The sequence below is a fragment of the Chenopodium quinoa genome, unplaced genomic scaffold (genome assembly GCF_001683475.1).
Source record: "Chenopodium quinoa cultivar QQ74 unplaced genomic scaffold, ASM168347v1, whole genome shotgun sequence".
Taxonomy (NCBI): Eukaryota; Viridiplantae; Streptophyta; class Magnoliopsida; order Caryophyllales; family Amaranthaceae; genus Chenopodium; species Chenopodium quinoa.
The window spans coordinates 2321992-2394080 of NW_018743987.1; the positions used below are offsets into that span (position 1 = coordinate 2321992).

Here is a 72089-nt window from a genome sequence, read left to right on the forward strand (position 1 = left end):
TTTCTTCAGGCTTAGAAAGCTACCAAACTCATCTCTCGGCTTTCCTCAAGCATGGAAAGCATTTTAACAAACGTCATCCGGTGGATTCCTTCAAGCATAGGAAGCTACCAAACTCATTTGTCACCGATACACTGGTGTCAGACACGCATTCTATCCCTGTACTCTTTTATCTGTAGAACTAACATTTTTCAGCAGGTATCGGCGTATACAGAATGATTTAGGATCGCAGAGCGTCTTAAATCATTCTCCGTCCCTATCGACTACTTTGATTATCGTTTTCGAAACTGACGTTTCTAGAAACTCAGTCAAAGTGGGCGCTTCTGTAGACACCTAAAAATGTCTCCCCAAAACCAAACCCGATGATGAACTATCCAACGATATATTATAAGCCCAAATCCGAGTTATAACGAATAAGTTATGGACAAAATATTAAACTGAGCCCAAACCGAACCTAAGCCCACCTTACCTACGACCCAATGATCATGTGGAGGGTCCAAATTATTTAATCTCATTCCTAAAATAATTAGGATTAATTGGAAGCTTCTACAAGTTTCTAAAATATCTTAATTATCCGTTTTGAAAAGATAAGATTAAAGAGTTTGAAATTGAATAAAAATTTTCTTTTTGAAAATCCTATTTGAAAGATGTTCAAAGATAGACGGATATGAATTTCGTGCCTCATATTTTTTATCCAAATTTTATATGGTTGGATATCCTTGAAATTATATTTCCAATGATATATTATAATATCAATTCCGAGCTATCATGGAAAAGATATGAATAAAATGTCAAACTCTATCCAAAACTGACACCGTCTCACTATTTCAGCTATATCTTTTATTCGATAAAATATTTAAATCTGATTTCAATTGGGTTAGATAGTAGACTTCAATATATTTCCAACTATATCTTATTCATCTTATTCAAATTTCTGGATCAAAAGATATGATAAAAACAAAAAACCGCAAAAACTGCTGTCTATCGAGTTTTATTCCGATTTAATTCGGATCTTATCTTGTTTTTTCGACCCTTCTTTTTTTTCTCTATAAATAGAGGATATCACCCCTTTTCCAATCATCAACAAGATTGATCATCAAATAATTCTCTTCTCTCTCTTTAGCCTAAACACTAGCCACCCTATTCTCTCACCATTCTTCCCTTAAGCACTCTAAGGAGTCCATACAATACCCGAAGTTCTTTACTTTAACCAAGGCGTGAGAGTTATAATTAACTGAGGGTTTGGACCAAATCAAATCTAAATTTATTTAATTTAATTTTCATTTGTTTTATATGTTTTATTGAAGTTACTAACAATTTATTCATGATGTAGCAATTTAAAGGAACGCGCGGAATGTGAGTAATTAATTAATTTAATTACTCTTATTTTATTTTCTTATTGCTAGTATCATGATTAGGTTATTTTATATTTAATTTGACTAACGCTATTATTGTTAAATTGCTTCCAATATTAATGTTTGTTCTATTATTTTTATTGATCACCATATTGCATGTTTAAAGGGAATATGTAATTGAAAATCACGCCTAATAAGATAATTTGGACGACCGGTTTAGGTTCCTTTTTAATCTTGTTATTAATTCAAGTGATCACGATATTATAGAATTATATGTTGCATTAATATTCAACCAATTTAGCATAATAATAGTTTGGAGCAAATTGAATCTTTGTTTGCATGCCTTTGAGATCGTAGGAATCACTTTTCACTATAAGAATCGAGTAGAGGCCAATACGGGCGAATGTGACTCCATGACTCACTTCGTACCATCATCCCCGATCTCCTTTCGTGGTTCCGAACAATATGGAGTTAGTAATCTCATGGATTATGAATGGGGTGTAACCTTCACGGGTCAATCGTTGTTGCCTTCGTTGTCCCTTAATCGTGGTTGCCTTTTATGATCCGTGAACGGTTTACAAGTTCCTTAAAAACTTGTTGGCGGCTCCCTACTTTCCTTGTCCCTAATCGTATAGTTCAATTCCCACTTCCTATGAGTGCCAAGCATATTCACAACATGCTCTAACGTAGGCGCACTTCGAACGACGTTTACAATACACAAATTTTTTTTAAAAAAAAACAATCAATTAACAATTACATGACTTCATAACACTACAAGAAAACAGGTCATTTCCGACGGACACGAAAATCCATCTAAAAGTACGAAATTTCCGATGAAAATAAAATTTGTCGTATATTTATGACGGATTTTTAATCCGTCAGAACATGTAACTTTTCCGAAGGAAAATCCGTCAGAAATGGTATATTTTTCAACGGATTAAAAATCCGTCGTAAATTTACGACGGATTTTAATTCCGTCGGTGGTTTGTGACAGATTTTAACCCGTTTCCAACAGAATTTAATTTTAAAAAAAAAAAAACCCAAAACCCTAATAAAACGGCGCCCCCTACCCCTCCCCTTTCATTCACATTCCGCCTCTCTCCTCTTCTCTCTTCTTCTTCTGATCTTCTCCTCTCTTTCTCTCTCATCCTCCTCCTTCTCTTCTCACGCTTTCTCTCTCCTTTCCTCCTCCTCCTTCTCTTTTCATGCTTTCTCTCTCCTCTCGCAAGCTCTCCTTTCCTACTCTTCTCTTCTACTTGTGTATGTCGTTTACGGTGATGCTTCAAGGTCAAATTAATGGTTTTTAAGGTCAAATTCGACCATGAAAATCCTAAATCTAGGGTTTTTGTGGTCGAATTTTTCCTTGTTAAACCAATTCGAGGTGAATTTTGAAGTGTTTTATCTAAAGGTACGTTTTAATTTTTATTTTTGATTTCTTTATTTAATTTTTGGGTGATTTTCTGTGGTGGTGGTGGTATGGGTTGTGGTTGGTCTGGGTCATTTTTGGGTGGGTCATGGTGGTGGTCTTTTTTTTTATGTTTTGTTGGTGGCGGTGGTCTTGGGTTCCGCCACGGCTAAGGTGGGTGGTGTGGTTAGGGTTCGATCAGGGGTGGGTGGTGTGGGTTTGGTGGGTTTTGGTTAGGAGTAGGTGGTGTGGGTTTGGTTAGTGTATTTGGTCAGGGGTGGGTGGTGTGGGTTTTGGTGGGGTTCGGTTAGGGGTGGGTAGTGTGGGTTTGGTTAGTGTATACGATCAGGGGTGGGTGGTATGGGTTTTGGTGGGGTTTGGTTAGGGGTGGGTGGTGTGGGTTTGGTTAGTGTATTCGGTCAGGGGTGGCTGGGTTTTGGTGTGTTGTTTCGGTTAAGGTGGGTAGTGTGTGGTGTAGTGTGGTTGAGAGGGGCGTTTTGGGTGGGTTGAGGTAGTGATACGCTGTGCCGGTAGTGGCACGACGTATTTTTTTAAATTTCCTGAAATTAATTTTCGATGAAATTCTGGTCAAAAATTTCCGACGAATTTAATTTCCGACGGATTATGCCGGTGCCTAAAAACCTCTGACGACGGAAAATTCCGTTGGAAATTCTGTCGAAAAAGTGTTTCCGACGGAATTTCTGTCGGAAAAGGTCTTTAACCTACAAACACTTTTCCAACGCGACTTCCGACGAAACAAGTTTTCCAACGGAATTAAGGGTGTTTCCGACAGATTTTTTTTTCTGTCAAAATGGATGATTTTCTAGTAGTCTAATGTAAATGAAAAATCAAATAAACACTTTCGAATCAAGTAAACAACACTTACATGTCTCCAAAATCATCATTTTCTTCATTTCATTCTTGTTTTGTAGATACTAGCGCAATTTCTTCTCTTATATCAAAATTCAAGTTCGATCGTAAAAAAAATAAGAAAATAGACTTACGATTTTGATTTTGTTGGAGATTTTTCTTTCTCTGGTGCAATTTCATCTTATATATCACTCATTGTTGTTGATATTGTATCAAATTTACAGATTTTTCTGCATGATTGAGCAATTTCAAAGCAAAAATGGAGAGAGAAAATGGCAGATGAAGAAAGAGAAAATGATGAATTTTTTTTTGTTTTATATTTTTGTACTGGGGTAGGCAGTGGCAAACCGGCAATTACTCTTTACTATGAAGCATGTGGTTAATGGGTTTATCTATAAGGGTTTTGAACTGCTGGGCATTTGAGGGATGCCAATACTCCCTTCAAAAGCCACCGCTTCAAAACTGGTGGGAATACTTGTTAACCGGTGCCAAAAAAACCCAAAAAAATATAAGTCACACCATACGGAATAATACGAGCCAAATGGTGAGCAACAAAATTCCCGTCTGGCTTTACATGAGACCAAGCAATATCATTAAAAAAAGGTACAAGTATCTAAGAAATCATCTAATAGAAAATCCAAGTCAAAGACATAATTTGAAGCTTTCGAAAGCCTGGAGATAATGGTGCTGCTGTCCGACTCTAGAATAATGTGTTTAAGCCCATGTTGCCTTGCCAAACGCACATAATAAATAGCAACTTTGCCTTCTGCTAACATAGGGGACCAGAATGCCTTGTATCTTCGTACAGTAGCAAAGACAACTTCTCCCAGATGATTGCGAGAAACCACACCCAATCCTACCCAACCATCAACATTCAAAACAGCATCACAGTTAACTTTGATGCGGCCTTACGAAGGGAGTTTCCAAATCTTCAAGCTCTTGGTTGGCTTTGGGCTCTTGCAGCCATAAATCTTTAAGGCATACCTGTTATAATCCTCCACAGGTTAGTCATGTGCATGAGGACAGTATTGTGGGAAGTCTCCTTGTTATTAAAGACTTTGTTATTGCGCCTTTCTCAGATTAACCATAGAAGAGCTGCTCTTCATTGCTGAGTCTTCTGATTCTCGATCACTACCACATGCCTCTAATAGATCTTTAAAATTAGGAAATTCTTCCAATTTGACAAGCTTGTCGCAATTGGCTGCAGTCCATAGATCACGTACAACAATACAAGTAAAGAATGCATGGTGCATGGTTTCGGGTTCAGCCAAGCACCAGGGGCAGTGGTCTTCATCTGACATATGTCAGAATTTCAAGAGAGCACGAACAGGTAAAGAGCTGGTGGAAACTCGCCACTAAAGGTGTCTTACCTTGGGAGTAGTTTCAAGCTTACACAAATTGACCCAAGCATGATGAAAAAGATCAAGGTTACAAGATTTTCCCAACATATAGGCGATTTTAACAAAGTAAAAACCATTGTTGGAAAAGGCCCAAGTGAGTCTATCTTCCGGATTTCTCAAGCTTAGAGGTATCGATAAAATACATATGATGTCCTACTCATTAAAAATAGTAGCGTAGCTCATGGTTCTAGTCCATGACATCAAAGTCTATAAGGTCAATGACATAAGTAACCAAATCAAAGTGTGGAGATAGAATATGTTAGCCGTTCTCGTAAGCAACCCATGAATCATCCCAGATATTAATCTGGCTGCCATTTCCAACCTTCAAGATGAGACCTTCCTTAACTAAGGCCTTAACTCCCCAAATACTTCTCCATCGAATAGCTACTGTAGGGAATATTTGAAGAATTACCCCAAACTTGAACCCCACTGTGATCATACACTAAAGCATGGTGGCGTCCAAAGGGAAGGAAGCTAGAGAAAAAGAGCCGCCAATAAGTTTTAGGAGCTTGTAAACAGTTCATAGGGTGAAGGTTACACCCCTTAGCGATCTAGGAGATCGTTAACTCCAATAGGTCTGGAACCATGACTGGAAGTTCGGGGATGAAGGTACAAGTCCAATCTAAAAGAGAAATAACCTGCCCTAATAATAGGCCTCTACTTTATTCTTCTCGTATTCATGTGCGCTTTCTGACTAACATGCAATCATTAGGTTCACCCTAAACCTGTTTATCTATGTTGATTGAATATTAATGCACAAATAAATCTATTTTGGTGATCACTTGAATTATAATCATATTAACCCTAAACAAGATTATTAATTATCTTATTAAGCGTGATTACAAGTACAAATTCCCTTAAACATGCATAAAAGGAGTGGTCAAGCAATAAAAATATAAATCAAGCAACATAATAATCATAATAATAATCATAATTAAAATAACCATGTTCATGTTAAAAATAAAGCATAATAATAGCAAGATCCTATGCATGATACTAACAAGATTAATAACAAACCCTAGCATGTCACTAAACATCAAAAATCAAAGCTTTAACCCTAACATGATACTAAAATGACATTAGGAAAGAAAATATGAAGCATTCTTTTAATCATACTTGATATTAGGAATTTTTAGTTGTTACCCTATACATGATACTAAGAAGCAATAAAACATCCTAACATTATACTAGGAATCAAAATAACAATCTAAGCATGATTTCAATAAAGCAATTAAAGCACTTACTTGGATGCCTCGTACCTCTTTCTAATAACAAAATACACATGTTAGTAACTTCAAGGAAAATAATAAATCAAAGAACTAAATTAAATAGTTGAAATAGAGATTCGGGACAAAACCCTCAGAAATATCAAACCTTTCACGTCTAGGGCGAAGGCAACTTCGAACTTAGCTAGGTGTGTGTAGCGCTAATGTATGAGGAATTGTGTTTGTAAAATGGTTGGTTTAGAAAGAGAGAGAAAGAATCAAGAAATTCTTGATGAGAATTGATTAGAGTTGATGATTAAAAACGGAGGTGTAAGGATGCTATTTATAATAAAAACAGTCCGGATTAGATAAAAAAAAATTAGAGTTTGAAGAGGAATAAAACACGACGTTGTCGCCGCAACTGCCCTTGTCGCCGCGCGAGAAGCCTGTCGTCCGACGCTGCGGGACAGTTTTTGCGGATTTTGTTTTTATCATATCTTTTGATCCAGAAGTTAAAATATGGCATATAATATGTCATTGGAAATCCCTTGAAGTATAATTTCCAACCCAATTGGAATTAGATTAAAATCGTTTGTAGATAAAAAGATATGGCCGAAATAGTGGAAGGGTGTCGGTTTTGGATAGAGTTTCATATTCCATTCATATCTTTATTGTTATAGCTCGGATTTAATATTATAATATATCATTGGAAAGATAATTTCAAGATCTATCCAACCATATAAGATTTGGATAAATATTATGAGGCACGAAAATAATATCTGAATATATTCGATTTCATACAAAATAAGGATTCTCAAAAGGAGTAGTATTATTCAATTTCAAACTCTTTGAAACATAATTATCAATCCTAACTCCATTAGGATTTAAAAGAACCTTCTAGAGTATTCTAGAAGATTATAATCAATCCTAATAGCTTTAGGAATGATAATTAATAATAGGCCCTCCTCTAGAACATTGGGCCGTATGTAAGAATCAAACCGGGCCCTGTTTAGTATTTTGGCCATAACTTCCTCATTATTCATCGGAATTGGGCTTATAATATATCGTTGGAAATGTCTTTTTGAGCCCTATCCAACTACACTATTATTTGACCCTTGTAATGGACCAAACTAAATTGGAATGCAAATTTTTTCATGAATAGGGTAAGAAAAGAAATGTTTTCAAAAATAGAAAGAAGAGATATTTTAATAAAAACATCTTCATCACTAGACTTTTCACACTTTCACCTCGTTCGATAATCAAATGACATGAAAGGTATTCATCACTGGGTTTGGTTTTGGGGAGACACATTTGGGTGTCTACAGCTACACAAAAGTCCAAGGGAAGAACTTAAAAAATCACTGTGAGGAAAATATTTTTTTCCCCAACACTCTGCTCAACAGTGAGTCCGGATTGGAAATAAGCCTCCAAGCTTGCTTCCCGAGCATCGCTTCATTGAACACCGCCATGTCATGGAATTTAAGGCCACCAAGCATCTTCTGATTGCATAGGGAATTCCAGTTTATCCACTGAACTTTCCGGCGATTATTAGAGTGACCCCACCAAAATTTCGCCATCAAGGATCTAATATCATCAATGATAGTAGGTTAAAATCTATAAACCCCCATAATGTAAGTCGGAATCGCTTGGATAACGGATTTTATGAGGGTCTCCTTTCTGGCTCTAGACAAAAGTTTCTCTTTCCACCCTTGGAGTTTCTTCCATATTCATTACTTAAGGGGATTAAACACCGCTTTCTTAGATCTCCCAATGATTGTCGGAATTCCAAGATACTTCCTGTGTTCATCAACAAGTCTCATCCCAAAAAAAATCTACAAGATCTTTTTTCACTAACTCACACACACCTTTGCTAAAAGAGACCTGCGGTATTTCATAATTATTTTTTTGTACGGAAGCTGCTTCATATTTGTTGAGTATATCAACTATCTTGGAGCATTCTCTTCGGTTGGCTCTAGAAAAAAGAAAACTATCGTCAGCAAAGAAAAGATGAGAAATTTCAGGACCATTTCGGCTGGCCCGAGCACCATGAATATCGCCTTGCGATACAGCCTTGGAAATGAGAAGAGATAAATCATCTGCGATCATAATAAATAAATACGAAGAGAGTGGATCGCCTTGCCTTAAACCCCTTGACGGTTTAACTTCCCCACAAATAGTACCATTTATAATAAAAGCATAGGAAACCGTCGAAACACAACTCATAACCGTCTTCACCCAGAACTCTGCAAACCCTATTCTAATCACCAGCTTCTCCAAAAAGGTCCGTTTAACCCCGTCATAAGTCTTACTCATATCTAGCTTCAAAGCTATCGTTCCCTTCTTACTTTTGCTCTATTTTTTTCATGGTGTGAAATAATTCCAGAGCAATGAGGGCATTGTCAGTAATAAATCTCCCCGGAACAAAGGCACTTTGATTTTTAGAAATGATATTAGGAAGAATTGACTTCAAACGTATCACAATAGCCTTAGAGGCTATTTTATACAGAACATTGTAAAGAGCAATCGGCCTAAATTTAGTCATATTTTAGGGATCATTTACCTTAGGAATCAAAACAATATTGGTGCCATTGAAGTCTGTCGAAGAGATATGACCATGAAGAATATTGCACACAATTGTAGTAATGTCGTCCCCAATAATATGCCAGAATTTTGGGTAGAAAATTGCATGAAGTCCGTCAGGTCCCGGAGCTTTGCAAGGATGCATCTCAAAAATTGCAGAGTAAATGTCTTTCTTTGTGAAAGGCTGGAGAAGTAGAGCATTGACATCATCAGTATTGGAAGGAGTAATAGCTTCAAGCACTTCATTACAGGAGTTTTCAGAATACGGCCTCGAGGTAAAAATTTTAGAGTAATAGCCTTGAACTATACCCTCGATTTCCTCGTCTTCTCTGCGCCACTCCCCTTTCTCATTATGCAGCCCCACAATTTTATTTTTCTTTTTCTGTTAGGAGGCCTTGTGATAAAAATACTTTGTTTTTTTGTCTCCGTCTTTTATCTCAGTCAATCTCGATCTCAAATACCACTAAGCTTCTTACTGTTCATGCACGACATCAGGCTTTTTTTCAATTTCTGCCCCTAGCCCGATAATAGACTTAGACATTGCTCCCTCTTATACGGCTTTAAGCTTTAGCTCCAAGTCATTGAATTGTTTATTAAAATTAGGTTAATTTTTAAATTACCACCCAAAAATGTAACAATTTTCTAACTATCAGTTTAATTACCACCCTTTAAATTAGATAAATGCTCAGATTACAACCCATTTAAAAAATTGTTTCCCACTCCAGCATCGCAAGGAACCAAGTTACCTCCTCAACCGATCTAGCATAAGGCACCCCTTAGTGTCTTTCCACGTCTGTCGAACTACCTTCTCGCACTCAGTGTCAAGAAGCCAAGCCGTCTTGAATTTGAAGGATTTCTTCCCTCTCTTGCGCTTTCTCTTAGGCCGCTTCTGTCTAACCATAATTGGAGTGTGGTTAGACTTGAACCTAACTAGGTGCTCCACATAAGAATCAGGGAACAAAGAAAACCATTCATCATTTCCACAAAATTCACTAGTAGAAAAAGTGCTATTTGTAACTGGCGAAATTGACTTTTTGTAACTGGCATTGTTGGTTGCGAATGCCACCGTTACAACTAGTGAAAATTATTCGTAACCGGCTCATGATAGTTACAAATAACGTATTATTCGTAACTGGCATAACCCAACGCTAGTTACAAAAAGTCTATTTTCCAAGTAAAACAGTACACTATTTGTAACTGGCATTAAGTTACGTCGGTTACAATAAGGGTATTATTAATAACTGGCAAATCATAACGCTGGTTATGAATATATTTTTTTTATTTTTAAAAAAAAAAATACTATTAGTAACTAGCATTAGATTACGCCAGTTACTAATAAATATATATTTTTTTTAAATATTTGATTCGAATACAAAAATGATAGTATATCCTACCAAATGATCCATCGTCAAATGGGTTATAACCTGTTACAATTCAACCAAAAAAACACGTACTGCGAATACTTCCATACTTCCATACAATACAAACACTCTAAATAGTTCCGCACAACTCGAATTATTCATCCATAACCATACAATACAAAAAAATTAATTATACTTTAATTTCCAAAAAACAATTAAACTTGAATTAAAAAAGCATTGATTTATAATTTAGAAATGTAATAACAATAACCAATAGGCTAAATAAAATTAAAGTAGATATATAAAAATGTGTTATATCATTTTATTAAGCTAAATGCGATAAATCATAACATCGATTAATAAGATAACTAGTGTTTCAACAAAAAATTAAGCCTAAAAAACTTAGCCCATTGTTCTCGAATCTCATCCAATTCTACATCGTTGTAGGCTGCAAGTCTTGCCAAATACTCCTGAAAAAAAAAACGTGTATATATATTATACTTTATAAAAATAAAACATCAACCAAAACTCGTAATACATCTCATCACTAACCTCTTTCAAATTACCCTTGCAATCGCTATGGAAAGATACTATCTCATACATATATCTCATCACATAATAAGCACATTCGGTACCACCACATTGTTGAGCACACTAATTCAAATGAACATAGTACAATTATTTAATATATTAAATAATACTTTCATTACCAATAGAACGAAAAAGCAAAAATTATACGCTTACCTCCATTCTTATGTATAGTAATTGTGGCTTACTCGTTTTGAAAGCATTTCCTTTAAGGTGTGACCTGTATACATTGTAAGGTCTAAAAAAAAATCATAAAAATCATTAGATTAAACGAAAGAAAAATAAATTTTAATCACATGCATATGAATACGTAGTACTAGGAATGTTGTGTACTAACATCTTCATTACTTTGGACAACTCTGAGTTTCGAGCGTTCGGAGGTGATTGAATAACAGAATCAAACTCATACACAAGACTCATATGCAAATCAATCACATAGAGTACCCAATGATTCCTACATTTTAATAAACTTGTTTGTATTATTCACATAATTAAAATAATAAAATTATGAAAAAGTAAAGATTTCAAGGATCAGTAGTACATACGCTTCCATATATGGAGCCAAAATGAATTTGCATTGTGCATCATTTTTCCTTAATTCAGTAAGAAAAGCATTTTTCAAATACATTTGGACTTCAAGGAAATCTTTCTTGATTTCAACTGCAGAAATTTTTTGGGGGCACAAGAACTTGATTTTAGTCTTCTGAAATAATGAGATATGCTTTTCAATTAAGTACCTGCATTTTACAGAAAAAATAAATAATTAGTATAATAAATGGATCTAATAAAATATATTTCATAGTAAAACAAATTCAAATAACTTAAATGAATGTTAGTATTTACAATATGTAGACATGGATTAATGAAATATTAGCCCATGCTCCTCGTAGTAATTCAAGAGACATCATCACTAGTAACATAAATTTGTGTGTCTTCCTTTTGATAAAACAATGGAGCCTTCAATGGAATTGTCGTAGTATCATAATCTCCACTTCCTGAAGTCATGTGTGTTCAACATAGAACACTGTTCACCAAGACTCTCAACAATATTTTCCGGAATAGTTATGCCTTTGCCTTTAATAGTTGAATGCTCTGAGTTGATAGGTCCGCAACTATCAACTTTCTCTTTGGTTTGCACCAATTCATTATCCGTCTTTTTTGCCAAAGTCATAACCTTCAAGAAAAGATAAATATTAATATAATTTAGTTACAAATGTCTTAGATCATTACATAGCATATCAATGAATTACCTCATCAGTAAAGAAGACTAAATCTGCCGGCCACCCCAAAAAATTACCTTTCGCCTCACCCAACTTGGTGATACCGACATCAGTCTCTTCTGGGAGATTTAGGTGAGAATAATCACTATAAACATGGTCAACACTAACTCTATAGATGTCACGGTTCATTTTCTTGTTATGAATCACTCCACTAGGACAAGGTTCTATCGTTCCATCGGCCACAATCACTGAGTTCCCACTGAACTCATCAACTAAAGCAAGAAGACATTTAGTTGGGATCTACATAAGTGATCATGTCGTAAGAAACATGAAAGCATAATCTACAGTTAACAACTAATATTCAAGTGCTGAATACAGTGTTTATATTTTAAAGCACTGATGTCAAAAAATAAGATTAATAAAATTTATGAATGATATTTTCCTTTTCATAAATTAGAAGCATTTTATATAAGCAATAAGACCGATTAGTACTATATGTCTACATGTTTAATAAAAATGTGTGTCAAGGGACATAATAAGGCTTCCAGATTATAATTATGTCAATAGACTAAATGTCACGTACACTATAACTATCTAAGACCCTGAGATTCCAAGGAATATAAGAACCAGAACTAATGAATACATGAAAGTAAAGACACATCCCATTAGCATCAAGCCTCAATGAATCCTAATCTTCCATTCTATTGTCCATTGCTTGAGATTTTTCACTTTGAAACATTGATTCAGCCTTCTCCCTATCATATTTTCCTAATATGTCAAAATCCCAAAAAGCGGGCAAATAATTTTATGACTAAATTAGTACGTGAAGGCTGAGCATTTTTGCTATTACAGACATGGAGAAATACTAATTTTTTTTATGTTGAAGCAACCATTCTTTGGCTCTTTTAGTTTTCTTATTTTTAACTCCAAGATAGTTTTAAAAAAAAAAAGCCATCAGGAATCCTGTTCCAAATTATTTGAATTACATACTGTTGTCAAAAAAACTCGAGATCTAACAACTAAGAACCAGCTAAATTATAATGATTCAGCCATTAATTGTACAAAATACAGATTATAACATCAGAAGCAATGAATATGGAACCTCTATGAAAAAGAATGTTCACTGTTCATGGTATATTTTGAAGTAGCTTATCACAGTTATTCTGGCTCAAGTACTCTTGTTTGATAAAGGTACAAGTCCAAGTGTCAAACACTAAAACTAATATTTTATTTAAACATCTATGTGTCAAGTCCAAATGAAGTATAGTAAGGATGTCAAACATCAAGCACCCAGCACCAATATTTGATTAAAATGAGGAAATATGCTCCAAACAATATGAGAACTACAATCTATCTTTCTTAATAATTTTGGAGACAAAAATTGACTGTTTGAGGATAGAATGAGCAATGCAATATTTTTGTTTCCAGGAAAAAAGGGATGATAGGTTTGGGTGATATACATATAAATATATAATGAGAATCAAAAGTAATGCAGTGCCTCAATTGAAGCGTTTTGCATAAGGGCCAGTGGGCATGTGGGATTATGGTACATACATTTCCCTTGGAAGATAGCAATACCATCATTAGGTTAGACCCTTGATTTAAAGTGCATTGACTAAGAACAACTTCACAGAACTTCATGGAGCATATGATCATGATAAATATCAAAGGAAGTCTATACACTCATATCAGAAACAGTAATTGATAAATATCATGGCCTTCTAAAGGGGCTGCACCTGAGCCCCTTTCATAAACCCTAGATAAAAACACCATGTTTTTAAAACGCGAAGGCACAAATCAGCACACAAATCAGCGATACAGGACAGAGCAGCTATATGACAGCAACAACAAGACAAAAATGAGTGTTACTGTTTCATTGCTTGAGTTGAGGGGTGAGTCTATACCAGGATTCACAGCATATAACTCCACATACCTAAAATTAAGAAGACTAAACAATACCACTCCAACATCAAATTCTACAAGCAATACCAACCAACTCCACAAACCTAAAATTAAGAAGACTAAACAACGCTAAACAGACTATCCATCCTAACTCAGTTCTGAATTCTGTTCTGATTTTCAGTTCCGAATTTGGTTCTGAAAGTCAGCTCTTAATTACGTTCTGATTTTCAGTTTTGAATTCAAATCTGATTTTCAGTGCTGAATTCAATTCTAAATTCAGGTCTGATTTTCAGCTCTGAATTCAGGTCTGATTTTCAGTTCTGAATTCAGTTCTGATTTTCAGTTCTAAATTCAGGTCTGATTTTCAGCTCTGAATTCAGGTCTGATTTTCAGCTCTGAATTCAGGTCTGATTTTCAGTTCTGAAAGTTGGCTCTGAATTCAATTCTGATATTTAGTTCTGAATTCAGTTCTGAAATTCGGCTTTGAATTCCGTTCTGATTATCAATTCTGCATTCAGTTATGAATTTAGACTTTGAATTCATTCTGATTATCAATTCTGCATTCATCTCATGTGATAATAATTAAGAGTTCAATCTCAGTCAAATGAAGGTTTACCTCTAACAAGCGAGGACTTAGCTCCGTTGGATTGGTTGAGTAAGATGGGGAAGGTTGAGCATCATTTACTTGCAAATCATTAACAGTCATGTGTCGTATGAAAGCAGAAAGATAAGAATTTACAGCTGCTGCAATGTCTTCCTTTAATTTTTCTTCAAATTCCCGAGTTAAGTTCTCTTTAAATTCATCTAGTTCTTGTAATGAGCAACCACTTTTAGACATGTTTTTACCTTTTACAGGGCCAAATGCTTTTCTATAGCCGACACCAATCCCACATCCACCAAGTCCTTTCACAAATCCACGATGGTCCTTTTTCCCAAATGCCAAAGTAAGGGCATCAACGCCTCGCTCTGATTGTTTACACTCTCCTTCCTCAGATTCCTTTGCTTGTTTTTGCAAGTTCTCTTCCTGTTTGACAAAACATAGAAAAAGTTAATTAGTTGAACAAAAATCTGTAATGTCAGTAGATTTCTTTGTTTTGATAAACTATGACATACAACTATATTGGCAATTCGAATAGTCTCCGTATCTTTTGGGTCGATGCCCCATGTTCCATCTGGCAACCGCTTTTCATGAGCTAAAACCCACTCAAGAGCTCGACGATCAAAAATAGAACCAGTTGATGTACTGCTCTGGGAAGTGTGGCCAGTAGTTGAAGATTCTGCCAGAGCAGGAAATCTATTTTCAAGTCTCTTTTGCTTATTCCAAATTATCCAAGCTCTTTGAAAACTGTTTCGACCCAAGTGATGGCGACATTTTTTTAGCTTTGCATTTTCCTTCCCCTTTTCACTCTTTTCCTGTTTTTTTTTAAAAAAAAAAAAGAAAAGAAAAGAGAGTTAAACATTATCATATTCTTCACAATCAGTTTTTGTTTGATTAATTAACAGTGCATGTGAATATGTAGTTACCTTGAATTCTGCTGATTTACTATATATTTCGAATCTCTTCCATTTCTCCTCTGTAAAGTAACCTTCATACACTTCCCATGGCTTCATATTTGCTTTAGGAAAAGTGGCCGGGTATATGGGTTTTTAAAAGTGATGAATCGTGCCCTTAAATTCGACTTGTGACAGCTGAATCGCGAAGCCACAGCACTATGAAATCTTTTTTGCCTTTCTCCACTTGGATCCTCAATGTGGAACATTCGCTGTGGATTAAAAAAAAGTTAACTAATATTTTGAATAGCAACATGACTAACTAGTAAGTGAATAGTTTATACCTTTGTCTCTTCCCATATATTTTCCCGGTCCACTTTATCTATTTTTGCATACTCATTCACAGTGATGTCTAATCTCTTAGCACATGCACCAATTTGTTTTCCATAAGCGGGTTCCCATTCACCAGTAGGCAAGTCAAAATCATTAAATTCAAGCACCATAGGCTTACTTGATTGTATTGCCTTTGATGGCCCCCTACTCCTCTTCTTAGATGATGTGGCTTGCAAAGCAACATCTTGGCTTGAGGAAGTTTGCTCTTGACTTTGTTGAATGGCCATATATGCTCCTTGATCTAGAAGTGCCCGCATAAAACAAAAGACAGAAACTGATATAATTAAATATCACATGAACAGAGCTATATTTTTACAGATTATAAAAGGTTTCTATCTACAAGTAAGTAACAAAGCAAGCAAATATAAATAATAAAAGCAACCTGCAGAGACATTATTTTTCAATTCCTGAAGTTATAATACCAATAAAAACAGTCAAGCTTGTGCCGCATATATAAGAACTATGTAAAATTCCATTAAATCTGTCAAAGCTCAAAAGACTAAAATCCAAGTGAAACTGGAGGTTTTATAGTCATCTAACATTATTGTCTAGCATTATAGTTACAAATTAATCGAAGAATTAAAAAGAACTACAGATTGATAAAAAATGAAGCCTAGGTATCAACATATTCTCCCTCCTCATGGGCATACTCTTCATCAGCGACAATGTCTTCCCCCTCTCTTAGGGGTTGAACCCCAATAGATAGAGGCGGTGTATCATCAAATAGGTCATACTCTTCCTCATCGACAACATTTTTGACACCAACAATTCTTCTCTTGCCTTGAACAACAACCTGCCAGTTATGATCAATGTTATCCCTTATATAGAAAATTTGTTTTGCTTGTGAAGCTAAAACAAAGGGCTCCTCCCCATCAACAAATCGACTTGAATCCACTAAAGTAAAACCAAATGAGCAGCCTAATTCTTCAATTAGGTCAAAATAATCTTAAAACATATCAAAAATTGAGAATTCACACTATTTTCTTACATAATGAAAGCGCTGAATTCTTCCTAGGTCTATAGGGCTGTAGGATTTTATAGTCAAGCATAACAAATTACACCAAAATCAGCATATACTAGCAGTCTTAACATCACATGGTCATGAACAATTTCTGGAACAATCAGTAGCACAGGGCACAAACAGAGCACAAGCAGAACAGCCACATGACAGCAGCAACTAAACGAAGCATAATGCATAATTTTCATGGAATCAAACAAACCAAACAAAAAGGCCTGACATACTCGGCTAGTGTACCCCAATTAGACATGCATGTACCCCAATTACACAAAGCAGTTCACAAACAATAATCATTTCTATTAAACCTTTATCTATTAAACAGCAGCCTGACATACTCAACTAGTGTACCCCAATTAGACATGCATGTACCCAAATTACACAAAGCAGTTCACAAACAATAATCGTTTCTTAATTTTTTTTTGTTCAAAATTATTCATCAAAACCTAATTTCCTTGGTTTTTTAATAATCTAATTTCATTAAAAATTAATCAAGTAATTGAAAACAACAACAATCAATTCGAATTTACATGTAAAAACACTAATTCGAAAGTAAAATAACCCTAATTTAAAAGGAACACATACCTCAAACTTTGATAAAAGTCCCCTATAGCTGATCCCAAATTCGAACAAGCCAAAACAACAATTAATGGAGTGAGATGCAGCGACAGAGAAGGAAGAGAGGTGAAGGAGAAGGAGGAGCAGTGAAGAGGTGAAGGAGGAGCAGTACGTGAAGGGGGAGCGAAACTACAGTAGTGTTAGTTTTTTTTTATTTTTGCGAATTCTGAGTATGTAATAGCTACCTTAATTTTTTTTTCTTTTGTTTTTTTTTACCTTTAATCAAAATTTAAATGAAAATTACTTTTCAAAAAAAAATTTTAATGAAAAATAAATAAAATTAAGAGAAAGTATAAAACTAGAAACTTTCCTTCAAAAAAAAAAAAAAGAGTAAACTAGAAACTTAGTATTTGTTGGTTTAAAAAAAACAAAAATTATTGTTAGACTTATTATTTATAACCAGCATTTGTAAGCTAGTTACAAAATTTTTACTTTGACTTATTATTTGTAACTGGCGTTTGTAAGCTAGTTACAAATGTTTTGGTCAACTTTTCTTTGACTTGTTATTTGTAACTGGCGTTTCTAAGCTAGTTACAAATGTTTTGGTCAACTTTTCTTTGACTTGTTATTTGTAACTGGCGTTTCTAAGCTAGTTACAAATGTTTTGGTCAACTTTTTTTGACTTAATATTTGTAACTGGCGTTTATAAGCTAGTTACAAATGCTTTGGTCAAACTTTCTTTGACTAAGTATTTGTAACTGGCGTTTGTAAGCTAGTTACAAGTTTTTTAGTCAAATTTTTTGTGACTGAACATTTGTAACTGACATTTATTTAGTCAGTTACTAATAAAACTTCAAATAAAGATACACCATATATTAGTAAGTGACATTTACTATGTTGGTTACTAATGTCATGGAATTTGTAACTGGCATTATCTTAGTCGGTTACTACTAATGCTTATGTAACTAGCATAATATACGCCAGTTACTAATAGGGCGTTACAAATAGCATTTTTTCTACTAGTGAAACCTGTCTAGCCTCTCACGAACAATAGTAGAGGAAGTATGGCCTCTTTCCCATGTGTACCATTGGCCTTCGTAACCTAAGTCACGCAAATTGTACTCATCAAGAATGGCACAGAAATCATCCATAGTACGACGCTCATTTTCAATGCCTCCCTCCTTCTCTTCCATACTACGGATTTCATTGAAATCACCCCCAAATAAAATCGGACCATTGATCGATTCACAAATTGATTTAACAAGAAGCCAGGTCTTGTATTTTTCGGCAGCAGACGACTAGTCATAAATAGACCCGGCAATCCTGACCCAACCCGAATGACCTGACTCGTAACCCGAAAGTTGACCCGAAATCATTGACTCGAAATGACCCGAACCCGAACCAGCCCGACCCGACCCAAAGTGACCCGACCCGAAATTGACCCGAAACCCGAACTTGACCCGACCCGAAATGACCCGAAACCAGAAGTGACCCGACCCGATTTTAACCCAAATTGATTGACCCGAATCGACCCGACCCATAGTGACCTGACCCGAATTGACCCGAATCCTAAGTGAATAGGGTGAAATAGTGAATTACTTAGTTTAGGGCTTCTTTATTTCCTACGTAATAGGTACTCATGATTTTTTTTAACGATTTTACTTTATTTTTCCAACTATTTTTTTTAAAGTGAATTTATTTTGGTGACCCGACACAAACTTGACCCGAATAGACCTGACCCGAATTGACTCGATCCGAATTTGACCCAACCCGAAATTGATTCGAAAATTGATCTTAAAAATTGACCCGACCCGAACAGACCCGACCCAAATTGACACGACCCGAACTTGACCTGACCCTACCTGAACTTGACCCGAAGTGCTGACTCGATTTTGACCCGAAACCCGAATCAACCCAACTCGACCCGACCCGAATCCAACCTGAATGACCCGACCCGAACCCAACCTAAATGACCCGTTTGTGAGGTCTTAGCCCATAAACACCAACAAAATACCAAGTAAATACAAAAAGATGGTACACGCATTCACTAAACCTCTAACCAATAACTCCACCATTACCAACTTTATGTATATAAAACAATATCCATGACCAAGAAAATCGAAAGAGGTAATCAAACAACTCCCTCGTCAAACAACCCCATCAACACACTCTCTCTCCTCTAGTCCTCTGTACCAAATAATGCAACCACTCATCATCCTCTTTATTCTCATCATACTCATCCTCCTCAAGCTCACTCACACTATCTTATAGGTCCCATGGAAAATCCAACGCCGCTTCATGAACCAAGGCATATTAGGCCCCACATACCGCCCAATCTTCGGCAACACGGCCCAAATCCGACTGTTGTATGCTGAAGCCCAATCCAGGCCCATTCAAAATGAACAAGAAGATGGAGATGGTCTAATGGTACTGAATCATGATATCTGTCATCGAGTCATGCCTTTCTACCATAAATGGTCGGCCCAATATGGGAAGACTTTCTTATATTGGTTTGGGCCTAGGCCCATGCTTGCTATTGCTGATTATCAGATGATTAAGGAAGTGTTGATCAATAAAAATGGGTTGTTTAGGAAATTGAAGTATAATCCTTTGGCTAAAGTGTTGTTTGGTCAAGGACTTGTTGGCCTTGAAGGTCATAAATGGGCTTTTCATCGTCGTATTGCTAATCAAGCTTTTACCATGGAAAGGATTAAGGTATGTTCACTAATTAATGATCAATACTTCTTGTAAATTAATTTATTTGATGAATTTTATTTTTATTAATGAATAAAGTATACTTCCTTTATTTTTTTTACTTGACAGGTTTCTTTTATCGCGCTTCTCAATGTAAAACTTTAGCAATCAATAACCTTAATTTTCCGTAAGTAAAAATTATAGAAGTTGTACACTATGATAGTGTTTATTGAGACAAATTCAAAAATTTTCTACATGAATATATTTTTCCTTACATATCATTCAAAAGACGATCAAAGAATGGGCAGTGAATAGTGTAAATGTCAAAACGGGTCAAGTAAAAAAGAACGGATAAAATATATTTCATGAAAAAATAACATATTATAAAAACATGGGTTTATTAAGAAATTTTTAGTTTGCATCATATAATCTTCAAGTTGTTAAAAAGTCCTACAAAATATGAACTTTTAAAGGACATAGGAATATATCTATAAGTACTCATTCTAAGGGTCTGTTCTCTTCAGCTTAATTTTAGTTCAATTCAGTTTAGTTCAGTTCAATTCAATTTAGTTCCTTATTTCCTACTCTCATAAACAATACATTTCAACTCTATTCAGTTCAGTTTAGCTCAGCTCAGTTCTAATCGGTTCAATTCAGTTCAGCTCAGCTCAGTTCAGTAAATCAGAACAAGACCTAACTATTTTTTTTGTTTCTTTTATTTGTAACTAGTACGTACCCCGGGCAATGCCTCGTGTTCCTTTCGCAATATATATCTTTATGTTTTAAAAATCCTTACATTAATTCGCCACTTATAAAGACGGGTTAAAGTTGTGTTAAAAGTATTTAAAAGTTATAATTATTTATCTTATGCGTGTCACACTAATTCATATTTGTTGTTTACATGACGTGACACTTGGCGAAAAATCAAAATGCCAAGTTTTGTTTTGGTTGATTAAAGTGTATCATAAATAAGTCCTGTTTTGTAGAACTTTATAAATTTTATGATATAAGTTTAATTTAACATATTTATAAGATATATTTTTAAAGTTACAATCTACTTATTCATATGGAAAATTAGAAGTCCTATCAGAAATAAAACTATAAATAACTTTTTTATCAGAAATAAAACTCTAAATAACTTTTTTATCTTAAAAAAATCTATCTTAAATTCTCTTATCTAGCGTTAGAGGTGTCATACTAAATCTTATATGTCACCTATGTGGCACGACACTTGGTGAAAAGTTAAAGCGTCAAGTGTCGCTGTCTGGTGGCCTGGCTAAAAATTTAGCTTTATATATTAGTTATATGATATGATATGATATAATGTTCAATTTAAGGTTTAAAATTTTAAATAGAATGTATGCTAAATTATTAGCAGATAATCAAATCTATTAAATGAATGGTGCAAGAGGTAAGTACTGTATAACTGAGTAAGCATGCATTTTGAATTAGAGGTTACAAATCTTCGCCAAAATGAACAAGTTCATTGTCCCTCTTTCATTCGGTGTCTTGTACTATGAGGAGCAGATGATTTATTTATTTATTATATTAAAAAGAATTAATTGCATAATATAGGTTATACTCCATCCATTTTGTATTTAAATAATACAATAATTAAACCATTATATTATTCATACCCATCCTATGTATTTATCTATGTACTTGTATCATACTACCTCTGTTTCTTTAGTTGACACGTATTCCTTTTTAGGAATTTTTTTTAGTTGACACGTTTCCTTTTGAGGTAACTTTTTTACCTTGTATTTACAAGCTACCCAACTTGCTTTTTCATTCTCTCTCACTCTCTCTCATCTCCTTAATATATGTGCCTAAATCAAACGCGTCAACTAAATAGAAACGGAGGAAGTATCAATTTGACACGTTTGTCATTACATTGCTTTGACTATTAATAACTTTAACTATGTCCTTTCTCTAGCTGTTAAAAAGGATTGATCAATACTCCTAAAGTGCATAATCTCAATAACTTCTATCATATTCTTAATTAAGAATCTTCAACTCATCTACTCCATGATGTAACTATTGCTGCATTTAGAGTTGGATACCAGACATTGTTGCTAGTACAAAAAAGACACTAACAGCATGGGAGGAGACCAAAGGAGGCCAAGAAGAACTTGAGCTTGATGTGCACCAAGAGCTTCATACTCTCAGTGCAGATATTATATCAAGGACCGCCTTTGGAAGCAGCTACGAAGAGGGAAAGCGAATATTTCAATTACAAGAACAACAAATGAACCTTGTCTCCCTTGCTCTCAGAAGCATCTACATTCTTGGATTTAGGTTCGTATTCTGTATTACACTCTTAGATTATAAGGCTATGTTTGGATAACAAAAAATGGAAGGAAGGGAAGGGAAGGGAAAGGGAGGGAGACAAACTTCCTTGTTTGGATAATATGTTGGGGGAGGGAAGGGGAGGGGAGGGGGAAGGAGGGATCCATTTTCCCTCGTCCTTTAATAAAGACCATCCCTTTTAAATTGGAGAGATTTGGAGGGAATATGGAGCTCATCATTCCTTCCACTTTCCCTTCCTTCCCCTACCTCTTATTTCCCTTCTAATTTGTTATCCAAACATAGCATAAATGTCTAGATTGTCTGATATATCAATGAGATACATCAGACATTTAGATACACCAGACACTTAGATATGTACCCAAACCCAACACTTGTAATTACACATGGGTGACATACACTTATTATACAAGGGTACATATCTAAGTGTCTCATTAATTCATTATTATTTCTAATTTACTTGATTAATTTATATCACCATAATCGAATGATGCAAATTTTGGAATACAGGTTTTTGCCAACTATGAAAAACAGAGAGAGGTGGAGGTTAGATAAGGAAACTCGTGATTCGATTAAAGTGTTAATCTCAAGAAACCAAGATTCAACTAAAAACCAAAGCAACTTGCTGAGTTTATTCATGTCTGCTACTGATTATGATGAGGATGGAAAAGAAAGGAGATTGAGTATAGACGAAGTCGTAGAAGAGTGTAAGACTTTTTACTTTGCAGGGAAAGATACAACTGCTAATCTTCTTACTTGGGCACTCATCTTACTAAGTACAAACCAAGAATGGCAAAACAAGGCAAGGGATGAAGTTTTTCGAGTTTGCTGTGTCCATGGATTTCCTACTGCAGACAACATCAATGACTTCAAGCTTGTGAGTTTCTTTCTTTTCCACCCTTCTGATCTCTTGTTTAAGTACTGTTCGTAGCTGGAATTCTAGTAGTAATAAGCATTATACTTAACTAAAATTTTCATGTCTATGGTCTTAATGAAATATAGAGAAGTATGGATTGACCATGACATTTTTTAAAAAAATTTATTATTATTATTATTATTATGATAGAGAGAGTCGTAATGATAGTAGTGTAGACCAGATTTGATCAAAGTTGACGGTTGTCACTCTTCAAAAAATCAAAACTATAACTAAGCTAGTTGGCATCCAAGAACAAAATATCTTGCTTTACATATGCATGTTTGATTGACCAGGCCAAGGGTTATATTCATTCTGTCACACATTGGAATAGTAGCTATATATATGTAAATCAATAAATGTCAGAAATAATTGGTCAAACTAATTTAATTTCTCCTTGAGCAGTAAGATTGTGTCATACATAGCTTAACTACAAGGGCTTGACTCTATTCTGGACAAAAAGAAGAGTAGAACTGTAGCAAATTTGATGATTTCAGATATTCATTGATTAATCAAGGAAAACCCTATACAATTTTTTCATTTTTTTTTATTTAAATCAAATTGATCTTCTACGAATGGCATTGTTAACAGATTAACATGATACTCAACGAAACCTTACGATTATATCCGCCTGCTGTGATGATGAAGAGAAGAACTATCAAAGAAGCGAAGTTAGGAAATCTTACAATTCCTGCAGAAACACAGCTATATCTAGCCATGACGGATGTTCATTATGATGTGAATATTTGGGGAGAAGATGCAAACAAGTTCAACCCTTTGAAATTTACGGAACCTCGAAAGCATCCAGCCACATTTTTTCCTTTCTCATTAGGTCCAAGAGTTTGTGTTGGGCAAAACTTGGCTATGGTGGAATCAAGAATTGTACTAGCCATGATTGTTCAAAAATATATGTTGGTGTTATCTCCAACTTATGTTCATGCACCAATGCAATTGTTGACCTTGCAACCTCAATATGGGGCTCCTATCCTTTTTAGGAAAGTCAACTAATTTATATTGACTATCTTGGAGCTTGGCCGGCCCGGAGGAGTAGGCCTCGAGTGTGACCGCCTAGAGCCCACGTCAGAAATCAGTTTGTATAGTTGTAGTATTTTACTCTGTAGTTTTTACTCGTTAGAAAAAACTACTTTTTAAAAAGTTAATTACTGTATTTAGTTAGCACTTAACATTAAACTACTTAGATTTCAATCAGGTGGTGATAACAATGCAATATAACCTCTTCACTTGAGAGTGAGGGATAGCTCAAGTGGTTAGAGCTTCCCTCCTGATATTTGGAGGTCCTGGGATCGATTCTCACCCCTACCCTTTTTGCTCTCTAAACACCAAAAAATTATAACCTCTTCACTTCTTTTTCAATGAGTATTTGCTCCAAAATATTAATCTTTTCCATTACACTGTTTCATATTTATTCAATTACCCAAATATATATTATGCAAAGTTATTACTCCAGGATTGTGTATGGAGACTTACTATTCAAATAATATAAGCTATTTTCATTGTCTTATATTTAAAGCTATTGCATGTAAAAAAATTTGTTACGTAAGGAGCCCTTTTCTTACATTATACCTAGGGCCCATAAATTTCAAGGAACGGGGAATTTTAGTTTATTTAAAAAACAAGTTTTGTGCCCCGTGCGATGCTCGAATTGTTTATTGAATTCTAAGATAAAATTTTAATCTAATTCAAATTTATATATATATATATATATATATATATATATATATATATATATATATAGACACACACACACACAAAATAAGTTAGAAATTGATGTGCTTTTGTGACGATTTGTTATCTAGTAGGCATGTAATGACTAATAATAATTTTGGTGGAAATGTTCAATTTAATTTAATACATTTAAAAAAAATGAGCAAAAAGTAATTAAATAAAATAAATGTTCAAAGCCCGTTGGGTTGACCTGAAACTTTGGGCAAGGGTTGAACATTTCTTGACTCGTTGGGCTTGTTCACATTTACTGAAGTGAGCTGAACTGAACTGAAATGAACTGATTGGAGATGAACCAAACTGAACTGAAACGAATAAAGTTGAAATGAATATATTTTTGAGAGAAGGAAATTAGGAGCTGAACTGAACTTAACTGATTGGATATGAATTGAACTAAAGTAACTGAATTGAAATTAAGCCATAGTGAACAGGCCCATAATATGAAGTGACCTAGTCCAAGATGACTCATGACCCGACTATAATTGACAGGTCTACATAATAATAAAATTCTATTGAAAATTGAATTATATTATTACACCGATTAGTATATATTATAAATGGATGTTTTACGCTTTAAACTACTTCGTTCGCTAAAAAAATATAAAGATATAAAAAAAAAAATTTATGATAATTTTGTAGAATTATAATTTAATTATTTTTTTGAATAAAATTATAATTCAATTTGTATATTTAAAATATTGGTATTTTATCGAAAATAAAACTCTAAACTAACAACTTTATCCTAAAATTCTATTCAAATAGAATTCTAAACTAACTTTTTTTTTTATCTTATGAATTCTATTAAAATCTATCCAACGTGGCTCGACACTTGGCAAAAAGTTGAAACGCCAAGTGTCGCTACCTTGTGACATGGCTAAAAGTTTAGCTTTATATATTAGGTATATGATTATCGTGTAGTTTGACCGGTAGTACAAATGCTTACCATGTTGATTATTCACTTGTACCATTTATGTTTCTTTTCTTTTCAATGTTTGTGTTTTATACCAAAAATATATGAGCTACAACATCTGTTTTTATACTTGATTTCTTTTATTACTAATTTATACAACAATATTGATGCATAATAATCCAGTTTTTATTAAATAAATGACACATTTGACTTTTTGCACTATATTCACATACTAACATACATTGATCATAGTTTTTATAGTAACTGTAGGCGTCGCTCGAAGTGCGCCTACGTTAAAGCATGTGTGAATATGCTTGGCACTCATAGGAAATGGGAATTGACATTACGATTAGGGACAATGATTAGGGACAAATAAAGTAGGGAGCCGCCAACAAGTTTTTAAGGAACTTGTAAACCGTTCACGGATCATAAAAGGCAACCACGATAAAGGGACAACGATAGGCAACAACGATTGACCCGTGAAGGTTACACCCCATTCATAATCCATGAGATTACTAACTCCATATGGTTCGGAACCACGAAAGGAGGATCGGGGATGTTGGTACGAAGTGAGTCATGGAGTCACATTCGCCCGTATTGGCCTCTACTCGATTTTTATAGTGAAAAATGATTCCTGCGATCTCAAAGGCATACAAACAAAAATTCAATTTGCTCCAAACTATTATTATGCTAAATTGGTTAAATATTAATGCAACACATAATTCTAAAATATTAGTGATCACTTGAATTAACAACAAGATTAAAAAGGAACCTAAACCAGTTGTCCAAATTATCTTATTAGGCGTGATTTCCAATTACATATTCCCTTTCAACATGCAATATAGTGATCAATAAATAATAATAGAATAAACATTAATATTGGAAGCAATTTAACAATATTTCTAACAATATAAAATCGTTAGAAAAATAATAAAAATAAAAGGAACATAATTCTTACTTTGATTCTGTTTGTTTGCAACTACAAAATAATAAACGAGTTAGTAACTTCAAGGAAATAATAATAAAACAATAATTAAATTAAATAGAATTGATTTGGGGCCAAACCCTCAAACAGTTCTAACTTTCACGCCTTGGCTTAAGGACAGAACCACGAGTAAAGTATGGACTCCTAGGAGTGCTTGAAGAAGGAATTTTGAAAGAAGAAGGGTAGGCTAGTGTTTAGGCTAGAGCATAGAAGAGAGAAAAATAGAGAATTAATTGATGCCCCGTACACCAGAAATGAGGGGGTATTTATAGAGAAAATGTACTGAGGGAACACACGGAACCCTAAAATGATAAAACCCTAAAAAAGTATCCCGCGACACGGCAAACTGTACCGTGACACGGGAAATCCCACCATCAGACGGGAAACATTCCCGTGACACGGTGCAAATTTTGTGTGACGCGGGAAATATTTAGTAAACGGGGGAGAAAACGCGTTAAGGGTTTACGCGGAAAGGACACGCAAATTCCCGTGTCACAGCAGGTTTCCCGTGTCACGGGAAATCCCACCGTCGGACGGGAAAGTTTCCCGTGACACGGTGGACAGATGCCGTGGCGCAGAAATTTTCAGTCCGCTTTTCCGTCTAAATTCATTTTTAACCCTAATTTCATTCAGCATTTTAAGTGCCGATTGATAATTTCGGGCTTTTTCTGATTTATTTTTATTTGGGCTAAAATAAGAAAATAAGTAAATAAAATAAATAAAAGGTTTGGGCCAAAAATAAATAATAAACAATAAAATAAAAAAGGTTTGGGCTGAAATTAAAAAATCTATGCTTTGACCAAACATCAAGACTGACCCATGGACTATTTAAAAATTGAATTTAATTAAATACGATTTCTTAAGCACTCTCGGGATTAAATACTGAACCCGACCAATAGTGGCGGTGAAAGGTTGTTCATCATCGGGTTTGGTTTTGGGGAGACATTTTTAGGTGTCTACAGAAGCCCCCACTTTGACTGAGTTTGTAGCAACGTCTGTTTCGAAAACGATAGTCAAAGTAGTCGATAGGGACGGAGAATGATTTAAGACGTTCGGCGATCCTAAATCACTCTGTATACACCGATACCTGCAGAAAAAATGTTAATGCTACAGATAAAAGAGTAAAAAGATAGAATACGTATCTGGCACCAATGTATCGGTGGCAAATGAGTTTGGCAGCTTCCTATACTTGAAGGAATCCACCGGATGACGTTCGTTGAAACGCTTTCCATACCTGAGGAAAGCCGAATGAGGAATTTGGTAGCTTTCTAAGCCTGAAGAAACCTACCGGATGATACTTTCCATGCCTGAGGAAAGTCAACAAATGATGAGAGTGCAAATCTCTGTGTATTGAGAACCTTGCGCCGTGAAATGATGGTGGTTCGATTGTCCCCAAACGTGGGATGTAGTTGGTTCACTTGTCCCCGAACGTGGGCTGTAGATGGTCCGCTTGTCCCCGGACGTGAGTTGTAGATGGTCCGCTTGTCCCCGGACGTGGGCTGTAAATGGTCCGCTTGTCCCCGGACGTGGGCTGTAGATGGTCCGCTTGTCCCCGGACGTGGGCTGGTTGTAAATGGTCCGCTTGTCCCCGGACGTGGGCTGTAGATGGTCCGCTTGTCCTCGGACGTGGGCTGTAGATGGCCCGCTTGTCCCCGGACGTGGGCTGTAGATGGTCCACTTGTCCCCGGATGTGGGCTGTAGTTGATCCGCTTGTCCCCGGACGTGGGATGTAGATGGTCCGCTTGTCCCCGAACGTGGGTTGTAGATGGTCCGCTTGTCCCCGGATGTGGGCTGTGGTTGGTTCGCTTGTCCCCAAACGTGGGTTGTAGATGGTCCGCTTGTCCCCGAACGTGGGTTGTAGATGGTCCGCTTGTCCCCGGACGTGGGTTATAATTGAGACCTGCAAAGTAAAATTTGCCAGGGGACTCGTATATATTGTGATTGACTTGATCACTGACTTGACCAAGTTTGACTTGACCACTGACTTGACCAAGTTTGACTTGATGTGACATGACATGTGTATGACTTGTGAGTGTGTGTGTGTATATGTGTGTGTGCAAAAACAAGCAAACGATGATGCAAAAGCAAAAATTTTCCGTCAATTTTTGTCATGAGTGGAGGGTATTGACTGTCTCCTGAAAAAAAAAGATGTGAAAAATGAACTTTTATTTTCGAACTTCCCTCGATGAGAAAATTTTGAAAAAGTTTTTTTAAACTTCCTCAAAAGAAAAGACGCGAAAAAAGGAAAGAAGTTTTGAACTTTCTCGTTGAGCAAGACAAAATGAATCGAATGGATTAAATTGCTTTTCTTGAAATTAATGTATGCATGATGCATGTCCTTAGGCCAGGAGGCTAAGGACAATTACATCATGTGACATGATAGATGAATTAACTTAGGTCTTGGAGCTAAGCATCATTTATGGTGTAAAGAAACGATCTTGAACGTCACTTAGGTCTGGAAGCTAAGCACGTATACAGATGGAGTGATTATTGCATAATGAACGTTTCTTAGGTCAAGGAGCTAAGCATGATATGCTTTGTATGATTAAAAATCATTGATATATAAATGTTTCTCAGCACGTTATGCAATGCATGAAACAATGAATATTGCTCAGGTCAGGAAGCTAAGCAATTATACAATGTTTCTTCTAATGAATGTTGTCTTTAAATATGATGAAACATGCACAGTGTTGAAACAAGATTCCATGATAAAGGGTTCTTAAAGGGAGGATGATATGGATATGGATGTGTGAGTGAAGTGTGTGAATGTGTTATTAAGGATGGCTGCAAAAGTTATGGTGATGGAAAAATATGTGAGAAGAGTAAAAGATGATGACTCTTTAGCTAGGTAAGCTAATGTGATGTGGGTTCAAGCCCCCAAGTCTAGCTCTAAATGGGTAGGGATATAGAGATAAGCATTGGATATTCTTTGACTCGATCATGCATAGATATGAATATGAATGTGGCCGCACCTCAATGTGAGGTTGCCTACGTATCCGTTAGGAATTAGGCCGAACGTAGCTCTAACCGAACTTTGCACAAGTGTATGTACACCTTAAGGATCGAGGTCTTTCAAGGGTTGTAATGTGGTTAAGTTGATGGTTTAAGGAAAAAAGGGGTAAAAGGCTCAAGACCCGAGAGAAGCCCCCAAGATGTGTAATTGTGAATTTGAAAATTTTGAATTTTGCAAGTTTATTTTCAACATTTTTTTTTTCATTCTTTTGAATCAATGTAGGAAATCTCAGATCATGCGGTCCATCACTCACTTATCATTCATGTTTCTCAGGCACGGTACCAAGCACTCGATAAGAGACGCAATTCGAGACGTGTTCGTATCAAAGACATTAGAACACTTGCCTTTAGACATTGTTTTATTGTTGCTTTGCTGCTTTTTTTTTTTATTTTTTTTATTTGCTTTTTTTTTACTTGCTTTTTGAATGTTATACAATTACACATCTTCCAATCCCAGGGTTAAGTGAATGTGGGTTGAAGAAATGAAGGCCAAACGTTAGACGAGGCTCAAAATGGTTGATGAAGAAATGGAATGTGATTGAACGGTTAACAGGGAATGACAGGGTTGCAAAGGTGCCTCAAGTCATTGGTGTACCTTGGGTTTAGTTCGGTAATTGATTTTTTTTTATTTTTTTATTTTTTGCGCATGACATGATCGAATGCAAAGGAAAGAAATGCTCATTGATGGAACATGGCTTATCGACATAAGGATAAGGAGAACCTATGCTAGACTTATTAGGGGAAAAGGGATGAAATGAAAGAAGAAAAAAAACTGAAATCTTGTATAGAGACTTGTCTTGTGCTTCGTCTTCATGGTTGCTTATGAATTATTTGTTACCGCCAAGAGGAACAAGAATTTTTTTATTGTTGATGCTTTGATTGGAAGAAAAGAAGGAAGGAATGACGTTCCCCTTATTCTTCCAACTCTTAACTAGTGATTCTTGAACTCGAGTATTATAGAAAAAAATGAGCTCACTTAATGCTTTGACTCAATACTCAGATTGAAAAGGAAGAGTGTATGAAATTTTTTTGAAAACTGATGGAAATACTCCACTCATTCCTATTACGACGGAAAACGACGCATGCATGATCCTAGTATACGATCATAAACAATATAGTGCATTACTCGAAGACAAAGTGTGTGCAATGACTCAACATGTGAGATTAGGTGAGTTTATTAAGACTCATGGTATGATTGCATGACTAGACATGAGGACGTTGTGAAAAACAAAGGACCCAATGACCAAATAGCACAAAAGACTAAAAGACAAACTAACTTGATTAATTTTGTCCAATTTTAATGTTTATGCTATTTAATAGGTGAAAACGGTCCATTGGCAATCATTAGTCATAAATAAGATCAACCACAATCAAAGACAGACACATGTTAAGGTTAGCACAAAAAATCACAAGAAATTAGGAAGAGGACTAGAATTCTAGAAGAGTTAGGACTCATGGGTATAAAAAAATCTATAATCCTATGTTATACGATTTGACACGGATTAAATGATTTGGCTAATACTAACTTGACACGAAAAGATATAAAAACAATTTTTTTTTAAATAAAACAAAAGAAAGTTGACGCTAAAAAGACACCTAAACCGGACAGGCTGTAGTATATCGCTGATAAATTTTTATCTGTGACTCTGATTGAGACGAAACCAACTCCAAATGAAAGATAGAACCCGGGGCTACAGATCCATAGTTCGCACGACACGTAACTCTTTCTAGAACTTTGGCTATGACCAAAACAAGTTGACTCTTGTGCAGTATACGGGAATGAAAATCCGGGTGACTCAAAAAAACAAAAAACAAAAATCTATGGCTCGACTCTAATAATAAAAAAAGGGGTTTTATAAGAGAAAAAAAATAATTAAAAAAAGGTCAATAAAAAAAATGCACACATAAGCATATAGTCACGCATGATGCAATGAAGTTCGCAACCTAAAGTCAAGTTCTATGTTCGACTATGGTCAAGCTTTTGGGTGTCAAAGGGTACCATGGTTAAGAGTTTGGACGCGTTAGCAAGGCAGCCTCCCTTGAGGGTGTATGCCAACGGGCGGCTCCGCGAGTTCGTGATGAAATCGAACTCGACTCCAGGGTTTGGGTGGATTTAAAAACTCGGATGAACCCTTATTGCCATGAGCGTTTTCAGGTTGATAGAGCATAAATACCCCGGGCTAGCCACATACGTTGAACACGTACTATTGTGGCAAAATAGGTAAGCTAAAATGCATATGCATATGTGACAATGCCAATTAAATCACAGGAATATTTTTCAAGAATCTTTCAAGTCTCATCCACCCATCTCAATTAAATACCGATCACTCAAATCGATAAATAACCAAGAATCTTCCCCAGTGGAGTCGCCAAATTGTAGGCGTCGCTCGAAGTACGCCTACGTTAAAAGCATGTGGTGAATATTCTTGGCACTCATAGGAAGTGGGAATTGACATTACGATTAGGGACAACGATCAGGGACAAATAAAGTAGGGAGCCACCAACAAGTTTTTAAGGAACTTGTAAACTGTTCACGGATCATAAAAGGCAACCACGATAAAGGGACAACGATAGGCAACAACGATTGACCCGTGAAGGTTACACCCCATTCATAATCCATGAGATTACTAACACCATATGGTTCGGAACCACGAAAGGAGGATCGGGGATGATGGTACGAAGTGAGTCATGGAGTCACATTCGCCCGTATTGGCCTCTACTCGATTCTTATAGTGAAAAATGATTCCTCCTATCTCAAAGGCATACAAACAAAAATTAAATTTGCTCCAAACTATTATTATGCTAAATTGGTTAAATATTAATGCAACACATAATTCTAAAATATTAGTGATCACTTGAATTAACAACAAGATTAAAAAGGAACCTAAACCGGTTGTCCAAATTATCTTATAAGGCGTGATTTCCAATTACATATTCCCTTTAAACATGCAATATAGTGATCAATAAGTAAAAATAAAATAAACATTAATATTGGAAGCAATTTAACAATAATTCTAACAATATCAAATCGTTAGAAAAATAATAGAAATAAAAGGAACATAATTCTTACTTTGATTCTGTTTGTTTGCAACTACAAAATAATAAACGAGTTAGTAACTTCAAGGAAATAATAATAAAACAATAATTAAATTAAATTAAATTAAATAGAATTGATTTGGGGCCAAACCCTCAAACAGTTCTACCTTTCACGCCTTGGCTTAAGGACAAAACCACGAGTAAAGTATGGACTCCTAGGAGTGCTTGAAGAAGGAATTTTGAAAGAAGAAGTGTAGGCTAGTGTTTAGGCTAGAGCATAGAAGAGAAAAAAATAGAGAATTAATTGATGCCCCGTACACCAGAAATGAGGGGGTATTTATAAAGAAAATGTGCTGAGGGAACACACGGAACCCTAAAATGATAAAAACCCTAAAAAAGTTTCCCGCAACACGGCAAACTGTACCGTGACACGGGAAATCCCACCGTCAGACGGAAAACATTCCCGTGACACGGTGCAAATTTTATGTGACGCGGGAAATATTTAGTAAACGGGGGAGAAAATACGTTAAGGGTTTACGCGGAAAGGACACGGAAATTCCCGTGTCACAGCAGGTTTCCCGTGTCACGGGAAATCCCACCGTCAGACGGGAAAGTTTTCCGTGACACGGTGGACAGATGCCGTGGCGCGGGAATTTTCAGTCCGCTTTTCCGTCTAAATTCATTTTTAACCCTAATTTAGTTTAGCATTTTAAGTGCCGATTGATAATTTCGGGATTTTTCTGATTTATTATTATTTGGGCAAAAATAAGAAAATAAGTAAATCAAAGGTTTGGGCCAAAAACAAATAATAAAACAATAAAATAAAAAAGGTTTGGGCTGAAATTAAAAAATCTATGCTTTGACCAAACATCAAGACTGACCCATGGACAATTAAAAAATTGAATTTAATTAAATACGATTTCTTAAGCACTCTCGGGATTAAATACTGAACCCGACCAATAGTGGCGGTGAAAGGTTGTTCATCATCGGGTTTGGTTTTGGGGAGACATTTTTAGGTGTCTACAGTAACATACAAAAAATGTTTTTGGGTATTTTTGTCCCTCGGGAGAGTTTCAGCTTGAAGATTGATCCGACGCGCTCTGTACCTGCAAAACCAGAGACTCCGGTTGGTAGGAGCTCCGCCTCCGACGATCAAGTTAGAATGTGTTGGAGAATGTAAAAAGTGCGGAAAAGTAAAAGTGAGATCTTTTTAAATTCCGAGATCAGGTGTTTTCTCTAATGTGAGAGAATGTAGGGTAGGCTGTAATAAATTAACTATAGATGTCCCTAAAATGGGGGAATCTCCCTATTTTCCCTTGATGTTTTGATGATAACACAAGACAAATAAAAGGACTAATGCCTTAATCAGTTTTGTAGTTTATTTATAAAGTTGCAGGATCAACTCAAGGCATAGGAACAAGAGCTAAAAGATTAAAAGACATGTTACAGTGTTCCTGTAAAGGAACTGAAGCTTCGGAGCAGAAGCTAAGGAAAGAAGACTCGGAGCAGAGATTTCTTAGAGAAATCAAAGCCTAAAATATTTTACATGTTTTATGTTTTATGTAAGTGAGATTAATTAAGAGTTGATGATGAGTAGAATGCGTTTTGAATTTGTCAAAAAGATAGAATTTCTTTGGTTGCTAAAATATAGGAAATATTGTTTTTGAAAAATACCTTTTTTGATTTTATCCTCTGTTAATATCTTTTTAACTTTATAAAAATATCTTCGAAAAGCTTAGAAAAACTAACTTCCTAAACTTGCGCTAACAACTGTTGATTAAGTCTTCACCACCAACACGTAAACTGCTTCTAAGAGGATCAAACGTGTCTTGATTTTTAGGACATGTTTGAAGCTCTGGTAGTGGTGGAAAGTAGTGGCGTTAAGGTTCAATAGTATTAGCGTAAGTAGTGGAATTACTGGCATTTTAATTAAGCAATGTTTTTCTATATATATTAAAGTTGTTCTTTGGAAAACTTCACCTTGCTCAATCATATCTTTCTATCTTTCTTGTTTTCTAAAACGAGTCAAGAATCGCATTCTACTTAAGAGTTAAATTTCTTAATTTATTTCACTAGAGTATTATTTATTTGAATTGTACGTGGAAATTGGGAGTTTGAGTGAACTCTAAGAGAAGTTAGTAGAGAAAGAAAGAGAAGAGAGGCAAGTAGTGGGAGTTGCTGTTGGGAACTTCAAGTTCATAGAGGAACTTGAAGTTAGATCCTTTAGCTTGTAATAGGTTGTTTTCCCTATTATAGTAAAGAATCTTTCCTAAAATCCCAAGTGGTCGTGGTTTTTCATCTTGTTAGGGCCAAGAGGTTTTCCACGTAAAATCTCTCTATGTTTCTTTTAAGTTCCTTTAGCTCAGTTTTATTAGTTCTGCAAAAAGTTAGCTGAATTCTCCCAAACTACAATTCATCCCCCCTCTTATAGTATTCCTCTAAAGTTACAATTGGTATCAGTGCCTAATCCTCTCGAAATCAGGACACCCTGAAGAGGAGAATCTTGGCAAAAGATGAATACTCATGAAAAACTCGAAGAAGGATACTTTACTCAACAACCTCCCATGTTCAACAAGAAATTGTACACATTTTGGAAGAACAGGATGGAAATATTCATCAAGGCATAAAATTATCAAGTCAGGAGAGTCATCGAGGTAGGAGATTTTGATGTAACCAAAACCAATGCTCAAAACGAGGTAATTCCTAAATCAATGTTTGAATATAAGAAAGAAGACTTTGATAAAATGGAAATTAATGCTATGGCTGTTAAGTTACTTCACTGTGGACTTGGACCACATGAGCTCAATCATGTAATGGGGTGCAAGAATTCTAAGGAAATATGGGATTTGCTTCAAGTTACCCATGAGGGAACCAATGAAGTAAAGCGTTCAAAAATTGATTTGCTAATGTCTAAATATGAACGTTTTGAGATGCAACCCAAAGAAACTATCCAAGAAATGCTTACTAGAATCACTAACATTATTAATGAACTAGTTTCTCTTGGTTGAAAATTTCCTATATATGAACAGGTAAGAAAAGTGCTCAGGAGCTTACCTCAAGATAAACGTTGGAGAGCCAAGGTAACAGCCCTGTAGGAAACAAAGGACTTCACAACATTCAACATGGAACAACTTGCTGGTTCCCTAATAATGACACATGAGATCCATCTGGGAACTAGCAGGAGTGAAGGCAACATGAACAAGGGACTGGCTTTAAAGGATGATCAAGAGGAATCTGAAGTAGATGAAGAAGAGACTGCAATGCTGGTCAGGCGTTTCAAACAAATGTTCAATAGAAACGACCGAAAATTTAGAAACTTTTAGAAGAAATCCTCGAACTCCAAACCAGACTATAGCTGTCACAAATGTGGATTGGCAGATCACTTCATCAGTGACTGTCCTCAGTGGGATATTGAGAAAGGAAAAGGGAAGATCAAGGAACAAGGAAATGAAAAATACAAGACTCCCTTTTCAAAGACTGATGTCAAGAAAGCCATGATAGCTGCATGGGGAGACTCTGATAGTGAAGAAGATGAAGATCAACCAGAAGAGGAGGTAGCAAATCTCTACCTAATGGTCAAATCAGATGACAGGCGTGCATACCTCAAGGAAGTTGAAAAGGAGGTAAGTGAAAGTAACTTTGACAATGCTTGACTTAGATCTTTATCCAAAGATACTTTAATTGACTTAATTGTTGAAATGGAAGTTAATATAAATGATGAATAAATACAAAGGAATGAATGTCAAAAGGTTCTGCAAATCTGGAAGGATCACAGTGCTTGGCTTGAAACAACATGAAATGATATCCAAACCAGATTTGGAGAATTACATGAAAAATATCTTCTTATGTCTGAAATACTTGAAAGAGTCAAAAAGGAAAATGTCATGTTAAATGTGGAACTTTCACATTATAAACTGATTAGTACTGATATTGGTTCTAGCAGTTTCTCTAATGATTCCATGCTAAAATTTAATGCTGATTTTGAAAAACTCAAGCTAGATCTTGACAATTTAAAGTCTCACAAAGACAAACTGGAAAAGGAATTGCAGGGTAGAAAGAACAGAAGTATTGATCCTACTGCTACTCCTAAATGGATTAAAGATGCTCAAGTCAAGAGAACTGAAGGACTTGGGTATGAGTCCAAAAGGAAAGGTAAACAGAAAAAATATGTAGACCTTCCAAGTAGCAAAGTTTGTACTTTCCTTGTAAAAACTCAACATTTACATTTTGATTGTAGATTGAAAATAGGTTATGATAAATGAAATGTTAAGCAAGTATGGGTAAAGAAAACTGATATTGCCTCAACATCAAAGGAACCCAAGGATCCCGGGGTTCCTGAAGCTAACACTTAAGTTTTCTTGCAGGTTCTAGTGAGGGGGAACAACCTATGGTACCTTGAAACGGTTGTTCAAAGCATATGACAGGAGAAAAATCAAAGTTCCTTTCACTAAAGACCTACCCAAGAGGAACAGTGACTTTCGGAGACAGTAAGAAAGGAGAAATCATTGCTAAAGGAAAAATTGGAAAGTCATCCTCCCATGCAATAGAGAATGTGTTCCTAATCAAGGGCTTAATGAATAATCTGTTAAGCATATCACAATTTTGTGATAAAGGTAATTCGGTAAGCTTTAATTCTGATGAATGACATATCTTCAATAACAAGTGAGGATAGGTTATTCTACAAGGAAAGAGAAGAGGAAATACTTATGTGGTAGACCTTGACTCAATCCCAAAGAGTAGCCTTACATGCTTGAGTGTTATTGAAGATGACTCTCTACTTTGGCACAAGAGATTCGGTCATGCTAGATTGCTAGCTACTACTTAATTGATAAACTCATGTCAAAGGACTTGGTAGTTGGACTACCCGCTATCAAGTTCCTGAATGATAAAATATGTGATTCCTGCGTAAAAGGAAAGCATGTCCGAAATTCTTTCAAAGCTATGAAGATGGTGAGCACTATAAAACCATTAGAATTGATTCATATGATTTTTATATGGTCCCATGAGAATTCAAAGTAGGAGTGGCAAGAAATATGTGTTAGTTATTGTAGATGATTACTCTAGATATACCTGGGTAATATTTCTAACTAGTAAATTAAAGATGAGACCTTTGATGAATTTGTAGCTTTTGCTAAACATGTACAGAAAATAAGTGGATTCTCCATAATCCACCTAAGATCTGACCATGGTACAGAATTCGAAAATTTAAAGTTTGATGAGTTTTGTAGGGAACTGGGTATGAATCACAACTTCTCTGCTCCTAGAACTCCTCGACAGAATGGAGTAGTTGAAAGAAAAATCGAACTCTGGAAGACATGGCAAGAACAATGTTGATTGCAAGCTCACTACCAAGGAACTTCTGGGTTGAAGCAGTCAATATCGCATGCTACATAATCAACAGGGTAACAATAAGAGTAATCTCCAACAAGACTCCCTACGAGCTATTCAAAGGGAGAAAACCAAATATCTCTCATCTCAGATCCTTTGGTTGTAAGTGTTTTGTTCACAATAATGGTAAGAGGAACTTAGGAAAATTTGATGAGAGAAGTGAAGAGGTTGTATTCCTTGGTTACACCTCAAATATTAAAGCTTATAGAGTTTATAATAAGAACTCATTATGTGTTGAAGAAAGCATTCATATTATTTTTGATGAGTCTAACCAGTTTATGAATGCTTAGGAACAAGAAGAAAATGATTTTGAAACTGGATTAGTAAGAAACAGGACTGAAGATGAAGAAGAAATGAATCAAAAGCAAACCAGAGAAGAGCCAGGAGTAACAGATGATCCTTATCAAGGAATGAAGAAGGTTCTCAAGAGGAAACTATAGAAGAACAAGTAAATGAAGAACAGGTCAATGAGGATCAGATAAATCAAGCAGATGGTGAAGGAACTGAGCAAGAAGCTCTTCAAATTGGAGTTCCATCAAGGGAATTCCATCCTAAACCTTTCAAATATTAAGGATCCCATCCCACTGATCTTATGATCAGTGACATTGGCAGAGGAACTCAGACCTGATCTCAGATGAGGAACTTCTGCGCATTCAATGCATTTCTATCCATTCTAGAACCTCAAAATCATCAAGAAGCTTTGGAAGATGCTGACTGGATTGTAGCCATGTAAGAGGAGCTGAATGAGTTTGAAAGAAACAAAGTCTGGCATCTTGAAGCAAATCCCAAAGACAAAAAGATTATTGGGCTAAAATGGGTCTTCAGGAACAAGCTGGATGAATATGGAACAATAGTCAGGAACAAAGCTCGTTTGGTTGTGAAAGGCTACAATCAACAGGATGGTATTGATTTCGAAGAAACCTTTGCTCCTGTATATAGATTAGAAGCTATTACACTACAAGAAATCAGGTCATTTCCGACGGAATCGTTCCGATGGACAAGAAAATCCGTCGAAAAGTACGAAATTTTCAACGGAATTAAATTCTGTCCACTAGGTGAAAAAACTAAATTGCCACCGCCATAAAAGAACCGGTGGGGGAAAAAAGTGGAAAAAAACGAGTGAAGAGAATTGCCACCGGTTCACTTTAAACCGGTGGGTAAAATATAAACCCACCGGTTCAAAACCGGTGGTTTTATTATCTTTTTTTAAAAAAAACTGCCCCATATAAACCAAATAAAAATTCTAACTCTCTCCTCACTTCCTCAGCCGCTCCACTTCTCTTTCTTTCTCCTCCTTCTATCTCTCTTCTCTGTTAGTCTCCTTCTTCCTCCTTGTTTCTCAGTTTCCTTCGATCTCATCTCCTTCTCTCTCTCTTTCTCTTTCTCTTTCGTTCCTCTCCGATTATCGTCCCCTTCTCTTTCATTTCCACCACCAAAGGCCACCACCGAAGACCACCATTAAGACCACCACCAAGACCAACACCCAAGACCACAAAGAACACCGACTCTGGGTAGATGCATATGTTTTTTGGATTTATTTTTTTTATTTTGAGATTTCTGGGTTTAATTAATCGAGTTTTGGGTTTAATTGGATTTTTCGGGTTTAATTAATCGGTTTAAATCAATTTTTGGATTTTAATTCTATTTTTCTGGGTTTCATTAATCGATTTAAATCTATTTTCGGATTTTATTTTGATTTTTCTTAGTTAATTTTCAATTAAAATAATCGCTGTTTTTTTGTTAATTAATCGAGTTCTGGGTTAATTTTCAATTTTATTTTTGCAATTTTTCTTGGTTAATTAATCGAGTTTTGGGTTATGGCTAGCATTTTGGTTTTTCTTGGTTAATTTTTCATTAAAATAATCGTTTTTTTGGGTTCATGCATGCGTTTTTGGGTTTTTTTTTTTCGATTTCAATTTTGTTTTTTTTTTTCGATTTTGATTTTTCTTTTTTTGATTTTGATTTTTGGGCTTTTTGATTTTTTGGTTTTTTTTCGATTTCAATTTCAATTTTTTTTTTCGATTTCTGTTTTTTTTCGATTTTAATACATTTGAATTTCTGGTTTGTTTTTTTTTTTCTGGGTTTGAATTTTTTGGATTGAATTTCTGGTTTTTTTTCGTAGTTTGTTTATATTAATCGAATTTTTTTTAATTGGTGCGGGTACATTGATTTAGATCTTAAAATGAAGAATCAAGATGGGTTTTTCTTTATTTTGTAATTTTTTTTATTTACGAGTATATTGTAAATTTTTATTTATATTGTAATTTATTTATTTATTTATGTGTTGTAATTGATTGTAATTTTTTTTATTATATATTGTAAAATTTGGGTTATATTGATTGAAATTCGTCGATTTATATTGTGATGTTCTTATTTATTTTGGTTGATTGAATTTTTAAGTGAAAAAATAAAAAAAAATATTTTAGGCACTTTTGGCAACGGTTAACCGGTGCAAAAAACAATGAATTTTTTTTACCATTTTTTGCACCGGTTAACCGGTGCCAATAACCATTTTTGCCACCGGTTTGAACCGGTGGCTTTTCATGCTAGTAATTGGCACCCCCCACATTGGCACCGGTACAAAACCGGTGGCATTGAGAGGTATTGAACCGGTGCCAATTTCGGTTTTTTCACGTATTGTTGTAAATTTACGACAGATTTTTAATCCGTCGGAAATTATACCCTTTCCGACGGATAAATCCGTCGAAAATGGTATAATTTTCGACGGATTAAAAATCCGTCGTAAATTTACGACGGAATTTAATTCCGTCGGAGGTTTGCGACGGATTTTAACCCATTTCCGACGGAATTTAATTTAAAAAAAAACCCTAAAACCCTAATAATAAAACGGCGCCCCTACCCTCCTCATTCACAATCCGCCTATCTACTCTCATCCCCTTCCTCTTTTGATCTTCTCCTCCCTTTTTCTCTCCTCACGCATTCTCTCTCCTCCTTCTCTTCTCACACTTTCTCTCTCCTCTCCTCCTCCTCCTTACTCTCTTGTCAGGCAAGCTCTCCTCTTTTTATGTCGTTAATGGTGATGTTAGTCAAATTAATGGTTTTTAAGGTCAAATTCGACCATGAAAATCCTAGATCTAGGGTTTTTGTGGTCGAATTTGGCCTTGTTAAACCAAGTTTGTGGTGAATTTCAAAGTTTTTTTTTATCTTAAGGTATGTTTTAATTTTTAATTTTGATTTTTTTATTTAATTTTTGGGTGATTTTCGGTGGTGGTGGATTTAAATTTGGGTTTTTATCGGTGGTGGTTGTGGTCTGGGTCGTATTATGGTGACTTTCGGTGGTGGATTTGGCTTGGCTAGTGTATTTGGTCAGGGTGGTGTGGGTTTTGGTGGGGTTCTGTTCGGGGTAGGTGGTGTGGGTTTTGGTGGGGTTCTGTTCGGGGTAGGTGGTGTGGGTTTGGTTGGGTTTGGTTAGGGGTGGCTATGTTTAGGGTTGTGGTGGCTGGGTTATGGGTTGGGTGGTGTGGGTTCGGTCATGGGTGGCTGGGTTTTCGGTTGGGTGGTGTGGGTTTGGTGGGGTTCGGTCAGGGGTGGCTGTGGGTTGGGGTTTTGGTGTGGTGTGGTGTTTCGATTAAGGTGGGTAGGCTGTGGTGTGGTTATGGGGAGTGTTTTGGGTGGTTGGAGATGGTGATACGCTGTGCCGGTGGTGGCATGACGTATTTTTTTTAATTTCTTGAAATTATTTTCCGACAAAATTTCTACCGGCAATTTCCGACAAATTTTAAATTTCGTCGGAAATTTCCGACGGATTATGTCGGTGCCGGAAAATCACTAACGACAGAAAATTCCATCAGAAAAGTGATTCCGACGGAATTTCTGTCGGAAAAGGTCATTTTTCCGATGACGACTTCCGACGGAAACAAGTTTTCAGCGGAATTAAGGGTGTTTCAACAGATTTTTTTTCCGTCGAAAATGGACGAAATTCTAGTAGTGTTAGAATACTCATTGCTTTTGCTTCTTTTATGGGTTTCAAACTTTACCAAATGGATGTGAAATGTGCTTTTCTGAATGGTTACTATAGGGAATATTTCAAGCATTACCCCAAACTTGAACCCCACTGTGATTATACACTAAAGTACGGTGGCGTCCAAAGGGAAAGAAGATAGAGCAAAAGAGTCGCCAACAAGTTTAAGGAACTTGTAAACCGTTCACGAGGTGAAGGTTACACCCCTTAACGATCCAGGAGATCGGTAACTCCAATAGGTCTGGAACCATGACTGGTAGTTCGGGGATGAAGGTACAAATACAACCTAAAAGAGATTGAACTTGCCCTAATAATAGGGCTCTACTTTATTCTGATCGTATTCATGTGCGCTTTCTGACTAACATGCAATCAATAGGATTAACCCTAAACATGTTTAATCTATGTTGGTTGAATTTAATGCACAAATAAATCTATTATTGGCGATCACTTGAATTATAATCAAATTAACCCTAAACAAGATTATTAATTATCTTATTAAGCGTGATTACAAGTACAAATTCCCTTTAAACATGCATAAAAGCTGTGATCAAGCAATAGCAATAAATATCATCAAGCAACATAATAATAATCATTATAATAATAATCATAACAATTATAATAATAATTATAACAATAATATTCATGTTAAAGCAAATAATAGCAAGACCCTAGGCATGATACTAACAAGATTAATAAAAAAACCCTAGCATGTCACTAAACAATAAAAACCAAAGCTTTAACCCTGACATGATACTAACATAAATATTAGGAAGAGAATAGGAAGCATCGCAGGAAACACAATTTTCATATTTGATATTAGAAATTATAGTTGTTACCCTAAACATGGTACTAGGAAGATCAAAACGCCCTAACATGACACTAGGAATCATAATAACCTAGACATGATTTCTATATCATAATAACAATGCAAACAATTAAAGCACTTAATTGGATGCCTCGTAGCTCTTTCTAATAACAAAATACATGCATTAGTAACTTCAAGGAAAATAATAATTAAAGAATTAAATTAAATAGTTGAAAGAGAGATTTGGGACCAAACCCTCAGAAATTTAAAGCTTTCACGTCTAGGGCGAGGCAACTTCGAACTTGGAAAGGTGTGTCTAGATCTTGCGAATGCGGAATTTTGTATGCAAAAGGGTTGGTTTAGAAAAGAGAGAGATAGAGAATAATCTTTAGCTTAGAGAGAGAAGAGAATTAGAAAACTAGAGAGTTGATGATTGAAAACAGAATTTTAGGAGGCCATTTATAGAGAAAATCGGGCGGATGGATATAAAAACGAATCAGAGTTTCGAAGAGAATAAAATGAATTAGCGCCAGACATTAGCGCCAGACGCCAAGCATTAGTGCTAGGCGCTAATCCTATCATCAAGCGCTAGAAAACAATTCCACGCGTTTCTTAATTTTGATAAAATTTAGCCGTACAGGAGGGAAAAATCGTATTTTCCTCAAAAACACTTCTTTTATTCTGATTAAAACTCTAAAAAGCCAACTAAAGTCAATTTATCAATGCTAATTAAATTAGGAATGAAAAGAACCTTCTAGAAGAATCTAGAAGACTATAATCAATTAATTGAATTAGGAATGATAAATTAATATTAGGCCCTCCTCTAGATCATTGGGCCGCATATAAACATCAAACCGAGTCCAGTTTAGTAATTTGGCCATAACTACTCATTATTCATCGGAAATGGGCTTATAATATATCGTTGGAAAGCTCTTTTCAAGCTCCATTCAACTACACTGTTATTGGACCCTTGACATGGACCAAACCAAATTGGATTGGCTGTTTTATTAAAATAGGTTTTCAAAAACAAAGAGAAAGAAAAGAAATAAAAACTATCCGTAACACATACATTCCACACTTTCACTTCATTCGATTATGATTCGACGTGAAAGGTACTCATCACTGGGTTTGGTTTTGGGGAGACACAAATGGGTGTCTACAGTTACTTAATGGAGGATGTGTTTGTAGAATAACCTCCAGGTTTCGAAAATCCAAAATTTCTTAATCATGTTTTCAAGCTTGACAAGGCCCTCTATGGTTTGAAGCAACCACCAAGAGCCTGGTATGAAAGGCTCTCCAAGTTCCTTTTGCAAAATGATTTTAAAAGAGGAAAAGTAGACAAAACGTTTTTTTAAAGTTACAAGGAACTGACCTCTTAGTTGTATAGATTTATGTAGATGATATTATCTTTAGTGCAACTAACGATGTTTTGTGCAAGTACTTCGCTGATCTCATGAGTGGTGAGTTTGAAATGAGTATGATGGGAGAATTGAACTTCTTCCTTAGACTACAAATCAAGCAAACAGAGAAAGGAATTTCAATTCACCAGCAAAAGTATATCAAGGAACTTTTGAAAAAGTACAATCTTGATCAAGCTTAGACAAATCACACACCCATGGGAACAGGCACCAGACTGGATGATGACCCAACAGGATCCAGTATGGATCAAAAGATGTACAAAGGTATGATAGGTTCCTTATTGTACTTAACTGCTAGTAGACCTGACATTGCTTTCAGTGTTGGATTATGTGCCATGTTTCAGACAAATCCTAAGGAATCTCACCTAACTACTGTAAAGAGAATACTCAAATACTTGAAAGGAACTGATGAGTTATGTATCTTCTATCCTAGAAGTGATTATTTTGAGCTAAAAGGTTTTGCAGATGCAGATTATCCAGGAGATTTAGTCAATAAAAAAAGTACAATAGGTATGGTCCAACTCCTTTAGCCATGCTTAGTCTCATGGGGTTCTAAGAAACAGAACACCGTAGCTTTATCCACAGCTAAAGCAGAATATGTTGCTGCAGCTGCTTGTTGCTCACAAGTATTGTGGATAAAATAACAACTCAAAGACTTTGGTATGAAATTTGATTGCATTCCTATTTTCTGTGATACCACAAGTGCTATATGTATCTCTAAAGATCCAGTGCATCACTCTCGTGTTACGCATATTCATATTAGACATCACTTTCTAAAGGATAATGCTGAGAAAGGCTTAATTAAATAAGAATTTTGTGAAACAACTAATCAAATTGCTGACATTTTAACTAAGTCTTTAAACAGAGAAAGACATGAGATGATGAGGATGGAGCTTGGAATGATAAAGTTGTGTTAAAGAAAAGCCTTGATGTTCCCTCAGGTAAAAATCTCTAAAGTGATGTACATTTTATCTCACACAAATATGATATGTTTAATTACATAGATTTGGCAAGAGATTTAAACATATATGTCCAAAGTTGTGCATAAGATAAATGATAATTCTTGAATTCCTTAACTGATGGCATGAGTTGTGTTGACTTGTTCCGTGTACCAATTTGTATTAACAAGTTTATCTTTTCAACAAATATGATCGTTTTTTATTTATTTTTTATCTCATTCATATTTATCTCATCAAACACGATTTATCTGACGAATACATTTAATATTCATCCAATTTTGTTGAAGTAATCTCTTCACATGCAAAATACAATTCACATTCTAGAATTATCTTTTTAGTTTCCCAAAGCTATAAATGCAAAGTATGAATCATCATAATTCACCTCACCTAACCTCTACCCTGTAGCGACACCTCTCATTTACTCCAGTATTAAAAAGGGGATGGGTAATTCTAGAATAATTACACCACTCTAATAAATTATACCTCTCCCTTATAAAGAACCTCACTCATACTCTCCCATGGATATCTCACTAAAAGACCAAACCCTAACTAAAGATCAAACCTCTACTGTGAAAATCCAAGAGATTTATACAAACATAACCACAAACACTCTCAAACAACTCCTCCTTGAATATCCTCCGTCACCAAAATCAAGCAAAATGGAAGAGGAACCAGAGCTGCCCAAAGAAGAAGTAATCGAAGAGTTAGGGGTTTTGTATAAGCACAAGACTCCAGGGATAAAGCGCCTTGAGGAGAAAGCAAAGCACTTTGTCTTGGTTCTAAGCATCAATCTTTCATGGTGTAAGTCCTGATGAATTTCTTGAGCTTGTTAAATTTCAAAATTGGACTTATTTGTTGAGTGAATGTTTTAATAAGCCTTTATATGCTAATGCTTTGAAAGAATTTTATTCTACCTTCAAATGTGAATTCTACCTTCAAATGTGAGAAAGGAAAAATAACATCCATAATTCAGGAGAAATCAATTGAATTTAATGCTGAGTATTTGGGAGAATTGTTTGATGTTCCTAATGCTGGTTATGAGTTGTTTTTTAAAGGGTCAGTGTAGAAACCTCTTCCTAATACCTCAATTGAATCAATTGTGGAGCACTTCCAACGAAACCCTAAGACCACATATGCCAATCACAACAATTTCACCCCTCTCTAAAAATTGCTCTTTGAAATAGTTCACAATGACATTGTGCCCACAACCTAGAAAAGTGATTCAGCCAACAAGCTTGACTGTATCTTCATGTATTGTCTTGAACAAAAAATTCCCATCAACTTTCCCTCCAATGATACAACACCTAGACATTTGTGTACCCCCCAACTGGAAAATTAGCTATGATAACCTTCTCACCACCATCTTTGAAAGCTTCAACATTAATCTCTCTTCATGTGAACCCCTACCTTTGAAAAACAATGAGTTTATTCAGAAAACTGAGGTCTGCACATAGTTCATGGTTGTTTGGAGGAGATGCCTGCAGTTTTAGAAGAAGAAGATGAGCCTAAAGTTGAGGGGGAAACAGTAAAAGGCAAGGGTGTTGAGGGAGGAAAAGGTGAAGAGGGAGATAAGAAAGAGAAAAAGAGGGAGAGGGAGAAGGCTGGTGAGAATGAGGAAGCAGGAGTTATAGAAACAGGGGGAAGAAAGAGGAAGAGCTTAAGGTTATCCAAGAAAAATGCTCCTAAGGAAGTGACCCATGTTCCTATTGATTTGGAGGAACAGGACATGATAAAGGATTTTGCAGTTCTTACCCATCCCGAGTCCCCTCCTAAGTCTGCTTCTAGGGAAACAGGGTTTGCAGAGATTAGTTCTCCAGCTATGCTCAATGAGGCAGTTCCATAGAACTGCAGGAATTGAAGAAAATGCTTAAGGAGATCACCTCAAACCTCAAGTCAAATACTGACATGGTAGATGCTCTTGAAAAGGCTATGTCAAGTTGTACAGGTGAAGCAAAGTCTTTGCTTCTCTAAGTGGCTCAAGAAAGAGATGAAGCCATCAAGCAGGTGGTGGAGAAGATTGCAGCAAAGCTTGATGATCTCACTTTAGAGGAAATTTGAACCTGTTTTCTGTCCCTTCAGCCAATGATGATGACTTTGTTTTTATTTTGCTTATCTTGATCAATTAAATTATGCTTTTGGGTCTATAACTAAATCAGGGATTACTTGTTTTTTTTTTTGTGAACTTTTGAATTTGGTGCACTTTGGCCGATGTTTAACATTGGTTTTGGATGGATGCTTTATTACTATTTTGTGCATATTTTCTGCTTGGACTGTTTATATACTCTCTGCCTTATTATTCGACCATGATATGGTGTTGTGCTTGAGATAATTTGCTATGTACATTATGTTTTTGATAATGCCAAAAGGGGGAAAATATACATGCAAACTACTTACACACTTATCATCCATCTCTACTTCAACGTTTTGTGTCTATCTGATTCTCAGTTAGGTATACAAACTTTCTTATTTCATTCCATTTTCTTTTGTTTCAATTTACAGTAAGTTTACTTGTCTTTTAATTTTATTTGTGCTCTAATATGTTTCTCTTTTTTGTCATCATAAAAAAGGAGGAATATTGTTACCCTTGATGTTTTGATGATAACACAAGACAAATAAAAGGACTAATGCCTTAGTCAGTTTTATAGTTTATTTATAAAGTTGCAGGTTCAATTCAAGGCATAGGAACAAGAGCTAAAAGATTAAAAGACATGTTGCAGTGTTCCTGTAAAGGAACTGAAGCTTCGGAGCAAAAGCTAAGGAAAGAAGACACGGAGCAGAGACTTCTTAGAGAAATTAAAGTCTAAAATATTTTTCATGTTTTAGGTTTTATGTAAGTGATATTAATTAAGAGTTAATGATGAGTAGAATGCGTTTTGAATTTGTCAAAAAGATAAAATTTCTTTGGTTGCTAAAATATAGGAAATATTGTTTTTGAAAAATATCTTTTCTGATTTTATCCTCTGTTAATATCTTTTTAACTTTAGAAAAATATCTTCGAAAAGCTTAGAGAAACTAACTTCCTAAACTTGCGCTAACAACTGTTGATTGAGTCTTCACCACCAACACAGAAACTGCTTCTAAGAGGATCAAACGTGTCCTGGTTTTTAGGACATGTTTGAAGCTCTAGTAGTGGTGAAAAGTAGTGGCGTTAAGGTGCAGCAGTATTAGCATTAGTAGTGGAATTAGTGGCGTTTTAATTGAGCAATGTTTTTCTATAGATATTAAAGTTGTTCTTTGAAAAACTTCACCTTGCTCAATCATATCTTTCTATCTTTCTTGTTTTCTAAAACGAGTCAAGAATCGCATTCTACTTAAGAGTTAATTTTTTTTAATTTATTTCACTAGAGTATTATTTATTTGAGTTGTAATTGGGAATTGGGAGTTTGAGTGAACCCTAAGAGAAGTTAGTAGAGAAAGAGAGAGAAGAGAATAGAGAAGAGAAGAGTGGAAAAAAGTGGGACCTGCTACTGGGAACTTTAAGTTCATAGAGGAACTTGAAGTTAGATCCTTTAGCTTGTAATAGGTTGTTTTCCCTATTATAGTAAAGAATCTTTCCTAAAATCCCAAGTGGTCGTGGTTTTTCCTCTTGTTAGGGCTAATAGGTTTTCCGCGTAAAATCTCTCTGTGTTTCTTTTAAGTTCCTTTAGCTCAGTTTTTTAGTTCCACAAAAAGTTAGCTAAATTCTCCCAAACTACAATTCACCCCCTCTTGTAATATTCCTCTAAAGTAACAATAGGGTCATCGGTAGTTGTGCCCCTGATTAGGTCACTCTGACTTAATTATGATGGGCTGCGCCGAATTATGGATTTTTCGGAATTTGGGCCCTGAAGGCCGTCTTTTCTCCTAAATTCTGGGAACACCGCGTGTCAAATGGGGTTGGTCCAATTTTGACTAATCTTGGACTGACACGTGTCGCCTACTGTAGAAACCCATTTGTGTCTCCCCAAAACCAAACCCAGTGATGAATACCTTTCATGTCATTTGATTATCAAACAAAGAGAAAGTGTGAAAAGTTTAGTGATGAGGATGTTTTTATTAAAATATCTTTTCTTTCTGTTTTTGAAAATATTTCTTTTCTTACCCTATTTTTGAAAAACGTGCATTCCAATTTAATTTGGTCCATGTTATGGGTCCAATAATGGTGTAGTTGGATGGGGCTTGAAAAGACCTTTCCAACGATATATTATAAGCCCAATTCCGATGAATAATGAGGAAGTTAAGGCCAAAATACTAAACTGGGCTCGAATCGGATCTTACCTACGGCCCAATGATCATGTGGAGGGTCCAAAGGTTTAATCCTATTCCTAAGCTAATTAGGATTAATTAGAAGCTTCTATAAGTTTCTAAAATATCTTAATTATCCTTTTTGAAAAGATAAGATTAAAGAATTTGAGTTAAAAAAAAAAATTTCCTTTTTAAAACTTTCGTTTTTCTTTAATCCTAATTCTATTCGAATTTAAAGATGTTCAAAGACAGTCAGATTTTATTTTCATGCCTCATAATCTTTATCCAAATTTTATATGGTTGGATAGATCTTGAAATTATCTTTCCAATGATATATTATAATATTAAATCCGAGCTATAAGAAAAAGATATGAATTAGACTTGAAACTCTATCCAAAACTGATACCCTCCCACTATTTCTGCCATATCTTTTTATCTACAAAATATTTGAATCTTATTCTAATTGGGTTGGAAAGAAGACTTCAAGATATTTCCAACGACATATTGTATGTCTTATTTGGACTTCTGGATCAAAAGATATGATAAAAACAAAATCCGCAAAAATTGCTGTCCATCGAGTTCTATTTCGATTCGAATTCGAATTCGGATTCTTTTCTTATTCTTCGACCCTCTTTTTTTCTCTATAAATAGAGGTTATATATCCCCTTTTTCAATCACCAACTCTCATCAAGAATTTCTTGCGTCTCTCTCCCTCTTTCTAGCCTAGCCTTTTACAAACAAAATTCCGCATTCACAAGATCTAGACACACCTAGCCAAGTTCGAAGTTGCCTTCGCCCTAGACGTGAAAGGTTTTAATTTCTGAGGGTTTGGTACCAAATCTCTATTTCAATTATTTAATTTAATTGTTTGTTTATTATTTTCCTTGAAGATACTAACGCATGTATTTTGTTATTAAAAAGAGATACGAGGCATCCAAGTAAGTGCTTTTAATTGATTTATTGATATTATGATATAGAAATCATGTCTAGGTTGTTATTATGATTCCTAGTGTCATGTTAGGGCGTTTTGATCTTCCTAGTATCATGTTTAGGGTAAAGAGTATATGTCAATTATGATTTCTATGATGCCTTTTATTGTCTTTCCTAATACTCATGTTAGTATCATGTTAGGGCTAAAGCTTTGATCTTTATTGTTTAGTGACATGCTAGGGTTTGTTATTAATCTTATTAGTAGCATGCCTAGGATCTTGCTTTTATTATTAGTTAACATGATTATGATAATTATGATTATTATTATGATGATTATGATTTTGATTATTTTTATTATTATGTTGCTTAATATTTATTGTTATTGCTTGATCACACCTATTATGCATGTTTAAAGGGAATTGGTACTTGTAATCACGCTTAATAAGATAATTAATAATCTTGTTTAGGGTTAATTTGATTATAATTCAAGTAATCGCCAATAATAGTTTTATTTGTGCATTAATATTCAACCAACATAGATTAAACAGGTTTAAGGTTAATCCTATTGATTGCATGTTAGTCAAAAAGCGCACATGAATGCGATCAGAATAAAGTAGAGGCCTATTATTAGGGCAGATTCAATTTCTTTTAGGTTGGATTTGTACCTTCATCCCCGAACTACCAGTCATGATTCTAGACCTATTGGAGTTAACGATCTCCTAGATTGTTAAGGGGTGTAACCTTCACCTCGTGAACGGTTTACAAGTTCCTAAAACTTGTTGGCGACTCTTTTGCTCTATCTTCTTTTCCTTTGGACGCCACCGTATTTTAGTTTATAATCACAATGGAGTTCAAGCTAGGGGTAATTCTTGAAATATTACCTACAATTTTTGGCGACTCCACTAGGGTGGATTTCTATTTGCTGGCTCCAAGTTCTTCCAATACCGAGCCAATAAAATGCGTTCTAATTTTGACCAGTTTTTAGCACTGTTTGCTCGATCCTACTTCCTGATGGAGTTTTTCTCACTTTTTTGAAACCCTTTGGGAATTCATGCTCCATCTACCTCATTGAACGCTCTGTGCAACAAAGGGTACATCTGAGAATGTTGAATTCACCAAACCATGGAAGCGAGTTTTTATTAACTCGCGGTGTCCCATCCACTCGCGCCAACCCTTCATGGTTAGGCTTCCGCGCGGTGCATCCAGACAATTAACCATGGACCCTCTTTGACTAACCCATATCCCGAACTTTAGAGAACTAGAGCCATGGCTAGGTTGCAAACTCATTGCATCATGTTGTGACTACTTGACTACTTCTGCATCTCTTACTTGTGCATACTTATTATGTGACTAAACTAACCGTTAGGTTTGACTTGTGTTTGTAAATAAGTCTTAATAAACTAATTAATGACTAAAGAATTTTCTTAATTAATTAATTAATTAATTAATTTGAGCTAATAAATATGTCTAAAATCAAGTCATAGTCCCTTTCAGTCAACCCGGATTTTTATTCCCGTATACTGCACAAGCGTCAACTTGTTTTTATCATAGACGGAGTTCTAGGAAGAACTACGAGTCGCACAGCCTATGGATCTGTAGCCACGATTTTATCTTTAATTTGGCGTTAGTTTCATCTCAATCAGAGCCACAGATAAAAGCTATGACTAAAATACCACAGCCTGTCCAGTTTAATGCATATACGTGAGGTCTTAACTTAGTCTTTGTTCGAGTCTAGTCACATAGTCTAGCCACATGGTCATGACACGAGTCTTAACATGTCACATACACTCACTAGTCTTAGCACACACTTTGTAAATACTCTTTTAACACCATGACCATGTCTTAGGTTCATGCATGATTCGATTTTTTCCGTCATTTGAGTTGGGGGTACATTCTATTCCTAATTTTTTCGTATCTCTCCATCTACATTATCTTTCCATTCTCTACATGCTTTCTCCATATCATAACCTTCATTCTTCCTACCTTCTTCCATCCATGCACGTTGAATTGAGTTTGAGTCATGTGATTGATAAACAAAAAAAAATGAGGGTAATGATGAAACAAATGCACAAGGCAAGCTTCTCACCAAGATTTCATGTTTTTTTCTTCTTTTTTTCAAACCCTTTCCCCAATAAGTTTAGCATAGGCACCCTTCATCCTCCTTGAATTTATTTCTTAGAGTTTGATTTTTACCTTTCACTTTTTAAATAAAATGAGCATTTATTTCCTTGCATATGATCATTGCATTACACACACATACACACACACACACACACACAAAAATTCCATGTCAAACTAAGCACAAGATATACCAATGATACAAGGCACCCCTTGTAGCCACATCATATTACCTTTCACCCTTTCAAATATACAATCCCTTTTGATAAACCACTTTGAGCCTCGTCTAACGATAGACCTTTCTTTCTTCAACCCACAACTACCTACCTTAGGATGGGATGGTGTGCAACTTATGCAATTTTCAATTTCATAAAAATCTTGAGTGACTTTAAAAGATCAAAATAGCACAAATAAGCAAAAAATAAATAAATAAAAGTGTACAAAAGGGCAAGTGTTCCAATGTCTTTGACATGAACATGTCTTTGATAAGAACACGTCTCAGATTGCGTCTCTTATCGAGTGCTCGGTACCGTGCCTGAGAAACATGAATGCCAAGTGAGTGATAGACCGCATGATCGAGATTGCCCACACTTATAAAAATAAAATAAATGCTAAAGAAAAAAGAAATAAAAAAGAGTGAGAAACCTCAAGCATAAAAATATAAAGATTCAAAAGCAAGATTGCACACCTTGGGGGCTTATCTAGGGTCTTGAGCCTTTATCCCTTTCTTCTATAACCTTTAGCCTAACCACGTTACAACCCTTAAAAAGACCTTTTTGAGGTATATACACACTTGTGCGAGGTTCGGCTAGAGCTACGTTCGACCTGATTCCTAACGGATACGTAGGAAACCTCACATCGAGGTGCGGCTGAAATAAAAATGCATTCACATTCACATTCACATTCACACATCATGATCATATCAAAGGATCTCCTATGCTCATCCCTATCTACTTAGAGCTAGACTTGGGGGCTTGATCCCTACATCATTAGCTTACCTAGCCTAAGAGTCACCATTATTAGACTCTTTTAAAAATAATATTTTCTCCACACACTTAGCCTTTGCGGCCTAACTTTAGTGTCACTTTCACACACTGCACAGATACATTACCAAATAAACTTCCCGTAGGAACCCTTTGTCATGAAATCTTAATACAACGCTGAAGTATGCCTTGTCATATCAACATCAATCATCATTGCATCACAAAGTACGAAGTGCTTAGCCTCCGTGCCTAAGTTACCCAAATACTTTCATCATTGAGTCAACTAAGATAGCCTAGGATGAATTAATCCTTTAACCTTGAGAGATAGCATCAAACAACATTTTACTAAGCTCATTCAGCATGCACCTTCAAAAACTTTGATTCTTTTTCGCGTCTTTCTTTTTCAGGAGAAAGTCGGTACCCTCCACAAAAATGACGGAATTTTTTTGCTTTTTTGCATTTTTGAGTCCCACGATCACAATACAATGCACACACGAGTCATGTACACGTTTAGTCATGTCGTGTCATATCACCATGATTTGAGTCTAACACATGTGTCAAACACTTTGAGTCGAGTCAACCGCTAGTCAATCACAGCGAGTCAAGTTTATACCTTGAGTCATGTCAAGTCAATGAGTCAAGCAACAATAAACATTAGGTCAGCCCTAAAATAATTAAAGAAATATAAGCAAAGTCCTATAGTAGTCAAAGATATAAATGCAGGTGCATCCCAGCAAGCGAGGACATTCCAGATTTTTTTCGAAAAAACCGCGAATATGATACAGGAGATTCCTCCAAGATAAGAGGAGTTACATTGATCGGTAAATTAGAGATGAAGAGCTGTAATTTACAAAAGATTTGAGTAGATTTGGTTGAAAGGAAACAACCAAGCTCAAAGTTCGGAGCAAAACCAGGCAACAACGGCATCAAGAGCAGAATAGGGAAGACCTGACTCCAGCGCTAGACAACAAGGCTGTCGCCTGCGACAACATCTGTCGTCTGGCGACAGAGTTTAGCGCTTGGCGCTAGATCCCAGCGTCTGGCGACAGAGCCAATTCTTGGCGCCAACGATATTTCAGCAGCGACAGAGCTCGAAGCCTCTCAGAACGGTTATTTCGACCTCATACAGCAATTTCAGGTTCCTTGGTACGCCAGTTAGCCCCTATAAGCAAATTGACATTATTAGTAGACGGCTCGATTATAATCGTAGTAATTGATTGACCTGACAAAAAATCGTCTCACTTAGCTTAAGCGCCTAAAACACTAGCTCATTACAAGCACCAACATATCTGTTTAAAAGCAAGCACTTAAATGACAATATTTCTAAATATGGATTGTCGCGCATTCTTCTTAAACGACAATATTTCTAAATACGGATTGTCGCGCATTCTTCTTAAACGACAATATTTCCAAATATGGATTGTCGCGCATTCTTCTTAAACGACAATTTTTCCAAAAATTGGATTGTCATCCCCAACTGACAATATTTCCAAAAATGGATTGTCGTGCATCTTCTTCAACAACAATTTTTCCAAGATTGGATTGTCATCTCTAGCAAAGTTTCCAAGCGTGGATTGTCGTGCCCCTTCTCTGTTTGGCAATTTTTTCCAAGTTCGGATTGTCATCGCTGGCATGTTTTCCGAGATTGAATTGTCATACACCCAGTTCCCTATGGCAAAATTTCGGCAAAGGTTCCTCAACGTGGATTGTCATTCATTTCAGTAAGTGGCAAATTTTCCCGAAGTGGATTGTCGGTCGACTCTTTTTTGCAAATGTTCCAAGACACGGATTGTCAATTGTGGCAATATTTTACTAAAAGGATTGTCGCATAGCATTGGCAAATTTCCAAGGTGGATTGCATTCAAGAGTTATATTCCATGATGTGGATTGTAAATCGTAGCAAAATTCTTATGACAGATTGTTACGAAGCATTGGCAACTTTTCCCAAAAATTGGATTTTGGCAAATTTTTCGTGATACGGATTGTCGCTTCATTGTGGAAACATTTCCAAGGATGGATTGTAACGAAGCATTGACAACATTCCCTAAATCGGATTGTCATACATCATACAAGAGTTATGTTGGCAACTATTCCCAAAGAAAAGAGGATTGTCATCACAGCAAAAGCACCGACATACTGGTTCACAAGCAGCAAAGCGCCGACGTACTGGCATAGCTACATTAAGGATCAACAAGCAGTGATCTTTTCGAAGACTATCACAGCGGAAATTGGAGGCAGTTACAGGCGTAGCAGTCTTCAGGCGGTATTCGATCTCTAGCTTGCGGAAGATCGTCACAACAAATCGGTTACCTCTAGAGATGTGTGCTCGACGGTGCAAGATACGCGTTTCTTAACTCTTTTACCTATTTAACTAATGCTAGTTTGCAGGTATCGGCATTACAAGAATGATTTACTATCGCAGAACGTTCAAAATCATTCTTGGTCCCTATCGCTACTTTGACTTTTATTTTTGAAACTTGCGTTTCTCCAAACTCAGTCAAAGTGGGGGCTTCTGTAGACAACCATTTGTGTCTCCCCAAAGCCAAACCCAGTGATGAATACCTTTCATGTCATTTGATTATCGAACAAAGCAAAAGTGTGAAAAGTCTAGCTGTAGGGAATATTTCAAGCGTTAATCCCTCTAGCTTGAACCCCACTGTGATCATACACTAAAGTACGGTGGCGTCCAAAGGGAAAGAAGATAGAGCAAAAGAGTCGCCAACAAGTTTTTTAAGGAACTTGTAAACCGTTCACGAGGTGAAGGTTACACCCCTTAACGATCCAAGAGATCGTTAACTTCATAAGGTCTTGAACCAAATAGGCTTCGGGGATGAAGGTACAAATACAACCTAAAAGAGATTGAACCTGCCCTAATAATAGGCCTCTACTTTATTCTGATCGTATTCATGTGCGCTTTCTGACTAACATGCAATCAATAGGATTAACCCTAAACTTGTTTAATCTATGTTGATTGAAATTAATGCACAAATAAACTATTATTGGCGATCACTTGAATTATAATCAAATTAACCCTAACAAGATTATTAATTATCTTATTAAGCGTGATTACAAGTACAAATTCCCTTTAAACATGCATAAAAGGTGTGATCAAGCAATAACAATAAATATCATCAAGCAACATAATAATCATCAAAATAATAATTATAATAATAATCATAATAATAATAATTAAAATAATCATTATAACAATTATAATCTTAATTAACATAATCATGTTAAAGCATAATAATAGCAAGATCCTAGGCATGATACTAACAAGATTAATAACAAACCCTAGCATGTCACTAAATAATAAAGATCAAAGCTTTAACCCTGACATGATACTAACAACCATAAATATTAGGAAGAACATAGAAGGCATCATAACAATCATATTTAATATTAAAGTTACCCTAGACATGATACTAGGAATCAAAATAACAATCTAAGGATGAACTCTATATCATAATATCAATAAAACCATTAAAATACTTACTTGGATGCCTCGTATTTCTTTCTAATAACAAAATACACACGTTAGTAACTTCAAGGAAAATAATAAACAATAATTAAATTAAACAATAATTGAAAGAGAGATTTGGGACCAAACCCTCAGAAATTAAACCTTTCACATCTAGGGCGAAGGCAACTTCGAATATGGCTATGTGTTTCTAGATCTAATGAATGCGAAATTTTTTTATTTTAGAAAAAGCTAGTTTAGAAAAGAAGAGAGAGAGAATAATCAAGAAAATCTTGATGAGAGTTGGTGAATTGTCGATGATTGTGGATAAATGTTGATGAAAAACTGGTTCGAAAACGGAGTTTTTACGACGTTATTTATAAAGAAAATCAACTAAAAAGATAAAATATCAAAACAGAGTTCTGGAGCACAAAAAATTGAATTAGCGCCAACGCTGGCTATTGGCGCCAGACGCCAACATTAGCGCCAGGCACTATAGCTGGCGTTTGGCGCTGATCTGGAAATTCACGCGTTTTTTTAAAATCAGATAAAAATTGTCGTACAGGAGGATAAAATCGTATTTCCCTCAAAAAATGTTCTTTGATCTTAATTAAAACTCTGAAAAGTCAACCAAAGTCAATTTATCAATGCTAATTGAATTAGGAATGAAAAGAACCCTTCTAGAAGAATCTAGAAGACTAAAACCATTCCTAATTGCATTAGGAATGATAAATCATATTAGGCCCTCCCCTAGATCATTGGCCGTATATAAGGCTCAAACCGGGCCCAGTTTAGTAAATTGGCCATAACTTCCTATATATTCATCGGAATTGGGCTTATAATATATCGTTGGAAAGCTCTTTTCAAGCCCCATCCAACTACACTACAATTGGACCCATATCATGGATCAACCAAACTGGATTGGCTGTTTTCTTAAAATAAGTTTTCAAAAACAGAGAGAAGAGAAAAGAAATTTAAACTTTCCGCAACACTAAACTTTCCACACTTTCACTTCATTTGATTATGATTTGACGCGAAAGGTACTCATCACTGGGTTTGGTTTTGGGGAGACACAAATGGGTGTCTACAGAAGCCCCCACTTTGACTGAGTTTGGAGAAACGTAAGTTTCGAAAACAAAAGTCAAAGCATCGATTGGGACGGAGAATGATTCAGAACGTTCTGCGATCCTAGATCATTCTTGCAACGCCGATACCTGCAAACTTGCGTTAGTTAAACAGATAAGAGAGTTAAAAAACACGTATCTTGCACCGTCGAGCACACGTCTCTGAAGGTAATCGATTTGCTGCCGCTTTACTGTTATTTTGATGACCTCCTGCCAAGAGAATGCCATCCTGCTTGAAAACCGCTACGCTTGTAACTGCTTCCAATATTGAAGATTGCTTCGCTTGAAAAGATCCTCTTCCGCTTTGATAATATTCCACGTCCAAGGGAATACTATCGAAGATTGATTCGCTTGAAAAAATCCTCTTCTCCTTTGATAATATTCCACGTCCAAGGGAATACTATCGAAGATTGCTTCACTTTGAAACAATCCTCTTCCGCTATGATAATACTCCACGTCCAAGGGAATACTATCGAAGATAACTTCGCTTGAAATCATCCCCTTCCGCTTTATGACCATCTTCCACGTCTAAGGGAACACGATCAAAGACAACTTCGCCTAAAATCACCTTCAGTTTCTTTTTGACAACTTTCCACAATCTAGGGAACGTCATCCTGCTGTTTTGATGTTCACTTGTCTCTGATCAAAGAGCTTCTTTTTTTAGGATATGTTCACGCGCCTCTGAATAAAGAGCTTGATAATAGGATTCCCACGCGTTTCCGAGAAAAAGATCTTTTTGATGATATGTCCACGCGTCTCTGAACAAAGAGCTTTGATGATATGCCCACGCGTCTCTGGAGCAAAGAGCTTTGATGATATGTCCACGCGTCTCTGAACAAAGAGCTTTTGATTGATATGCCCATGTGTCTCTAGAGCAAAGAGCTTTGATGATATGTCCACGCGTCTCTGAATAAAGAGCTTTTGATTGATATGCCCACGCGTCTGTAGAGCAAAGAGCTTTGATGATATGTCCACGCGTCTCTGAACAAAAGAGCTTGAAAGGATTGTCCACGCGTCTCTGAACAAAAGAGCTTGAAAGGATTGTCCACGCGTATCTGAACAAAGAGCTTTGATGAAAATGTCCACGCGTCTCTGAACAAAAGAGCTTCGATACTTGAACGTTTGTTGCGATAATATTCTGAAGAAAATTTCTGAAGACCAACGCTTGCCGATCTCTAAAGCTCACCTGAACTTTGCTTCCGCTATGCCAATACGTCGGCGATTTGCTGCTTGTGAACCATTATGTCCATGATAAGCCAACGCTTAGGCGCTTTAAGCTAAGTGAGACGCTCTTTCATCAGGTCGATCACTTATTGTGACTGTAATCAAACCAACTACTTAATCATGTCAAATCGCTTATAGGGGCTAACTGGCGTACCAAGGAACCCAAAATTGCTGTATAAAGTCGAAATCACCTTTCTAAGAGGCTTCGAGCACTGTCGCTGCTGAAATATCTCTGGCGCCAAGAATTGACTCTGTCGCCAGAAACTAGGATCACTTATTGCCAGACGCTAGATGTTTTCGTCTGGCGCTGGGGTAGGGTCTTCCCTATTCTGCTGCACCTGTATTTATTTTTTACTATAGAACTTTGCCAATCTCTTTAATCATTTTAGGGTTGACCTAAGGTTTAGCATTGCTTGATTCATTGACTTGACACAACTCAAGGCATAAACTTGACTCGCTGTGATTGACTCGAGGTTGACTCGACTCGAAGTGAAATGACACATGTGTTAGACTCAAATCAAAGTTATATGACACGACATGACTCAATGTGTACATGACTCGTGTGTGGATTGTAATGTGATCGTGCGACTCAAAAATGCAAAAAAGCAAAAAATTTCCGTCATTTTTATGGAGGGTACCGACTTTCTCCCAAAAAATAAAGACGCAAAAAATAAAGAAGCGAAGTTTTGAGGGTGCATGTTGAATGAGATTAGTCAAATGTCGTTTGATACCATCTCTCAAGGTGCAAAGATTAACCCATCCTAGGCTATCTCAATTGTTGACTCAATGATGAAAGCATTTGAGTAACTTAGGCACGGAGGCTAAGCACTTCATACTTCGATGCAATAATGAGTGATGTTTATATGACAAGGCATGCTTCAACTTTATGTTAAGATTCCATGACAAAGGGTTCCTAAAGGAAGTATATTTGGTCATGTATGTGTGTGGAGTGTGAAAGTGACACTAAAGTTAGGCCGTAAGGGCTAAGTGTGTGGGAAAATATATTATTTTTTAAAAGAGTCAAATGGTGGTGACTCTTAGGCTAGGTAAGTTAATGATGTAGGGATCAAGCCCCCAAGTCTAGCTCTACATGAAAAGGGATGAGCAGAGGAGATCTCTTGATATGATCAATTATGAATGTAAATATGAATGCATTTTTATTACGGCCGCACCTCGATGTGAGGTTGCCTACGTATCCGTTAGGAATCAGGCCGAACGTAGCTCTAGCCGAACCTCGCACAAGTATGTGCATACCTCAAAAAGGTCTTTTTAAGGGTTGTAATGTGGTTAGGCTAAAGGTTATAGAAGAAGAGGATAAAGGCTCAAGACCCTCGATAAGCCCCCAAGGTGTGCAACCTTGTTTTTTAATCTTTGTATTTTTATGCTTGAGTTTCTACTCTTTTTTAGCTCTCTTTTTTTTTCTTTAGCATTTATTTTATTTTTGCAAGTGTGGGCAATCCCGATCATGCAGTCTATCACTGACTTGGCATTCATGTTTATCAGGCACGGTACCGAGCACCGATAAGAGACGCAATCTGAGACGTGTTCTTATCAAAGACATTGGAACACTTTCCCTTTTGTACACTTTTATTTATTTTTATTTTTTTGCTTATTTTTTATATTTTAATCTTTTGAATTCACTCAAGCCTTTTTTAGAATTGCATAAGTTGCACACTGTCTCATCCCAAGGTTAGGTAGATATGGGTTGGAAAATGAAAGGTCTATCGTTGGACGAGGCTCAAAGTGGTTTACCAAAAAAAGGATGTATAATTGAAGGGTGAAAGGTAATATGATGTGGCTACAAGGGGTGCCTTAAATCATTAGTATACCTTGCATTTAGTTTGACATGGATTTTTTTTTTAATGCAATGCATTGTGATGATCATATGCAAGAAAATAAATGCTCATTTTATTAAAGGAAAATAAATAAAGAATCTACAAAAGTAATCTAAGGGAGAAGAAAGGTGCCTATGCTTGACTTATTGGGGAAAGGATAAATAAAGAAAAAGAAAAAATATGTCATGAAATCTTGTCGTTTGTAGCTCGCCTTATGTCTTGTATTGCTTGCTTTATCATCACTCGCTCTTCTTGTTAACTGGAGGTATGGGAAGCTTGTTATTATCAATCAAATGTTGGATAGCCTCCTTTAGCTTCCAACAGCTCTCAGTAGCATGACCCCTACCTTGATGGTATTTGCAGCGCACATTTGGATTCCAATTAAGAAATCTCTTCTCAAGCGGGGGATCTTGAAGAGGTCCAATATGAGTAATGAGTTCCTTGGCATGTAGTCGATCGAAAGCATCATCGTAGCTAATTCCAATAGGGGTAAAATCCCTTTTTGGTTGCTTTCTAAATCCTAAGATCTCATTAAGGTCGAAAGTACCAACACTGTTGCTAGAGTAGGTGTTTTCAGAAAGAGAAGTATAGTCGTTCTTTCCCTTTACATCCACTATAACTATCGTTACTAATCTTGGCCTTCTTGTCGCGCGGAGGAACATGAGGGAGATTTAAATCAATGAAGTCTTGAACACGATCCTTCAGGGCGAGACACTTTTCGGTAGTGTGACCACGACCTCTATGGTATCGGCAATAAGAATTTGGATCCCAATTGGGAAAACGTTTTTCAGGTGGAGGGTCTTGACTGGGACCAATGGAGTGAATATGACCTTGAACATGAAGACAGTCAAAAGCTTCATTGTAAGTTATTCCTATTGGTGTGTATTCTTCAATGGTCCGTTTTGCCCGTGGCTTAGGAGCATTGAGTTCTTCATTAAACTCTTGGCGATAATTTTGTTCGATGACCATCACCCGATTTGCTAATCCTTCTACCACATTCAAGAGCATGACAATGACATCTTGCAGTTTCCGAACGTCCTCTTTTAGACTTGACGAGTTTTCCTTGGTATTATCTAAGAAAAGACTTTCATCCTCCTCAATCATGGCCACTTCATCGAGAGAGGTTATATAAGCTGTCTCGATCATGGGTTCTCCTACAAGTGTGATAAGAAGTGATGGATCGAAGGATGTTTGATCTTCTTCGATGGCTAGAATCTCGAAAGTTTCATTGTTATTGATCAGATCTTGAATAGCTTCTTTGAGTTTCCAACACTCCTCAGTGTCGTGACCCTTTCCTTGGTGATATTTGCAGTGCTTATTAGGGTCCCACTTGGGTGGCCTGGCTTCTGGAACTGGATCTTTGATAGGCCCTATGGGCATGACTAGTACTTTGTGGTGTAGCTTCTCGAAAGCTGTTTCATAACTCATGCCAAGTGGGGTGAACACTCTTTTTTACCTTTGGATTCGCGATTTAGAGGCGTTTGTGGCATGTACCTCATTAATGGGAGAGGAAGAAGAAGGATGGTAGTTCTTCTTTCCTCTCGCACTATTATCTTTCAGAAGGTCATCTTCAATGTCAACTCCTATATTATAGAAAGCCTTGAAAGTATTCAAGTTGTATTGGTACTTTATGTGTCTTGAATACTTCCCTTGGAGATTCTTGATAAACATCCTCACAGATTCCTTTTCAGTGGGAGTTTTGACCATATTAGCAGAAGTTTCCCTCCATTTGTTGAAGAAAGAAGTGAACCCTTCGTTTTCTTTATGTTTTAACATCTCAAGTTGTCTATAATCTGTTTCGTCTTGGATGTTGCACTTATATCTGTCTATGAAAGATCTTGCTATGGACTCCCAGGTGGAGGTTTTTTCTTTCTCGAGAGAAAAGAACCATTGCTGGCAAACGGTCTCGAGAGATAGTGAGAACAGAGAGGGGAAAACCTTCTTATCGATACCCTTAATGTTCATTATAGTTTCGAAAGCTCTTAGATGAAAGTAAGGGTTATCTATTGCCTTGAATTTTGGGATGTCAGTGGCGTTGAACCTATGCGGAAGAAGTTCCTTGTCCAGCGAAAACCCTTGTGAACTCATGCCCTGAAATTTATAGTCACTAGATAGCTTTCTCAAATTTCTTCCATGAGGTTCACTTGTTGTTGCTTCACAGGGTCATCAACTTTGAGGGTTAAAGCCTTTAACACCTCAGTCACGTCATTCAATTGATTCCTAAGTTCATTGACCACTTCTTGACTTGCCATTATCTTTTTAGCTTTCCTCTTTTGACGAATCGGTTTATCAAAAAGTGAGACTTGAATAAAGAGGTTGTCCTTGATTAATCTCCCTTCTCTCCTCGACCAAGTACTGTGGAAAAGGAATTTGGGGATATTCATTGTTAATTATCTGACTCAAACTTTATTCAACATGCAATGGATGGAGGAAGTGAAGAAAGATTGGAAGAGAATGTGAAGGAAAATGATGTAGATGGAGGGATATGAAGAATTAGGAATAGAATGTACCCCCAACTCAAATGACGGAAAAGACCGAGTCATGCATGAACCTAAGATATGGTCATGGTGACATATACTCAAAGTGTGTGCTAAGACTAGTGAGTTTAGGTGGTGCGTTAAGACTCGTGTCATGACCATGTAGCTAGACTATGTGACTAGACTCAATTAATGACTTAATAAGGTATTATTGACAGTAACTTTTAACCGAATTAACTAGCAAACTGGTTGATTAGACACTAGGTGATGACTCAATCAATAATCCGAAATGTCGCCAAAACGACAGGACTGGCGTCGCACTGTGTAGTGTAGCGCCAGACGACAGAGCTGTCGCCAGGCGCCACACTCCACAGAGTGGCGCTACAGTCCAGACTTTGGCACCAATGCTAGAGCTTCAATCCGAGACTTTTTTCGGTGTTATTAATCAACAGGGGTATGCCTAAAGTCATACTAGGTCAATTCTGATTAAAAAATTAGACTTTATTTATTCAAATTAATTAATCAATTAATTAATTAGGCAAAGTTCTTTAAGTCATTAATTTATTTAATCTCAACACAAGTCAAACAAACAGTTAAGAAAACATACATATGCACAACAAATAATGCACAATTAGTCAAGTAGGCACAATATGATGCAATGAGTTTGCAACCTAACCATGGCTCTAGTTCTCTAAAGTTCGGGATATGGTTTAGTCAATATAGGGTCCATGGTTAATTGTCCGGATGCACCGCATGGAAGCCTAACCGTGAAGGGTTGGCAGGAGTGGATGGGACACCGCGAGTTTTAGAAAAACTCGCTTCCATGGTTTGGTGAATTCAACATTCTCGGATGTACCCTTTGTTGCTCGGAGCGTTCAATCAGGTAGATGGAGCATGAATTTCCAGAGGGTTATGTCCATATGTAGAACACATATGGGTTTCAGAAAAGTGAGAAAAACTCAATCAGGAAGTAGGATCGAGCAAACAATATGAAAAATTGGTCGAAATTAGAACGCATATTTCTGGCTCGGTGTTGGAAGAATTTGGCGCCAGCAAACAGAGCTTGGCGCCAGGTTTTAGCTGTAGCGCCTGGCGACAAGCCTGTCGTCTGGCGCTACAGTTAAATGTCTGGCGCCAATGCTTTGGTCGCTGACGCTAATTCCTACATGCCTCAGCAGCTTTCTGTGCTCGATAAAATTTTCCAGTTTCGCATAGTGTTATTTCGGTCCTAGTTGTGAAAGATATTTCTCAAATTTCCTACGTGTAAAATCCTATGTTTTAACTCATTACGGATGGTCTTTCCAATAAGATCTTTTTATGCATATGACAATAATGTTAATCAAAATTACGCGCATGAAATACTTAGAACGTTTCGAGTCTCATCCACTCATTCTAAATCATTGCCGAAACAAATTCAGGAATTAAAATAGAAATCCTCCCCAGTGGAGTCGCCAAAAACTGTAGGGAATATTTCAAGCGTTAATCCCTCTAGCTTGAACCCTACTGTGATCATACACTAAAGTATGGTGGCGTCCAAAGGGAAAGAAGATAGAGCAAAAGAGTCGCCAACAAGTTTTTTAAGGAACTTGTAAACCGTTCACGAGGTGAAGGTTACACCCCTTAACGATCCAAGAGATCGTTAACTCCATAAGATCTTGAACCAAATAGGCTTCGGGGATGAAGGTACAAATCCAACCCAAAAGAGATTGAACCTGCCCTAATAATAGGCCTCTACTTTATTCTGGTCGTATTCATGTGCGCTTTCTGACTAACATGCAATCAATAGGATTAACCCTAAACCTGTTTAATCTATGTTGATTGAATTTAATGCACAAATAAACTAATATTGGCGATCACTTGAATTATAATCAAACTAACCCTAACAAGATTATTAATTATCTTATTAAGCGTGATTACAAGTACAAATTCCCTTTAAACATGCATAAAAGGTATGATCAAGCAATAACAATAAATATCATCAAGCAACATAATAATCATCAAAATAATAATTATAATAATAATCATTATAATAATAATAATTAAAATAATCATTATAAAAATTATAATCTTAATTAACATAATCATGTTAAAGCATAATAATAGCAAGATCCTAGGCATGATACTAACAAGATCAATAACAAACCCTATCATGTCACTAAACAATAAAGATCAAAGCTTTAACCCTGACATGATACTAACAACTATAAATATTAGGAAGAACATAGAAGGCATCATAACAATCATATTTAATATTAAAGTTACCCTAGACATGATACTAGGAATCAAAATAACAATCTAAGCATGAATTCTTTATCATAATATCAATAAAACCATTAAAATACTTACTTGGATGCCTCGTATTTCTTTCTAATAACAAAATACACATGTTAGTAACTTCAAGGAAAATAATAAACAATAATTAAATTAAACAATAATTGAAAGAGAGATTTGGGACCAAACCCTCATAAATTAAACCTTTCACGTCTAGGGCGAAGGCAACTTCGAATATGGCTAGGTGTTTCTAGATCTAATGAATGCGAAATTTTTATATTTGAGAAAAAGATAGTTTAGAAAAGAAGAAAGAGAGAATAATCAAGAAAATCTTGATGAGAGTTGGTGAATTGTAGATGATTGTGGATGAATGTTGATGAAAAAGTGGTTCGAAAACGGAGTTTTTACGACGTTATTTATAAAGAAAATCAGCCAAAAAGATAAAATATCATAACAGAGTTCTTACGCACAAAAAATTGAATTAGCGCTAACGCTGGCTATTGGCGCCAGACGCCAACATTAGCGTCAGACGCCAATGCTAGCGTCAGGCGCCAAGCGTAGTGTCAGGCGCTACAGCTGGCGTTTGGCGCTGATCTGGAAATTCACGCGTTTTCTTAAAATCAGATAAAAATTGTTGTACAAAAGGATAAAATCGTATTTCCCTCAAAAAATGTTCTTTGATCTTAATTAAAACTCTGAAAAGTCAACAAAAGTCAATTTATCAATGCTAATTGAATTAGGAATGAAAAGAACCTTTTAGAAGAATCTAGAACACTAAAACCATTCCTAATTGCATTAGGAATGATAAATCATATTAGGCCCTCCCCTAGATCATTGGGCCGTATATAAGGCTCAAATCGGACCCAGTTTAGTAAATTGGCCATAACTTCCTCAATATTCATCGGAATTGAGCTTATAATATATCATTGGAAAGCTCTTTTCAAGCCCCATCCAACTACACTACTATTGGACATATATCATGGACCGACCAAAATGGATTGGCTGTTTTCTTAAAATAAGTTTTCAAAAACAGAGAGAAGAGAAAAGAAATTAAAACTTTCCGCAACACTAAACTTTCCACACTTTCACTTCATTCGATTATGATTCGACGCGAAAGGTACTCATCACTGGGTTTGGTTTTGGGGAGACACAAATGGGTGTCTACACTAGAGATGAGGATGTTTTTATTAAAATATCTTTTCTTTCTGTTTTTGAAAATATTTCTTTACTTACCCTATTTTTGAAAAACGTGCATTCCAATTTAATTTGGTCCATGTTATGGGTCCAATAATGGTGTAGTTGGATGGGGCTTGAAAAGACCTTTCCAACGATATATTATAAGCCCAATTCCGATGAATAATGAGGAAGTTAAGGCCAAAATACTAAACTGGGCTCGAATCGGATCTTACCTACGGCCCAATGATCATGTGGAGGGTCCAAAGGTTTAATCCTATTCCTAAGCTAATTAGGATTAATTAGAAGCTTCTATAAGTTTCTAAAATATCTTAATTATCCTTTTTGAAAAGATAAGATTAAAGAATTTGAGTTAAAAAAAAAATTTCCTTTTTAAAACTTTCGTTTTTCTTTAATCCTAATTCTATTCGAATTTAAAGATGTTCAAAGACAGTCATATTTTTTTTTTCGTGCCTCATAATCTTTATCTAAATTTTATGTGGTTGGATAGATTTTGAAATTATCTTTCCAATGATAAATTATAATATTAAATCCGAGCTATAAGAAAAAGATATGAATTAGACTTGAAACTCTATCCAAAACTGATACCCTCCCACTATTTCGGCCATATCTTTTTATCTACAAAATATTTGAATCCGATTCTAATTGGTTTGGAAAGAAGACTTCAAGATATTTCCAACGACATATTTTATGTCTTATTTGGACTTCTGGATCAAAAGATATGATAAAAACAAAATTCGCAAAAACTGTTGTCCATCGAGTTCTATTTCGATTCGAATTCGAATTCTTTTCTTATTCTTCGACCCTCTTTTTTTCTCTATAAATAGAGGTCATATCTCCCCTTTTTCAATCACCAACTCTCATCAAGAATTTCTTGATTCTCTCTCCCTCTTTCTAGCCTAGCCTTTTACAAACAAAATTCCGCATTCAAAAGATTTAGACACACGTAGCCAAGTTCGAAGTTGCCTTCGCCCTAGACGTGAAAGGTTTTAATTTCTGAGGGTTTGGTCCCAAATCTCTATTTCAATTATTTAGTTTAATTGTTTGTTTATTATTTTCCTTGAAGTTACTAACGCGTGTATTTTATTATTAGAAAGATATACGAGGCATCCAAGTAAGTGCTTTTAATTGATTTATTGATATTATGATATAGAAATCATTTCTAGGTTGTTATTATGATTCCTAGTGTCATGTTAGGGCGTTTTGATCTTCCTAGTATCATGTTTAGGGTAAATAATATAATGTTAATTATGATTTCTATGATGCCTTTTATTGTCTTTCCTAATATTCATGTTAGTATCATGTTAAGGCTAAAACTTTGATCTTTATTGTTTAGTGACATGTTAGGGTTTGTTATTAATATTGTGAGTATCATGCCTAGGATCTTTCTTTTATTATGCTTTAACATGATTATGATAATTATGATTATTATTATGATGATTATGATTTTGATTATTATAATGTTACTTGATATTTATTGTTATTGCTTGATCACACCTTTTATGCATGTTTATAGGGAATTGGTACTTGTAATCACGCTTAATAAGATAATTAATAATTTTGTTTGGGGTTAATTTGATTATAATTCAAGTGATCGCCAATAATAGTTTTATTTGTGCGTTAATATTCAACCAACATAGATTAAACAGGTTTAGGGTAAACCTAATGATTGCATGTTAGCCAGAAAGCGATATGAATACGATCAGAATAAAGTAGAGTCCTATTATTAGGGCAGGTTCAATCTCTTTTAGGTTGGATTTGTACCTTCATCCTCGAACTACCAGTCATGGTTCCAGACCTATTGGAGTTAACGATCTCCTTGATCGTTAATGGGTGTAACCTTCACCTCGTGAACGGTTTACAAGTTCCTAAAACTTGTTGGCGACTCTTTTGCTCTATCTTCTTTCCCTTTGGACGCCACCGTACTTTAGTGTATGATCACGATGGGGTTCAAGCTAGGGGTAATGCTTGAAATATTCCCTACACCTGCTGGTTGGTCCAAGTGGCATGGATAAAAATTACTCAAAACATTTGCCCCTCACAGATGTGATATGGCAGGCTACGTGGCATTTGTGAACATGTCACTTTACAACTGGTTGAATGATTTCAACTGTGAAATTTAACTTTTCACATTCTAGGGAAATTACAGAGATGCCCCTGTATGTATCCCTCTATAAATATGCTTTTTACCCCCCTTATTTTGGACATTTCCAAAAAGTTTAAGAGAGATAAATCAAAGAGCGGAGTTCTAGAGAGAGAAACTCTGACCACTATTTGAATTAAACACAAACAACTCCTTTTTTCTCCCGTCTGCCCAGCCGGTTGCTGCTTGTGCTATATACAAACCAAATAACTTTCGACCCACTTGCTACAGCCGGTCAACGTTTGACCCCTTTAAGAGTCAGATTTTAAGGTACCGTCTCTACCCACTTTAGCTCATTATTCTTGCTTTTTTCATTTGTGTATTTACATTCAATAAATGGATTCATCACCTAGTACGGGTGAGTCTAGGACTGGGGGTGACGGCTCTGGGTGTATGGAGCAGCGGCCTTGTACACCCCCAACACCAACCGTCTCTGTGTCTGTGCAGGACACAATGGCGCGAACTAAACAAACGGTGGAGGAGAGACAGTACATTGGAGGTACCGTCTGATGAAATCACGCCGGTTGAGGGGGAAGACATGCAGGTTGATTCAGGAGAGTACTCCCCTTATGGTGTAATACCCCAAAATTTCCTTTGCTAGTATAAACTTATAAATTTATTATTTTAAAATATATATTAATTATTTAATATTTTTGGATTTATTATTATAAAAAAAATAAAAATTAATAAAAAAAACTGAACTGACAACTGATAATTTCCAGAAACTAATTTTGGATAGTTTTCAGAAACTGATTTTGTAAAAAAAAAAATAAAAAAAAAAAAATTGATTTCAACGTAGGATTCAATCCTATTGAAAAAAAACTAATCTACAATTTGAATTTTAATCTTATCTTAGTTACATGAATCTACCTCAATTTCACCCAAATTCCACCCTATATATATTGCCTTGACCGTGAGAAAGGGAGGACACCAAAAAACAACAATACTACTTCTTCTTCCACCCTTCATCTCCACACATTGGTAAGCCAAATTAATAGGTAAGAGAACTCATAATGTCTTCTTTAATTTGATGACTTTAACTAGTCAATTAAGTTTCAATCTTACGACTAGTAATCTTTGATACCTTTCCTTGCTAAAACCGTAACTCCGTTGACGAACCCCTCATACCGTCAAATATCATCACCATCACCACTGCTGCGATCGTCCCTTTCGAAATTATGCCAAACTCAACAAATTATAATGCCCATTAATGAATATTGATCATGGAACTCTCGACCCACACAAACTTCCTGCAAGATTTGATAATTCATCTTACCGCCATTAAACCAAGCATGATATTATACTTTGTAGAGATTAAATAAAAGGGAGGTGGAAAACAAGTGTTATCCTTGGGAATTAAGGATAGCAGAGAATCATATAGGGTGATAGCGTGTTCTTTTGGTTTTGTTTTCTTTACAGAAGATAATTTCTTTCATATATCTATATGTAGGAAAGTTGGAGGCGTGTATAGTATTACTAAGATAGTCCATCATTTTTAGAATCCCGTTAGGAAATTGTTTTGAAATATTATGTGTCAAATACGTGCTTATATAATTATATGTGATGAGTGTGCTATCATATGATATTATGGAATCATATATATTATATATGAGTTTTCTATTTTATGTACTAGTATATGTAATTTCGAAAAATATGATTATTTGTTATCGTATGAGTTTTTTATAAATATAATCTTGGGAATTGGATGATTGATTATACGTGATTGATGGTCTACATGTCATGTAGGATGACTATGGTCTAATAATACTGAATTGAAATATTGTTACTTGAAATTAAATTGATTTGTGCAATACTTGTGTATAGTGTAATTGCTTGGATGATTTAATCTAATAAAATGTACAGTGAAATTTAATTTAAGAAGGGAAATGGAACCCGAAAGGGTGAAGAACAGGTTGCCTACTAGTAGTTATGGTTGCTACTAGTTGGTTTAAATTATTGTATATTGATGTTAGTCTTCCTCCTAATTACTGGGTATTAGTGAGGGGTGTACACACTAGGGACATTCTGTTTTATTTTATGGCCAATTGGGGTTATGCGCGACCCTCTGTAAAGTAGGTGGTGACAGAGACTAGTCCCGGCTTACTGGCGTTCTCTTTCCCTTTCTTAAATAATGAAATAGTATGTTATGTGACTATTTGAACTTAGTTGAGTATTAAAATATTTATGAGACTATAATATGTATAAAATGTTTTGAACTAAAATTATTTATTTTACGGGATGGAGTTGGAATTACTCAGTTTAACTGATTTTTGGGAGTTTTCTCTCTTTTCTTGTTTCTGATTTATTTTGCAGGTTGGTAAAAGGGTACTCGGTTACGTGTGAGAAGACGTTAGAATAATCATGTAGCTAAGACAATTTAGTTTATTCCCGAATTTAATTATTTCCTCTCAATTATTGGTTTCAAAATAATTGCAGTTTTGATGTAATGACTATTTTATTTTGCCACAACTTAGACCACTTAGTTTATTTAAATATTATGTTATTTTTACTTTGCATTTATTTTCTACGAAAAATAAGTGTAGCACTAACACTCCCAGAGTTCAATGGTTGGATTTTTGAAAGTTAAAGGTTACTCTTATTGTTTTTAAAGACT

The 72089-nt window shown here is 35.8% G+C and overlaps 3 protein-coding genes and 1 long non-coding RNA gene across 10 annotated transcripts; 2 read left to right on the plus strand and 2 right to left on the minus strand.

Moving 5' to 3' along the window:
- Window positions 1-2528: 2528 nt before the first annotated feature.
- LOC110690141 lies at window positions 2529-4089 on the plus strand. The gene is made up of 2 exons (XR_002505024.1): window positions 2529-2760; window positions 3852-4089. It is a non-coding gene; the product is annotated as an uncharacterized LOC110690141 (long non-coding RNA).
- Window positions 4090-10452: 6363 nt separating this feature from the next.
- On the minus strand, window positions 10453-17656 carry LOC110690142. Of its 7 annotated transcripts, none has more exons than XR_002505028.1 (12): window positions 17368-17656; window positions 15886-16008; window positions 15408-15646; window positions 14997-15296; window positions 14500-14907; window positions 12012-12281; window positions 11605-11935; window positions 11307-11498; window positions 11099-11215; window positions 10918-10999; window positions 10726-10827; window positions 10453-10643 (listed from the first exon to the last, which is right to left on the minus strand). XR_002505028.1 is itself a non-coding variant. In XM_021866966.1 (7 exons), exons 3-7 carry the CDS (start codon window positions 15492-15494, stop codon window positions 11741-11743), a joined length of 1260 nt encoding a protein of 419 aa, XP_021722658.1. In that variant the 5' UTR covers window positions 15495-15646; window positions 15719-16008; window positions 17368-17656; the 3' UTR covers window positions 11561-11740. The 7 variants fall into 7 exon arrangements, 2 of the variants coding, with proteins under 2 accessions (XP_021722658.1, XP_021722660.1); XR_002505026.1 differs by having other exon boundaries at window positions 10918-10981; window positions 15719-16008; XR_002505025.1 differs by having other exon boundaries at window positions 15719-16008.
- LOC110690175 lies at window positions 10542-11666 on the minus strand. Its single transcript, XM_021867007.1, has 6 exons — window positions 11605-11666; window positions 11307-11498; window positions 11099-11215; window positions 10918-10999; window positions 10726-10827; window positions 10542-10643 (listed from the first exon to the last, which is right to left on the minus strand). The coding sequence occupies exons 1-6, from the start codon at window positions 11664-11666 to the stop codon at window positions 10542-10544; spliced, it is 657 nt and encodes a 218-aa protein (XP_021722699.1).
- A 1600-nt stretch (window positions 17657-19256) lies between the features above and the next one.
- LOC110690144 (cytochrome P450 734A1-like) lies at window positions 19257-24654 on the plus strand. The gene is made up of 4 exons (XM_021866969.1): window positions 19257-20055; window positions 22088-22332; window positions 22852-23218; window positions 23846-24654. The coding sequence occupies exons 1-4, from the start codon at window positions 19639-19641 to the stop codon at window positions 24260-24262; spliced, it is 1446 nt and encodes a 481-aa protein (XP_021722661.1). The 5' UTR covers window positions 19257-19638; the 3' UTR covers window positions 24263-24654.
- Window positions 24655-72089: the final 47435 nt, after the last annotated feature.

Bases quoted from the DNA above. Each gene is read 5' to 3' on its own strand.
- LOC110690175 (XM_021867007.1), bottom strand. From the start codon at position 11,666: ATGTCTCTTGAATTACTACGAGGAGCATGGGCTAATATTTCATTAATC. The intron at 11,000-11,098 runs GTTAGTACACAA...ATTTTTTTTTAG, and splicing joins TTGTCCAAAGTAATGAAGAT to ACCTTACAATGTATACAGGT. The intron at 10,644-10,725 runs GTTAGTGATGAG...TTTTTTTTTCAG, and splicing joins GCAAGGGTAATTTGAAAGAG to GAGTATTTGGCAAGACTTGC.
- LOC110690142 (XM_021866966.1), bottom strand. From the start codon at position 15,494: ATGAAGCCATGGGAAGTGTATGAAGGTTACTTTACAGAGGAGAAATGG. The intron at 15,297-15,407 runs GTAACTACATAT...AAAAAAAAACAG, and splicing joins GTAAATCAGCAGAATTCAAG to GAAAAGAGTGAAAAGGGGAA. The intron at 12,282-14,499 runs GTAAACCTTCAT...TCACTTATGTAG, and splicing joins TAAGTCCTCGCTTGTTAGAG to ATCCCAACTAAATGTCTTCT.
- LOC110690144 (XM_021866969.1), top strand. From the start codon at position 19,639: ATGAACCAAGGCATATTAGGCCCCACATACCGCCCAATCTTCGGCAAC. The intron at 20,056-22,087 runs GTATGTTCACTA...TGCTGCATTTAG, and splicing joins TTACCATGGAAAGGATTAAG to AGTTGGATACCAGACATTGT. The intron at 22,333-22,851 runs GTTCGTATTCTG...TTTGGAATACAG, and splicing joins ATCTACATTCTTGGATTTAG to GTTTTTGCCAACTATGAAAA.